Source organism: Candoia aspera, chromosome 4 (genome assembly GCF_035149785.1).
Source record: "Candoia aspera isolate rCanAsp1 chromosome 4, rCanAsp1.hap2, whole genome shotgun sequence".
NCBI lineage: Eukaryota > Metazoa > Chordata > Lepidosauria > Squamata > Boidae > Candoia > Candoia aspera.
Window position 1 is genome coordinate 28663985 of NC_086156.1, and position 72089 is coordinate 28736073.

At 39.2% G+C, this 72089-nt stretch overlaps 1 protein-coding gene across 1 annotated transcript; it reads left to right on the top strand.

The window, feature by feature from the left end:
- The first annotated feature begins 22615 nt into the window (after positions 1-22615).
- TMEM106B (transmembrane protein 106B) lies at positions 22616-34217 on the top strand. The gene is made up of 8 exons (XM_063303703.1): positions 22616-23735; positions 24164-24376; positions 26915-26978; positions 27681-27840; positions 27956-28096; positions 28594-28643; positions 29634-29687; positions 30874-34217. Exons 1-8 carry the CDS (start codon positions 23534-23536, stop codon positions 31010-31012), a joined length of 1023 nt encoding a protein of 340 aa, XP_063159773.1. The 5' UTR covers positions 22616-23533; the 3' UTR covers positions 31013-34217.
- Positions 34218-72089: the final 37872 nt, after the last annotated feature.

The window sequence follows — 72089 nt, forward strand, 5'->3', positions numbered from 1 at the left end:
ATGATTCTCAACAGCACAGATCATTTCTTCACAACAGAGCTAAGTCAGGAGTCCTGAGACATCACACTAATCTCCACAAACCACTACATTTGGAACAGACTAAAGGCAGGGCAGGTGAAAGAGTTTTGATTTTCTTTGGGGAAGCTTGGTTTCCCTTTCACGTAGATAGTACTTTCCCTTTTGTCCCACTTTCTTTGTGAACTAGATACAATATGCAGAGCATCTTTTACTGACTGTCGTATTCTATTGATTTACTGCTCTCCAGCTATTGTAAAGATGAGAACAGATGGTCATCTTCCTTGCTTATCTGCCTACTTCACCTCAGCTAGTAACATTTATTTCAGCGGAAAAGTAATGTATGTGTTGTGTTTTCCTCAGCTGATGTCATTAATGTGATGTGCAATAAAAGGGGGAAAGTATAATGGCAGCCCTGGCCTTTGATTTATTTCATTTCATTTATTTATTACATTTTTCCCAAATTACTTTAGTTAACATTTTTCAAGGTCCAACTACTGGACTAGCCTTACTGAAAAGTGTAGAGGCTCCCATCTATTGGCTATCCAGCCCTATTGATTCAAATCAAAACTCTAATCTAGCATTTCATAGCATTTCATTTCATTTACTTATTTACTGTATTCATATGTCACCCATTCCCAAAGCCTGTGGCCTGCTAATTATCTCACATTAAAGTAACAATCCCATACACACACACACACACACACACGAGAACATTATATCAGGAAATACAAAAGTCATACACTTTCAACCCCCATCTTCATTCATAACCAAACCCTCCTTCGGTGCAAGACAGAACAGGTAGATCTTCACAGCTTTCCTAAAACTGGGTCCTATAATGGCATAGGCATACTGGTGGTAACCACAGTAATGTCCCATATGTCATGATGTCATCCTATAAATTATGCAAATGACATAATTTGCATTATTTGTGCAATGACTTCATGATGCATGTGATGGCCAGTGATACGACTCTGGAAAATTACAACATGATATTTATGGCAATCATCAATACCTGTTATGCATGCCATTTCTTAAAATATAGCTCTAGATTTTGGAGTCTAGAATACAACACTTATGACAGGTGTGGACAAACCATAGCCTTCAGGCCACATGCAGCCCTTCCAGCACCCATTCACATCCAGTGTTGATGTAGCTGAAAATTTCAGTCTTTATTTTCACAGTTAGGGGATTAGAGAGTTTAAGGGGTAAACTGGGTGCTGATGTATGTATACCGTGTATACCAATGATTATCAGTGATAGTGCGTAGGCAATGGATGAATGAACAAAAACTGTGTCCCAAATTTCTTTGTGACTGTCAAAGAAAAACAATTTCCAATATCTGTAAAATTGTCATGTCATGAGGATATTATCTGGGGGAAAATGCAAGCAGTATTAATGCTTTTTCTGATTGAAGTTTGAAACACCTCAGCTGCATAGACCTTCTCTTGCCCTTTGTGTATGTAGCATGTAGCATTTATTATAGATATAAACTGTGTTTTAAACTATTTCAAATGCCCAACAAGATTGGAGTGTGGTCCCTCATTCTTCCTTGTCCCAGCCTTTCCCAACCTGGTGTCCTCCAATTATGTTCAACTACAAATACCAGTATTTTCAGCCACTCATGTCACTGGCCAAGCTGTCTGGAAGTCCTGGAAGATCTAGTTCAACATCTCTGGAAGGCACCTGGTTGGGAATGGCTCCCTTGCCCTCTCCACCCTAGGCCCTTTTAAGAATGCAGTGTCACATTTCAACTGAAGAGGCAGAATGTACAGAATGTGAGCAGAAATTGTTGCCTTGGCTTGAGATGAAAGAAATATAGCCAACCAGTTTGTGCAGAAGTCATTGATTGGATTTATATAATGTACTAAAGTGAGCAGAGCACAAAGTGGGAATGCTTTAAATGTCATCATTGTAAGCCATTTAGAATCACTCAAGTCTGTGGCATACAAATAACAATCCTACCTCGAGACTCACTACCCTTGATTAAAACACTGGGTTGTGTTTGTGTGTGCATGTGTGTGTGTGTTTTACTTCCTAGTCTAGCCTACAGACCTGGATTTGAAGTTCTACTCTTATCATTCCTTCCGTCCTAAATCAGACTACTGAATCTACTGAATTTTAAAAGTGGAGAAAAAGCTGGATTAAATATTTGTGTGAAAGGATACATGGGTCCAATTCTGGTGCAGAAAATGAATGCTTAAAATAAACAGGCGCTTAAAGGCATCTTGTTTCTTAATTCTGTGTCCCCTTCCTAGTCAACAGTTTTTCATCTGGCTCCAGCTGATAGATACCTAAGGGTTCTACCAAAAAACAAAGTCGATTCTGTTGGTTAAATCCTGTCTAACCAAACACTAAATAATCTATATTTTCAACAGCTTCAGCTGTTACATCTTTATACACTAGAAGACATGCAAGAAAATTTTTGTTTTGTTAATTAAGAAGATATATTTCAGCACCATAACCTAAAGCACCACTTTACCATTTAACATTGGTAAAGAAATGAAAAGTTTATTAACTGGAACCATAAGCATTCAGTATTTTTGAATGTTTAATCTTTTATTTGTATTGTTAAACTTTAGCACTATTTCAAAAAGCATAAATTAAATTTGGGCGTACTTTTGTTACATTTTGGTTGGACCTATTACATTTTTAAAAATAATAATAATTAAAAAGATTTACTTGTTAGAGAAATCCCTTTTGCTTAAACACAGAAAAGTTCCTGTCTTTGTATATTTACCTGGGAATACTCACGCTCACCTTTTTATGCTGTGGAGATAATTTCACAATAAATCTTGTTAGGATTTTGCTGCAAATTGTATGGAACAGAGCAGAGGATTCAGACAAAATTATAATGTACTAAAAACATTGGGAAGGAAAAGGCACCAGACCATTTTGCAGTTCCTGGTTTTTATGGCTATTAAAAACAGAGTACCAATGCTTCCCTGGATAGCTGTTTGCCAATTTCCTGTGGTCGTTTCACATACTACACATTCACAACTAAGATTTGTATCTTTGTCAACCTAAAAAACCAATGCTAGTGTGGGGCTTTAAAACATAAGCAAACTCAAATGTTGTTTATGAAATAAATTATCTTTGTGATGACGTGGGTATGGCAATCCAGAAACTAAAAAATCAAAATAACACAATATAAAACAAGGGAATTAGAACTGCAAGCAAACTGTTAATGAGTATGGACACGAAGCAAAGAATATAAAGTGCTGGGCTGTAGAGTAGATAACAACTTATAAGGAGAATATTTTACAAAAAAAAGTTATTTAAGAAAGAGTCATGATCCATTGATTAGACAAAGAAGTCTTGATAGGACTGAATAGTAATACAGTATAGACCACATGTATCTCATTAATTAAAACATGTTGGTGTTTGGAATATTCCATTGTTGCTTTAAGGTCTGGGATATAACCAATTCTTCAAACACTAAACTTTTAAAAATGAACTAAGTCATATTTGCAATATTTTTTTCTCTCTTTAGAAAACTTAAACAATTCGATTAAATATGATCTGTGAATAGGAGCTTTTAACATTAGTAAGAGAGTTGACCCACACAGCTTAATTCAAAGAAATGTGACTTAGATTAGCATTTTACATTATAAAGTTTCTGGTACTGTATTTTTGTAATCTTTTTCTTTTACTGTATTTTACTAAATTCTTTTATAAAAGATTTCTAATTATACTGGAAATACTGAGATAATATTAGGTGCCTTTTCTTTATCTTTAGTTATATAAATTTTATTTTCGTAAAACATGGTTGTGACTTCATTAATAATATATACCTTGTAATTTATATTTGTTCACAAAATTCTCCTTGCTATAAAGGAACCACCCAAAATACAAAGGAGAATACAGACACCCAACACAGCACATATTTTTGATGTGTTTCTCAAAACATTTCAGAACTGTCCACCTCCTCAAAAAGACTAAGTGCCTGGAGTGAATGGATTTGATTTGGGGGAAGGATTCAGAATCGTGGTTAAGAAGATTGTGTATTCTTTGGGTACTGTAATTGTGATGAAAATTGTGGCTCCATGCCTGCTATTGTATGTTTATAACAACTATATATGTATGTTAGTCAAACTAACAAAATATGGTCTGGATGAGCCCTTATTCTGCAACTCATTTTGGGATCAGGCTCCAAACAAATCACCTGTTCTGAAGACATAAAAAAACAAATGCTAAAAGGTCCAGGCTGCAAGGTTCACATGAAAAATGCATTTGCATCCACAAAGCCTGCTGAAGTGAATTCTGGTCTCAAATAAGAACATTTCTCAAAGACACTGGTTGTGGCACAGGATGAGGAAATCCAGCCTACATTAAGCAAGAATAAATATTCTCGCCAGTTTGAGAATAATTCCAAAGCGATGGCCAGGGAGTAGATGTTGCTGTCTCCGGGTGGTAGGACTATCTGAATGCCTAAATTTGCATAAGGAGTCTGCCTGATTTTGATAGCAATACAGTTGTGGATTCTGTCTGGTCCTAGCAAACATAGTTTTCTAGATTTTTTGTGCTTAGCAACTATCTTTTAATGATGCCTTTCATGTTCATAAAGAGCCATGATACTGTTTTGCATGTGATTATTGCACAATTAAATTGTTCAACAGCAGCCCTATACTCCGATATAGTGTCCAGAGCTTTCATGCTTATAAAGCTAAGCTAATGAGATCTCCTGGTTGGGTAAAAGCTTCAGTCTACATTAGTTCATTGTTGGTCAACTATGCCATTGTCTTCTTTTTGCATTCTCTCTGTTTCCCAGAGAAATTCAATTCTGCAAATGAGTCAGTAGGATCATTGCAGTGGCAAAATCCTTCTTTGTTGACTACAAGCTGCCACAGACTGATAAAAAGTGAAAGAAATGCTTGGGGCTGACCTCAGATAAATGAACAAATAAATGTGAAGTACATTTAAGCTGGCAGTCACACAAATGCATAATTGACATGTATTGATTTTTCACTTGTCACTCACCTCCAAAGTTTACAGACACACAGGAAGCCAAGCAACTAGCTCTCTTTAGATTTGTCGTAAGGGGTAGAGTGGTGACCAGAGCTTTTAAGACGAAATAACAAAGTTTGCAGAAATCAATTCTTTGAAGCCTACCAGCTTTACAGACACAGCCAAGTAAAATGCAGAAGATCCCAAAATTTAAAATAGATGTATAGTGTGGTGCCCAATAGGTGGCAGCACATAGCCAAACCAGGCTGATCTACAAAAGCTAAACAGGATAAAGCTTGGCTAGCACCTGGCAATGGAGGCCCACCAGGAAATACCAGAGCCATAGGCTAGACTGGTAAGTTGAAAAAACATCCCAGAAGGTAATGACACACTTCTGCACTGTTGCCAAGAAAACTACCTGTCATGTCCATGAAATCACCTGGTGTTGAGCACAACTCAAAAGAGACTTCATTTAGACTATACATCTATTTTATCCGTGCATATTGGTATCCTTAGTGTAGGGAATTGCCTGGAAGACATTGTCATGGGAAAATTAGCTACTGATTATATATATATGTCATTTAAGATTAAAGTTCACCTAAAAATCAACCTAAATCTCATCATCATGAGGGGAAAATGCCTGATTCTAGGATGATTGGGAGCAAACTGTTTATAGCTCTAACTCAAGTCATGCCATCACAGAATCTGCATGAGTTAGAAGGTAGTTATGTATTATAAATAGTTACTGTAAGCAATAAGCATGTATGGGAAGTAGGATTCATCCAAGGGCTCCATGGTGGATGTGCGTTGCCCAGGAGTAGCCCCCATTGCAGGTTAATGTGGGTCCTCCCTTGCTGATCAGTGGGTAAAATAACATCCAATAAAACTTTTTTTTTCTTCTAAAAGTGACTTCAATTTTGGAATCTCTCAAACTAGAGAGATCTTGTGTAACACAAAACATTCAAATATCTCCTGTTCATTAAGTCTGCAGTAGAGAGAGAGGGATTCAGGGCATATTGTATACAATTGACATCTTTTGGCCATGGAGTGCTACACTGTCAAGAGTGCATATTTTCCCAAGTTCAAGCATGATGCGTGTCTGTAGCATAGGACTAAGGGCTAATCATGAGGTGTCCATCCCAGGTTTCTTATTGGTGCATTTTTACCTCCAAGTAGAAAGAAGGATGATGGTTGTATTCTGTTTCAAAAGCCAACTCTTTGGCCAGACTTGGTATCATGTACAATGCCTTTTGGCTGAGGCAGAAAAGATCTAGGCCTATCTTCGTGCCACAGCAGTTGTGCTGACTGTTCTACCTTCCCCTTTTGCAAAATGAAACATCTTGCCAGAGATAGAAGGATGTTGTTGTGGGCCCAGAAGGAGCAGTTCAACAGAAATCGTAGGTTCTCTGTATGGGAAAGGTAGACAGGACATAGAACAGTTTGGCCTACTCATCTACTCATTTTACTTCCTGGAAAATAAATGGTTGCATAGCTACTTTCTCTCCTACCTCTAGCAAAGGTCTTTACTCTGCAAGAGGTAACAACAATGGAGTGTGCTTTCAATGAGCTGCTGTGCTGCAAATATATGTGTATTCAGCGAGCTCATCATGCATTTACAAACACTTGTATATCATCAAATGCTCACTGAATACACATATTCATCTACCTTTGCTATAAGGACAACCAGAACTGGAATTACGGTACAGCAGGGTTTCTCAACCAGGGTTCCGTGGAACCCTAGGGTTCTGCGAGAGGTCACTAGGGGTTCCCTGGGAGATCATGGTTTATTTTAAAAATTATTTCAAATTCGGGTAACTTCACATTAAAGAGGTAATTTATTTTTAATCTAAACACACTGTTGATGCATATATACAGGCCTACACATGAAAATTTCTGGCCTATATTTGAGCCTGAGTGTGCAGCGATTCCTCGAGGCCTGAAAAATATTTCAAGGGTTCCTCCAGGGTCAAAAGATTGAGAAGGGCTGCTGTACAGGCTAACATGAGGAAAGATTGTAGATATTATATAAGCTGTCCCCTTCTAATATATATAGAACCCAAGTGTCCTAACAGTCAGGAATCACGCTGAGATGAGGAGTAGGTCTCTAGTGTTTATTACTGCTACATAAGACAGAAAATCCTAACAAACTGAAGAAGCGTGGGAAAAACCCAGACAGATAAACCCCAAAAGTTAAGGCGGGGTCTGATCTGTGTCTCTTTGAATGGCTGCTTAATTCCTCAGTATTACGCATGCGTTTTCCCCCTGGATAGAGGCCCCCTCCTGCTCGCCATCAGTACTCATGACACCAAGTCTATTTTTATTTATTTATAAAATTTATATCCTTTTTATCTGTGAAGAGAATCCCCTTGAATCGCTGCCACTACTAATAAAGTTCTCAGGCTTTTTGCAATCCAGAGCAGACTAACAAATGTTCTTCTCCAGTCAAGCTAAATAATTTCAGTACATTATGTTGGCCCTTGGGACACATCTTCCCCAAATACAACAATGACAAATTAATAGCAATTTGCTGCCCTTTCCTGACACAAAAACGCCTCCCTTTGGTAATAGTTTTGCTGTGTCTTTCTAGTAGAGCTGGTTTTGTACCCATGTACATCAGCCTGAAAGGGAAATTTGTACCTAAAGCAGCCAGAAACGTGACACAAGTTGTTTGTCAGAGTTCTGTTAAAAGGCTTTAAAGAAGTAACCATTAGGATGACTTACATTATGTTTCCGTGATTGCTAATAATTTATCATGAAGACAGTAATTTCTAACAAAATTGTACTTGAAATGCTGTCAACTTCCCTGGATACCATTTTTCTTCAAATTGTTACTGATGCTAACTCAATGAAATTAATGCTTTCTTATGTCAAGTAGCATATAAATTTTTAAATAAAATTAGCAGATATGTCTTTGATTAATGATGCTCATACCATGTCATTGCCCATAAAATTTGCATGATATAATTGTGACTTGAAGCTCAAAGTAAATAAAAGAGATCAGTTATTCTTGAGATGTACAAACGCTCCTGCAAATTTCTCTGGATTAAAGACCAGAGACCTTCAGGGCTAGAAAATGAGAATAGAGCTGGATTCATATATTGTCTACACCACTGAACAAAGCACAATTAGTTCAATTTATATGCTGAACCCAAACAAATCCCATTGCATTTAGTGTAATGAGTGAAATGTGTGTTTATCTTTGTTAGCAGCAATACATGATTTGATGTATTTATGGGAAAGTGCACAACATCACAACATGTAGTACAAGTTACCTGAGATTATAGAAGGAGGGAGACAAAGTCACACTGGACTGTCTCTTACTGTTAATGGGTAGTTTTGCCATGATCTTCTATATCACTGAAATATCTTTAGCAAAAGAATATTAAGAGTTTTCACTTACGTTTTTTTTTCCTAACATATAATAATTATTTGCAAAATCATTAATAACAGTGAATATATAATTAATAATATGCCACTTATTGCTAATTATCAATAAAGTTAAACCACTTTTAAGTTGGATGAGTAATTTACCTGCAGCAGAAAATATATACCATTTAGAGCTAAACCGACCACACTGGAAAAACTATGGAGAAAATAAAGGGTGGGGGGAAGAGATTTGAAAAAGGGGGAAGTTGCTGTTATTAAGAAATAATAAAGTATAGCAAATAAATGTCTCAGCAGCACCCCATCCATAGTAAGCTAGTGGTGCTTTGGTGCCTGGGAAATACTGCAGTCAGTCACCAATATTCTTCTAATATGTTGGGATTAGAGGTTCCCACAAGAACAAAATGGACAGCTTTCTGCCAATAGCAGATGAATACCTGATGAATCATGGTGACTGGTTCATATAGCATGGTAACAAAACTTGTGGTTGGGTTTATCAGGTCATCTGAATTTGGACCATGGGTTAAATTGTAATGTTCTAAATACATTAATAGTAAAAATGTATTCACATATGGTCTTCGAACCTGGACTGAGAAAGGGGTTTGATCTTTGGTTAATTCAGCCTTCCAGCCACATAATGTACTGTTTTAGAAGTAGCTCTTTGCCTATCCTCTTCTTCTACCGAACACCTATCTCAAGATCTAGGCTGCAAAAATCCAGCAAATTGTTGGGTTTCTTTCCATTATTATCCAACAACCCTCTCATTAATACTAAAATGTTCAGTATATATAATATAAACTCTCTTCCTGGATTACATCAAAATACAAGGCATTAATCTGCATTGGTTTTAACACTTTGTTTTGCCTGATAGTTCTCACATTTGTATGTATCATTTGCATTTCATAGATTGTACTGTAGCTAATCCTTTGTGTTTAGCCCTGTGCTTCTTCACAATGTGGTTCCAATTTAGTATATCTGCTGGTATCATTCGACAGATTTCAGTGTCAATTCTTAACAAATCAAATTCCAGGTGCACTTTAAGAATGAAAATAAAGATGAAGTCAGCAGCACCTGAGCGTATGTGAAATTGATGACAGATGAATATCTCTTCTTGAACAGAGTGGCTTCCAGCATCTTTGGAAAATTAAATAGTTCTGCATTTGCTTCACTGCTGCTTTCTATGTAAATTGTTCATTCTAAAAGATGTAAAAAGAAAGTTTACAAACATTTTCATTAAATTTTGAAGCAAGCAGAATTAACAGAGAAGAGCCAAATAAAGATACTTGTTTCTGACATTAATTCTACAATATGTTGTTAGTTGATAAAAAGTTTCACAGATGATCACATTTACACTATACTGGAGAGCATTCAGAGAGCTCCGCAGGATTGGAGGCTTTGCTCAAAATGATGAAAGTGCGGTTCAGACATTGCAAGGCAAGTTCTGCCCCTTTTGTATATGAATGTAACATCAGAACACATGTACAAAAAGGGCGGAGCTTTGCCCTTTACCTTCCAGTGGCAGCCTCTGACAGCATTTGTGCTCTATTGTTTCTTAATATCCCAAACTCAGTTTTATATTCCAAACAGCTTGCCATTCAAGATAAATTCCAGAACAAAAAGGAAATTCTACACACAAATGCACTGTAGCAGGAGGTAAAAACAAGAACTGACAGATAATCAGGAACAGAAATTTAAAAGCCAGTAAGAAGTCTGCAGATAAATAAAAAGTAATCAGCCAGCAATTTGGCTTTGGTCAAATTGTCTTGCAGAGGCTGCTTTATCAACTGAGTGCCACCTCAGGTGGTCACCTGGAGTGCTACATAGAGAAGGGACCCAGCAGGTAAACTTTGGAGCTGTTTTTGGCCTTTTTCATTACAAAAACATGAATACTCTGCCTTAAAACCAGATTTTATTTAGTTATTCTGCTTTAAAACCAGATTTTATTTATTTAATTTGTACACCACCCAACTCCCAAAGGCTCTGATGTTTCAAGGTAAACACCGAAAAAAATACAATAGGAAAAACAAGGAACAAAATATGCCCCCCACCCAAAAAAGGGCATCAAAATGCAACCTCTACTTGAAAGGGGCTGCACCCATTCTAGCTACAGATCCAGGCAAAGAGCCAGGTCTTCAAGGCCTTCCAAAACACCAGTGGGGAGAAGACCACCTGGGTCTCGGAGGAACCTCATTCAGGCGGCAGGCACTGCCACAGAGAAGGCACACTTCTGGGGTCCCAATAGATAGCATTGTTTAATCAAAGGAACCCAAAGCACACCAACCCTGCCAAATCAAATCAGATGGACAGATACTATGGGAGACAGGCAGACCTTCAAGTAACCAGGCCCTATACCATGTAGAGCTTTATAGGCAATGACCAGCACCTTGAACCACACTCAGAAGCAAACTGGCAACCAGCACTGCTTGCAAAGAAGAGGTGTTACATGGGTATACTGAGGCATGCCAGTCACTGCCTGCACTGCTGCATTCTGGACCAGTTTAAACTTCTGGGTGGTCTTCAAGGGCAGCCCCACGTAGAACACGTTGCAGTAGTCAAGCCGTGAGGTGACCAGGGCATGAGTACTGTGATTATGGGTGAATGCAAGATGTAAGGGTTTGACTCTGAACAAGGGGAACTTCTGTGCTGAGCCAGAAGTGGAAAACAAAACCTATCTGGAAGGAATTGGGGAAATCGAAACCCAGAGTGACTCAGTAGAGCAGGAAAATCCTGACCAGCCGATTGGGCAGAAACTGGAGGTAGGTTTGAATCCTCCAATCAGCACTTGTGAAAGGAGAGCTGAGAAGTGAGCCAAGCAAAAGGCAGCCAGATTGGTTCCAGAGGAGAAATGGCACGGAAAGAATTGGTTTTCTTTTCCAGTACAAGGAGCAAGCTGCTGGAGACAACCAATCCATTGAGCTAATCGCTTCTTCAGGAGAGTCCTTTCTGGAACCCGGAGCCTTGCCTGTAGCCGACATGGAACCAGTGCCAGCTCCTTCCACCACCACGGACTTACCTCCTTTGCTTTCTGCTCCAGCTGAGTCCAACCTTGCCTCCAGACCCAAGCCTTGTCTTGCCACTCCAGCCAAGTCCTGCCTTGCCTCCTTGCCACGTCCTTCAGTTGAACCTCATGCTTCATTCTTGCCATGTGCTCTAGCCACACCCAGTCTTGCTGCTTCGTTGCAAGGATTAGCCGAGTTCTGCCTTGCTGTGTTGCCACGAACTTCCTCTACTCCTGCTTGCAGCCTTGCCTAGTTTCCTTCCACTGCCTGGGTGGACTTGATTCAACTGTATTGCCTAATTAGTAGACTCTTATCTGTTGTAAATAATTAGTTGTAAATAAAGAATTCCTTTTACAATCTGCCTGGCTGTCTCATAGTCCGAACAGGACACTAGAACTAGTTGTTTACTCACATATATTTGGGGCCTGCAAATCATACCAGTAGCATGAGCTGAGGTTCTCAATGGGATGACGGGATCAGTGTTCCTGATCATGGCTGCTTTATCCCTCCCATCCCTTGTTTCTCTTTCTTGTCTGTAAGGAATTCTGAGCCTGGGCCTTTCTGAAAGAGCATCATGTTTCCCAACTAAGATGAGATGAGAACCCAAGAGTGAGATCATCAGTATCTTGGGAAATTTAATGGTCTTATAAAATTTGGGGCATTTAAAAAAAAAAAGTTACTTTTTTTCCTACCATCTTAAAAGGTTGTTGACTCTGTACTATGCTGTTAGTCAGGGATTCTTTCCTACCATCTGAAATTAGGAAGAAACAATTTATAGACAGCACTTCTGGAATGTGGTACCCAACTCTGGAATATTCTTCCTGAGCACATGTCATCTGGCATCTCCTCTTAACTTGCTTTGCTAGCAGATAAAGATGTTTTTATCTACCAAGACCTTATCTTCTAAAACATTATTTTATTTATTTGAGTGAGTTGCTTTAACCTTTCTTCTGATTCTGTTGCTCCCATTTCTGATTCTGTTTTGACTATCATGTTGCTTTTTACTGGATTGTTTGATTTTGTTATGGCAATATTTCTAATACAGTTGCCTTTTAAAAAGGAGCAAAATACAAATGAAATAAATACACCCTCTTTGGCTTTGCTAAAGAGGCAGTATTCCCACAATAGTATGAAGAACTATCAGTTTCCTTTCATTGATCAAAGCAAATGTGGCATATTGTAAATGTTTCAGCTTAACACACTCTTCATTTAAACAGCAATTGGGATCAATCATTTTCTTCCTTTTCCTCACATTCTTCTCTCCTTTAATAACCTCTTTAATTGTGAACAATCTGTTTCTGTAAAAGAGAAAGGGAGAACAAAAAGAAGTTATGTTAAAGCTACCAGATTTGTGCTGCCAAAATCAGAATGACCTCTAGATGGTGGGAAAGAGTTAGAGTCGGGATCTTTTTGCTGCTGGATGGTCATCCAGATTTTTGTAGCACAGATCCAGTAGTCCTAAGATACACACTTTTCAGAATACAGATACCACCAAGGATCAGCACCCCATATCAAATTTGCATTGGATGCAAAAGCAGGCAGAATAATGCAAAGGAAAACTATCACTATCCCAGAACACAGAGGCCACTTAGCTAAAATATCTCTGTATTAGAGTCCTTCATTCATCACAGGCTGTAAAAAGTCCCCTTGGTTCAAGCTTTTTAGATGTTTGAACTCTTAACTTCCATTATTTGTTATTACTACCCATGCTGGTCAGGGCAGATAACGGTTATAGTTCAAGGTATCTGGAAGACGCCAGGGAGGTAATACTCCAGTATCCTTTTTCTATAGTGGATAACCAGATTGTTCTAGTTTGGAGGCATCTGCTTACCACAGCTTTGCACCTCAGCAGCTGCCTCTGAATCTAGAAGGCCCATTTACTCTCCTTGTTAATAACTAATGATATTGTTCAGTCTCCTTTTTTACAACTCCCTGACAGTAGTGAGAGATGTTGGGATATCTAATCACGCATCAGGAGAGTTACAGACTCCTATCTCTCAAGGACAGCAACCATCATCATCAGAGTTCATGGCAGTAACTTCCATATGTAATTATTCATTCTGCAAATGCTTTATCTGAGCAATAGTTGGCAACATTAAGGAAAAAAAGTGACTCACAAGCTAAACAGATCATAAAGAAGTTGGCTTCCCTTAAAAAAAAAAAGAACCCACAAAACCAAACCAAGATTCAAAGGGAAAAAAAACTCTTTCGTCCCTTGTTTTTCAGCTTAAAAATTTTCCTTCTCCTCATATGGAAAAGTTGTACATGAATTTAATTCATACGCAGATAGGTGAGCCAGTCAGAGTTAATACAACAACTGTTTATGTTAAAATTTTCTAAAAGAAATTCCTTTTGGAAATACACACGGCTCCTTTCTTTTAGTCTGGTTGGAGCACCACATCTGAAATCAGTACATTTTAGAATTAATAATCTGGACTTTCCTTTCTGTGCCAGGCATAGGACCCTTTGACATATTTGTCGTCCTCTGCTCTTTGGACCAAAAAGCTCTCTTTTCCTAAAAGAACATTAGTAAAAAAGGTGAGAAAACATTGCTAGTTTTTACATGGCATTTTAAAAATATCAGTCAAGTTCCCTTGCATTCCCATTACATTTTGCAATGCTATTTTTCTCTGTTTTCTTGCACAATTTATCTCACAATATTTGGAGTTGTATATACCCTCACCCAACAGCCACTGCTACTTACCATGATTTTCTGAGCAGCTGCAATTTTCTTTGCCATAGGGCCTAGCAAATTGTGAATTGGTGCAGTGGGTGACAAACTCGTGCATAGTTCTGGAGGGTGAGTGGTTGGGGTTGCATGGAGGAGAAGCAGCAGCAAGACACAGACACGTCCAATGATCACTGCTATTCAAGCTGATCTGAATATTCTATATATCTGTTCAGGCTGACCACTTTCAAACCAGGCCTCAAAGTAGCTACAGAGAAGCGCTAGTTTAAAAGAGCTGGACCATTCTCCTGCGCAAAGCAAGAAGGCCTTGGAGTCATGCCTGCACCAGCCTAAAGTGTCCTCAAGTGGTAAATACAGTAGGTGCCAGACTTAGGAGGTCTTCAGACTGTACCATCAACAGTATGGTTTATCAGGATAATCAGATTTTATCTGCAGCAAAGTTGTGACATGGAATAAAGGACTACTTTAATACCAGTACCATTCAAGATAACTTAAAGCTGCCTTGGGCATGGGCTGAGGGGCAGATGAAGGCAACATCATGAGAACATGGTAAAGAAAAGAGATAGTCACATAATGGTAGCTAGTGAAGTTTTACATGGGTGGGCCATTTTGTTTTTGGTTTTTTTCACAGCAGTGCAACACACATTTTTGGGGGGGAGGGGGGAACTACATACTGTTGGATAGCCACTCTGTACTGAGGAGAAGCCCTTTTAAGATTCAAAAGGTAGTAGTCTGGTATCTACATGAATATGGTAACCAGCTGCTATCACTTAAACTCACTGCCCAACTGACCTAACGTACAGTACTTTTACCATGATTCATGAAATGTTAAAATACTTTTAACATTCAGAAATGTATATAAATGCTACTTTTTATAATACCGAGTACCAAGACAATGAGCTTCTGGAGCCAGACGTTTTTGCAGAAAACCAAAAGGGGGAGGAAAATAATTTAATCTTTAAAACAATGCCTCTTCTCCCCAGAATTTCAGCTAATCTCTGTGTGCATAGTTCATTCAGGACATCTGCAGGAAGGGTCAACATGGCAGTCCCTTTTTTACGTGTGTTGATGCATATAAAAGGGGGCTTTGGTTACACAGTTGTGACTGTAATCTTGACTTTTTTTATCATTCCTGCAGACACACCTGGCCTCAGTCCTCATAGTGGACAGTTGACCAGACAGAGAGAAGTAGCATGAGAAACTACTCCAAATGACTTTGGAGAAGGCATCCAGAAGCTGTTAAGACATCAGGCACAGAAGAAGCAGGCATTATGTCCAAAGGGGCAGGCAAGTATTAGAAAGAGACTGAGTCTGGCTCCCCCTGACTCCATGGGGTATAAGAGGGGGGGGAAGGGAAAATATGGCAGACTTGCAATATTCTGTTACTATAGCTTACTTCAAAACAATATATTTGTCCTGGCTTAAGCAAAGACCACGCTGAGACGAGGAGAATGTCTCTGGTGTTTATTTAACTGCTATAGTAGACAGAAAATCCTACCAAACTGAACGAGCGTGGGAAAACCCAGACAGATAAACCCCCAAACTCAAGGCGGGTCTGTTCTGGGTTTCTTTGAATGACAGTTCAAAGCCTCTAAACTATGCATGCGTTTTCCCCCCTGCTCACCATCCGTACTCATAACAATATTTCTAGTCATCCTGTGGAGTCAGTTTCCTAGTCTCTTCTACCTTGCAGGTCCGACAAGTAGTAACTAAGAAGCCAAAAGGTTAGTCCTGCCCTACATTATTATCTGTCATTGCCTGCTATGTGATAGCTGAACATTTCTGTTGGTGACCATATACCAACTCCATAGTTTCCATGAGTCTTTTCTGGCTAACGGGGATCAAGGCAGTAGGGTAGATATGTTCATCTCACTTTCTCTGTACTGTACTGAGAATATGGGAAGCCCCTTCTGCCAACCGTTAGGTGGACATGAGGAAAGATCCTAAAAGATGTTGTTTTGACCAGATGTTGAGAAGCTAGAATTAGCTTGAATTGTATGGAAAGTTAGTAAAAGTTGCATAGAACTGGAAATGATGAAAAGAATGTTGGCCGCAAAAAAACTGGGTTTCCAGCAAAAAGTAACTGAAATCAGAATGTTCAGGTTTGTCTCACACGGTAGTGTACGACGATCCCTGTATTTCACACCCTTGCTGACGCTTGGCATAGACGTGAATAAGTAACGTTTTGTTCAAGAGCAAGAAATCGGATGTGCTTGACAGCGCTGTTAGAAACGTGCGTAAAAATAGAATGGTGGCGACCGAGCGTCCTTATCCTTTTTTGCGGTCTTGTATTTTATAGCAATTGTTTGTCACCACCGGCGAAGCAACAGCCTACTTCAAAGGGAGAATCTGAGCATGCTCCCTGTTATCCATCGCTGAACGTCATTCTCAACACCGCAGTTTTGTCGCCCACGCTTCACAATATCTTGCAACTTTTCTCTCCCCAAGCGTTAATGGTGTCTTGATGTAAAATAGCAAATGGCGCAACCCAGGACCATTCCACCCCTTCTCTTTTTATTTACATCTGTTTCACGTCCGTCTGCAAGAAGAAAGGACCCCAAGTAAGGGCAAAAAGGTGCAGGGCTTCACAATCTACCACGGCGCATGCTCGATCCTATCTGGCCGTGAAACTTGATGAGGAGGTGTTTGTGAGCCCAGCCAGGGAGAGGTGCGGAGGAAAAACAACCTTGGACGCTTGGAAATACATTGGAAGCGTGTTGCTTTGTCACGCTGCTGGTAAGGTCTTGGTTTGCTGCGGCGACGTGGGGCTCAAGCCGGTATCACGAGCTGGATTGAGGCTCTGGTGGGGGAGGGAATTGGGTGCCCAACGCACAGGCGCGCGCGCCATGGTAGCGATTGGCAAAAGAGCTGTGCGACATCGGGCGGAATCCCCGTTTGGGTACATGGGGCGGGGGGGGGGTGGAATTGCGGCCCGGGTGAATACGGTTTGTCGGGCAATTGTGAAGCCAGTCGGTGTGGCATTTAATAGAAATAAAATGGCTGTGTGCTGCGGTGGAAAGTCTAAAACATCCCGGCGCTTTGGGTTTCTGTGCCAAAGCACCCTTAGGATAATCCCCGGCGAATGCAAGAAGAGTGACTTCTGACTCATCGAAACGATCGCTCTGTTGGCTGACGAGAAAGACGCGTAGAAGGCGACATCAACTGCCATTTTCCTCCTAAGATGATTTAATTCTTCAGGCCCTGGTTTGGTTTTGGAAATGGCCTCTTGTGTTTGATTCCCAGACTCCCGTTCCTTGAGTTGCTTCTCCCAGTAGTCCATCTTGTATTGTTTACTTGCAGCGCAAGTTACTTACTCGGCTTTAGGCGTGAAAGAAGCTTTATCATCTGAAGAGGACTTTTGTACTGAAGAAACGTCTTAATTCATTTTTTTGGGTGGGGGGGTGTTTAAGACTAAGGATTATACAGATCTAATTTTAGTTACATTTTTATTTAGATACCTGCTGGCCTCCAGTAGACTATGGGATAGGAAAATATAATTCATGTAGTCTTCCTTCCTTCTCTCTTTTCTACTGGGGATGATTCCCTAAACCCAAAATTATTCCATAATTATTACAGACCACAGGGGAAGACTGGGTTTGCAGTTTGGATGGATGGAAGTATAGTGGAGTCATAGTGATTATGGCATTATTGCCTTCCACTACTTAAAATATGTATTTGGAAAGATAATTCTTTCAGGATTCACCTACTTAAATAGAGCTGGGGGGGGGCTCTCATTTTTAAGCTTCCTCAGTTTCTCTGAGGCTTTTGTGTCCCCTTGTTTGCTCCAGATATGATCTTGATTTTTATTATTTTAAATCCTGTGTTAACTTTTTGTTCTTTTTATAGATAAAGCATGTTTTGAAATGATATTTGATTCAGAGGTGATCACTGCACTGCACTTACCTTGTTTCTGTGAGCCAGAGTTAGCACCTGGGGGGCGGGGTGGAGAACAGAAGAATTGAAAAATTTGCCCCTACCTAGCAAATAATGGTTTCATGCTCGCTTAGTTCTGGACCTCTTTACTTTAGCTGCACGTAGTTACTCCAAACATCAACATGGACAATCATTTTCTCCTGGTAGTTGATGGGTGGAAAGAGAAGAGGGTTCAAGAAGGAGAAAGAGCTCTTCCATTGCCAGAGTTGTCATCCTGCCTCCCCAGTTATAAAGGGAAGATGGGGTATGTGATGAACGGATAATGCATATCACACACCCCCTTTTTAAAAAAAAACAACTATTCCCCAATGCTTAGATAATGTAGGTTGTTTGAATCTTGTAGACTGGCTGAGTATTGGGAATTAGGATCATTCCACAACCTTAATCTTCATTTAAAGTTGATATTATAAGGCTGAGCTTCAGCAGGTGACAGCATGATAACCATTTTATTTTATTTTATTTTATTATCAGTTTGGAGGCCACCCAACTCTGTTGTCTCTGGGCAGCTTACAGTTTAAAAATTGAGAACAATATCAAAAAAGAAAAAAATAATAAGCAGCCTTGAGACAGATATACAAACAAAATTCCATTCAACAGGGGCTCTGTTGTCAACCTGTACCAAGGCCTGGGAGAATAGCTGTCTTCAGTAGCTTCCTCAGTATTGTCAGGATGTGAGCTATTCAGATCTCCAAACCCAAACCTTGCTTCAGTTTTGAAGCAAAGTGGTGTTGAGCACGGTCAGTACTGAGATGAGCCCCTTTAGGAAATATTAAGGCTGTAGACTAGGCTGGAAAGTCAAAAGGTATCTTGGAAGAAGGCAATGGCAAACCACTTCTATATTGTGTGAAGGGCCCCATTTCTTGGTTGTGCTGACACTGATGGATTTTAGTATCTCTTGGCTGCTATTTGTATTTAATTTCTTCTGTACTGTTTTAATTGTTGACTGCTTTATGACTGTTAGCCACCCAGAGTCAGTGGCTTGAAATGGGCAGCTATATAAATTGAATAAATACATATTGTTGAGAACAAAACTGCATGGATGTGTCCATGAAGTTGAGCTCGATTTGAAGTAGACTTTTAGTATAAGGCTAATATCACCCTCTGTCCTTTATTCCTTTTTTTTAATTAGTGTGGAACTGCCCACAATGTTCTGTGACTCCTAGAGCATAGAAAGCTTGTTTGTCAGGCTTCAATGGTTGGGGCTTAGACAACACAGTCAACTGTAATGTGGTTGGTTTGGTTTTGATTAGCATGTTATGCAAATCTAGCAGTTCTCTGGGTTCACACTTTATGTCATGCCATAAAGTGTTTTGTTTGGTTTTTGTGTGAACCCGACTATAGTGGTTTGTTAATCATGGTTTATGGCAAATGGTTAAGTGAACCAAAGGTTGGCACAAAGTGTGAACCAAATGATGACAGTAGTTTATTTAGTAAAACATATTTAAGGAAATTATGTCTTAGCCTGACATAACCCTTCCTTATGTAGTGTCCTTAAAAAAATTAACTTGCCTATAGAACTCCTTGAATGTTTTATTTTATTCTCCTGTGAACAGCCACTAGATAGGCCAATATGCTGTTAAAATAGATCCATAGAAGGTGAAGTACAGCCTAGTTCTTTGCATGTTTACTCAGAAGAAAGTTCCACTATATTTAGTGTGCATGGGATTTTAAACCACTTCTTTTGTAAAATCAAACTGTTGCATAGGTGGTGATTGATTCTCGTATAATTTGAAAGGTGAAAGGTCCCCTGTGCAAGCATCAAGTCACATCTGACCCTTTGGGGGGATGCTGCTTTTGCGACGTTTTCTTGGCAGACTATAGCGGGGTGGTTTGCCTTTGCCTTCCCCAGTCGCCACCCAGCAAGCTGGGTACTCATTTTACCAACCTCGGAAGGATGGAAGGCTGAGTTGACCTGAGCCGGCAGCCCGAGAATCCTGCTTCCGCTGGGATTGAACTCGGGTCGTGGGGAGAGTTTCGGTTGCAGTACTGCCACCTACCACTCTGCACCACACGAGGCTCAACTATTTCAAATAGTTTGAAATAGACCAGGTGAAGATATAGGAGAGTGCCATGGTTCAGGCCACAATAGATATGGATATTAGTTTGCCCTGTAAACACCAACCCTGTATGCACTTAGTTCGGAGGGACATACAGTAGGTTTGAGTAACTATAATGCATTTGATTGTGCTATCTGATCTCACAACATCACTCTATAAAATGGTTATTTTTTGAGATAAGATAAACCAGTATCCTATCGCAGCTGAAGCTGTATGTACACAACCATGCACCAGCATACGACTATCTAGAGTTCTCACTCCTTGACCAAAGGCTTCCATAGCCAGGTCCATGATGCCACTAAAGATCTTTAATATAGTACCTTGGATTCTCCCAAAGGTAGGTCAGGGTAAAATATGTGTGCTAGTAAGGTACACATTCACAACTCAGTCTGCTTTTATTTTACCCCAAATCTTATGGGAAGACTATGCTGACTTGGGAATTTGGGGAGTTACAGTCCCAACGCTTTTGGCCACATCTCATTTTCCATTGTTTTTCTTCTGTTCTCCAAAGCAACTGGTGTGGGTATTAAAAGACAGGTGATGGTCTTCTTCTTCAACAGCACAGCGTATGAACAAGGGGACCCCTCAGCATTCTCCACTACAGTACAACTCCAATGAAGCCATTTCAGCTGTACTCATCGAATATATTTATTTATTTTATTTTTAAATTAGATTTATGCCCCCACCTGTATTTTGTACAACTTAAGGAGACATATATAATGCTCCTGCCTCCTTTTTCCCCACAACAACCCTGTGCAGTGGGTTGGGCTGAGAGAAAGTGACTGGCCCAAAGTCACCTCTCGGACTTCATGCCTAAGGTGGAACTAGAACTCACAGTCTCCTGGCTTCCAGCCTTAACCACTGGACCAAGCTGGCTCTCAAGTATAATTTTGCAAAAGGTGTTTTGTAGCTCTTTTAAAGAAAAAACTCTTTAACATCCCTTCCCCTTCAGGAAACCTGCCTCCCACCTGTTCTAGGTGAGGGTGGACTGGTGCAGTGAGGCTGAGAATACATCCAGGGGAGTCTATGGGGCCTTCTTGCAATGGGGAGCCTGTTTCCATGCCCTCTTCCACACCAGTTCTCCCCCAGTCTTAGCCACCCATTCTTGAGGGAGAAATATTCAGCAGTGAATTGCCTACGTTCAGCCTACTTGGGAAGGAAAGACCAACCACATTTTTTTGTTGCTGTTTAACCCCTTCCAATATAAGGAGATAGATACAGATATAGGTGTAAATGTAGATGTAGTATTCAGGTGATGTATATACTTCATAAGTAAATAAGTAAATATATAAAGCTGCTTCAACCTTGTGCAGAGTCTTTAGTAATTTTTTTTTTCCCTTCTCCCTTTGTCTTAGGTGAACTCCCCAGATCTATAGGAGACAGCAGCCGCTTGCAGGATCTTGAGGCCACTAGATATAGGTGAGAAATTCTGGGTTAAAGAGGACCTGAGCAGAGGAGGAAAGGCAGGATGTAAATAATGTAGCATATGATTTTGTGGGCCAACATCCATCTTATGCCATAAATGTATTACTTGCTTCTGAGATGCCACTAGACTGTCTTATACGAAAAAACTCACTGAAAAAAGGACAAAACTTCAGGTTGTTATAAGTAATAAATGCTAGGTTTGCCATGTCATAATTCTTTCCTCCCTTCTCAGTTCTTTCTGGAGTGCGGTTTCAGAGCAGACTGGCACTTATTTCTATGGTACTTTGAGGGAGCTTTCCCAGCTGAAGATATGCTTGTATTTAGGGTCTGTATGAAGTCTCTTTATGCTGATACTTGTATTTCAGAGTACTGAACGTGTCTGTCTGCATCTGTAGAGGACTTGGGAATTGTGTAGTGATTTTTTTCTTGCAACCTTGATATTTACTACATTATTGTTGGAGAATGCAGGGAAGTGTACCAATTATCGATGTTGTTTTTGTTTCTGGGAAGAAGATGGCCAAATACTGATAATCACTTTTTAGTTTAGTGAAGTATTTTCCAAGCATAAACTATTTTTTCTTAGTAGAGCTAGGGGAAAAAGTCTCAGTTGCCTAAAAATGGAGTGCTTGATACTTTCTAGTCAGGGCTGATTCAGAATATTTTTCTGGAACCTGAGAATGGGGAATTCATTGTGGGAAGAACTGTGACTAATTAGTTTGAGACACCATTAACTCTAAAACATAGTTATGCCCTACTACAGAGTTATATTCTGTGTCACCGTTGTGGTGGCATCTATACAGGTAGTCCTTGCTTAACAACCATTCATTTAATGACAGTTCAGAGATACGATGGGGTTCAAAAAAGTTACTTATGACCTGTCCTTGAAGTTATGACCATTGCGCCACCCCCACTAGTCACATGATTGCAATTTGGGTGCTTGGCAACTGACTCACATTTACAACTGTTTGCAGTGTCCTGCAATCACGTGATTGCAACTTGCGATCTTCCCAGCCAGCTTCCGACCCAAAAAATCAATTGGAAACAATCGATTTGCTTTACAACCACGTGACTCACTTTATGACCACTGCAAAAATGGTTGTAAAATTGGGGCTGGTCACGTGGTGCCTCACTTAATGACTGCATCACTTAGTGGCCAAAATTCCGGTCCCTATTTTGGTCATTAAGGAAAGACTACCTGTATTCTGTTATGCTCTCTTACTAATACTAATGAGAGATACCTGAAGAGGTGCAGTTGAAACTTAAGTGTTCTTATTTGGAGATCCATTGTAAATTAATATTCTTTTTTCAAGTGTGTACCTAGGACTTCGACCTCTGTTGTACTTTGAAGTCATATAAGTAGTTACTGTTTTTGTTGTAGCCATTTAATGTACTTAAAACACACGTAGTTTGAAAATATAGAAATAAATATAGCCCAAGCCATGCAAACTATTTTTGATACTGGTGTGCTCTTTACCATGGCATGGTTTTACAATTTGAACATCCCAGGAATATTTGAATAAATGTTTATTTAAAATGTTTGTTTTTTACATATACATTCTCTGTCTAAATGTTTATCTGTATGATAAAGCTGACTGCTACCTCTGAATAAGTCACCTTCAAACATGACCTCCAAGATATTTAATCAATGACCTGAAAGTAAATTGCCAACAAAATAGAAATAGCCCATTTAGCTCAGAAAAGCAGTATGCTTTCACCTCAATCTTTTCATTGGCATATTGATAACATCACTCTTGTTGTTGTGTAGCATCTGAGTCTTGATGTGTGAAAGTTTGTGCTAGCATCAGTATGTAAGAAAGGTTTCATCTGAAGATTTCTGCCCATCCACTTCCTGTTAAAGGCACAGGAGCCCCATCATAAAAATATTGGCAACCTGTGTACTAAAGTAGTTAAAGATAATTTATTCTGTGGGCATTGCTACTGAAGTATTTACAACTCAGAATCCACATAGGTGTATTGCATTTTATCCCTGATTGCCTAGATGATTTATGGGGGAACAGATATTTGACTAAAATCACTATGGTCGAATTCGTACAACACGTTACAGTCGTACTGATTTTGGCTTGATGTGTTGTGTGAACGCAGTCACTGTCCTATACCTAACCCAACCAAAACCACATTGTACTTTAGTATGTTATGTGAACCAGGCTACTGTGGTCTATGCAAGTATATTTGCAGCAGTGAAAATATGGTACTTTTCCCTCACGAATTTAATTGAAACAATAGGCTCACTCAGTGTAACAACTTCAATGCAAAAGGAAAACAAAGGTATCTACACTATTTCCATTACTAAAATTCTGCATGTCATTAAAATTGTACACAATTCCTATTTAATGAATCAATGAGAAGAATTATTGATATGATACAGCTTTTTTGCCCATGTAAATAGGCCAGGGCCTTACAGAAAACGTTTTTTCCATTAAGAACGATACTCATTATTACAATGACGTTCCTGTAATAGTTGAAGAATAATTGTACTTCACAGAAAATGGTCTTATTTATAAATTGGCTTGATTAGGTTCCCAGGTCACAACCTGTTGCCATTTCACAAACAAGAGTCTGAACTTCTTAACTCAGTGGAAGTTCTCTTTCTGCAAGAATTGTCAAAATGTTCTATTAATAGCTCTCAAAATAAATCCTGCTGCAATAAATGGATTTAGAGTCTAAGGCTTGCTTTCTTAACTTTTTTCTGTCAGCAGTCATGGGGAAATCTCTTTCCATGCCTTTACCTGCTTCGAAAGAAGATGGGATTTCATCCTCTGATAACATGAAAAATGGATTAATCCACTCAGAAGCTCATAATGAAGATGGAAAAAATGGAGATGTGTCACAGTTTCCATATGTTGAATTTACAGGAAGAGATAGTGTCACATGTCCCACTTGTCAGGGCACTGGGAGAATCCCACGTGGTATGTGTAAACCCAGAAGCAGCATCCATGATAGCTGCAGCTATAAATGCTTTTATTTATTTGTTTGTTTGTTTGTTTGTTTTGCCATATTTTTCTCACTGCTCATCTCCCCCACACAGGGGACTCTGAGCGGTTCACAACAAAATATATTTTGCTTTCATCTGCACGTCTTAGCCATTGGACTTACACTCTTAGAGAATGTTTGTTTATATTGTTTTCTTTAAGCTGACCTGTCTTATGAGAATATTGGTGTAAAATTTACAGTTTCTTTTCCTTAGATTTGCTTTCTCCTTTTTTATTTTATATTCTATGCTACAAACAATATAAAATCACAAGTTATGCAGTTATATTAATTATAAAAACTCCAGATAATATCACTATTTTAGAAAATTAAAATATTCCAGAAAATTCAATTTCAGTATTACTTTTAACTGAGCACAACTTGATTGACTTCAGAACCTGAATTTGGCTTATTTCTATATACAAAATGTTCTTAGCCAGCTACAGGTAATCCTTGAGTTATGACCATTTGTTTGGTGACAGTTTGGATTTATGACATCGCTGACTTACGACCAGTCCTCACATTTATGACCGTTGCAGCGTCCCCACAGTAACATGATTGCGATTTGGGCATTTGGCAACTGGTTTGCATTTACGGTTGTTGCAATGTCCAGCAGTCACATGACCACCATTTTGGACCTTCCCAGCCAGCTTCTGGCAAGCAAACTCAATGGGGAACTGCGTGATTCGCTTAACAACCATGTGGTTCACTTAATGGCCACCACAAAAAGGTTGTAAAATCGGGTCAGATTCGCTTAACAACCACATTGCTTAGCAACTGAAATTCCGGTCCCAATTGTCATTAAGTGAGGACTACCTGTAATTATACTAAGATTAGCAAACAGAACAAATTTAGAAATTATCATGTACAATCAGGGTTGCATTCAACATATATTTTGCTTACTCTGAACTCAGTATTGTTTTGTGCCAGTTATGAGACCATTTAGGTATACAGGTTAGAAGACAGAAGCAGCTAAAATTTGTTTTATGTTTTCATAGGCTGGGTTTACTCAACAGACACCCAAAAGCAAACAACTGTAGTATGCTCTGTGAATGCAGCCATTTCAAACCATGATATGTTTTTGTTTTATAAACTATGGTATATGGCTTAGTGTATTGTGTGAATCAAACCAATTATAGTTCATTTAGTTAACTATATAGTTCATTTAGTTAACCTTACCCACAGTACAGTTTTATAACTAGGCCCATGTATATGTATGTGTGTGAATGGGTAGATGAGATCCCTTAGTCACTGCAAGAATGACTATATCAGGAAGGTCATAGGAAGAAAATATTAACTATGTATTGCTTGTGGACTTGGGGTAAATAGCATAGAATCTCTAAGAAAAAGAGCATTTCTGTTTTGCACTCTGTTTTAGCAGCTGGCCAATGGCAGGATAAGATCATATGGTGTTTGAACAGTCTTAGTTGCTACGAAGTGTTTTGTAGCACTTTAGTAGTCACAGAGGAGATGAAGGAATGAACAAAGCACATTAAGCACAGTTTTTCTGTCATTGAGATTCTGGCTTCCTCAACACATAGAATCATAGAATCGGACCCTTGGAGGTCATCTAATCCAACTTTGTGCTTAGTGCAGTATCCTCTAGTGCAGATGGCTACCCAACTTTTGTTTGAAGACATGGTTTAATAGTGCATCAAAACACAACTAATATGCCTCTATCATTTTAAAGTATTGTTAACTCTTTAAAAAGTACACTCCTTTATCTGAGTCTGCTGAAGTGGATTTTATTTCATTTATTAATGAAATAAATAAATACTGGTAGTCCTTGTTTAATGACCACGATTAGGACCGGCAACTCAGGTGCCAAGGGCCGCAGTAGTTAAGTGAGATGTGATTGTGACTTACAGTTTATTGCTGGCTTCTCCATTGACTCTGCTTGTCGGAAGCCGGCTTTGAAGTGCACAAATGGCAATCTCATGACTCTGGGACACTGCAGCAGTCATAAGCGTGAGAACTGGTTGCAAAGTTACTTTTTCAGTGCTGTCGTAACTTTGAATGGTCACTAAACAGGGCAGTCGTTAAGCAAGGTCTACCTGTACTGAGGTGTGCTAACCTCAGTATAACAACACTTCAATTTCAGTTATCATAAAACTATTTTGCTTGGTGCTGAAAAGAGCGTGGAGCTATTTAGCAAAACTTTGCAAGGGATTGATTTCGGAAGTGTTGTGTCATAGCTGAAAAGACAGCACAAACTTACAAAAAGTTTGTTTCCCCTGTTTTCCCTGAAAGAATATTTTATGTGTTACTTTTAAGAAAATGCCTCTTGATAATTTTATTGTACCTGAACAATATGGTTCTTGAATTTAGCCTGTGGTAGATGTGTATGTTATGCAGAGCATTAATGCTACAGAAATTTCAGCTTCATCAGCAAAGCATGTGGCATATTTTACTGGCTTTATAGCAGCATCAACTGGTGTAGAAATGACAGGATGCTGAAGAATTACCTTCTATTCCAGGACAGGAAAATCAGCTTGTTGCCCTGATTCCATACAGTGATCAGAGACTGAGGCCAAGAAGAACGTAAGTTACAATAGCAATGACTATGTGTGGTATTGGCGAATTCCTTTAAAGTTAGGTTTTGACTAAACAAATCTACTATCAAAAGCTTTAATTAAATACTTTTATGCTTGTTGTTTAGCCTTGGAAATTATTCTTCTGTACTAATAATTAGAATGCCTGGTGTTAACATAGCCTCCTACAAAACAGGTTGGGCTGCATTGCGAGAGTCGTTGCTTATTATGAGCAGAAAGTCCTATTAGGTTTGAAGCTTTGCCACGTTTCATTGAGTAGGTTTGAGGTGGGAGGGTTACCATGGGTGACAATATCATGGAAATGTTTCCACCTTTTCTGTCTTTGTTAATTCATATCCAACTATTAAAAGCCAGGAGACTGCTGGGAGGACCCTAGGTGCTCTGGGGAAAAGATGCAGTATGTTAATATTAGTTGCGCCCTCTTATTGCTTCAGACCTTGGCAACTTTGCGTTGTTGTTAGCAGTCCTAATTCCCCAGAGGTTAGGCAGAATGATGAATGCATGCATGCACACGTACATATGTCTGCAGGCAGATTTCAAAATGGTGATTAGCCTTAGAATGGGCATTGGAAATAGCTAGTGGTTGGAAAATGTCCAAGAAGTTGTCAGATAAAGTAAAAATCCATAAAGTGAAAAGAAAATACACAAAGATAGCACAGAAACTTTAAAGGAGTGTCTCTTCTCTCTGCAGAAAACTTTACGTGACTGCTTCGGTAATCGTATGCTTACTGCTTTCTGGGCTGGCAGTATTTTTCTTATTTCCTCGATCTATTGATGTGCAGTACATTGGAGTCAAATCGGTATATGTCAGTTATGAAGCACAGAGGCGCATAATATATTTAAATATTACGGTAAGATCTTTGCTGAAAACCTTTTCACTTCCTTTAGTGGTTGACAATTTATAGGGATATTTAAGATTGTGTTAATCATCATTTAATCTAGAATCCTGAATTATCTTTTCTGCAGAATACATTGAACATAACAAATAACAATTATTATTCTGTTGAAGTTGAAAACATTACAGCCCAGGTACAGTTTGCCAAGACAGTGACTGGAAAGGCACGTCTGAACAATAATACCCACATTGGACCGTTGGATATGAAACAGGTAAGCATTACTGGGGGTCACGTAGCGTATCACTATTACAGGTAGTCCTCAGTTAACAATAGTAGTGAGACTGGAATTTCCATCACTAAGCGATATGGTCGTAAACCACGTTACTTAGTGACAGCAGTTCCAGCACTTCCCATTGCCACTGATAAGTGAAACACTGCAAGTTGTTAAGCAACGACACCACCATTTGCAGCCTCCTGCCGGCTGTAGGAAGCCAGCAAAGGTGGCGGCAAATGGTGACCATGTGACTGTGGGATGCTAAAATGTCATAATCGTGATCTGAGTGCCCAGATCACGATCACATGAGTGTGGGGATACTGTGAAGGCCAGAACTTTGAAGACTGGTCGTAAGTCTCACTCATTCAGTGCTGTCGCAAGTTCAAGCAGTCACTGAACAAATGGTTGTTAAGCAAGGAGCACCTGTATTTGATAGCAGTTTTCTAGACATTTATCCTGATTATTGCTGTTCTTGTTCTCTTTTTCTTTTTCAGATTGATTATATGGTACCTACAGTAATACAAGATGAAATGAGTTACATATAGTGAGTATTCTGTGCTTTAAATTTCAATGTATAGGGATACAAGATGAGAATTTCACAGCCAAATACCTCCTTTTTGAACAAGAAAATTCCAGTAGCCTGGAACACAGGCTTTGCAGCAATTATTTCGGTTTCCCCTAAATGCTTTCTTATCCTCCTTGGTGCTATAGAGTCCTAAAGGATTCCAGATCTTGCTGCTAGCACTGCATTGAAGTGCTTTACTGATGTTTGAAAGATTGGGATTGACATAGCACAGACAGGAAGTTCTCACTTTTTCTTTTTGGGGGGCGACGTTTGGGGGGCACCACTTAGATAGAACCCCAAACATTGGTTAATGAATAGATCTGCTTTCCCTCTCCAATGCATCGGCAAGGAACAGCTTCTGTGTTTTGTTCTGTAATACTCCATGCAGGTTAGGATTATGTCTTAATCTAGACAACAGTATTAGATGTGGATTATTAAAACAGGTCAACTTCAATCTGCTGCAGTTGGCTTGTTTCAGCAAACAGTAGTTAACACCACAGTCTAGGGTTTGAATGTAATGTTTATCTGTAGCCGAGTGGCAAGGGCATGAAAGCTTCAGGTTTCCTCATCACCCAAAGCAAGAGAATGAAATGCTTGAGCCAGAGAATTTCAAGGCTAGTTCAAGTAAATGCAACCCAGCTGCAGCCTTAATTTCTTTGGGACACTGTTTTTAAACTTTTGTCTTCTGTGACACAGATGATGTCTGTCCAAAGAAAAAATGGGGTGTTCTAGCATTTTAGCACAGCTGTAATTGTGACCTTATTGTTGCGTCATCATCATTATCATTGATGTTATTTGATAGAAGGGATGAAGAGGAAGGGTTTGGGGACAATATCCCATCCCAATTGTTGCCTGGTTTCTTTTTAATATTTCATTTTAAGAAAGTTAATATGAAATTGGGTTAGGGAAAACTTAGTTTCTGACATGTAATTTATATAGTGTGCACTAACACCAGTGTCTTTCTTACAGTGATTTCTGTACTTTAATTTCTATCAAAGTGCATAACATAGTAGTCATGATGCAGTAAGTATGTATAATATTTTCATTTATGGGGAAAATTAACTTCCAAAACAATTGCTTTATATAGAGTATTTTTTTCAGAGTCTTAACCCATCAGATAATATCAAATGTGCTGAATGCAGTTGAGGACTAGCCAAAGATACCTACATAAAACTGAAGAAATGGTTTTTCTACCTTGATGAATTCTTTCAATTTTTTTTATCCCTTTATTATTTTTCTAAATAACTCAAGGCAGGGAACATACCTAAGACTCCTTCCTCCTCCTATTTTCCCCACAACAACCACCCTGTGAGGTGAGTTGGGCTGAGAGAGAGTGACTGGCCCAAGGCCACCCAGCCAGCTTCCATGCCTAAGTCAGGACTAGAACTCTCAGGCTCCTGGTTTCTAGCCTGGTGCCTTAACCACTAGACCAAACTGGCTCTTAGTGACAACTCAGTGCTAGGAAAATACCCATGCACTATACATGTGTTTTTTGGATTTAGGGCTTATAAAATAGTCAAACACGATGCTTCACAATATCTAGGAATGTGAACAAAGCAGCTCTCTCTGAATCATTAAAGCAGCCACATGTATTAAAGGTTCATGCAGCTGCTGAACTGTTCCTGTTGTCTCGGCACACTTCTGTCGCATTATACATGAAATAACGGTGAGGTAGGTTAGGCTGAAGGATTAATGACAGCCTGAATGTAACCCGGTGAAGTTTATAGAAGCTCTGAATTGGCCACTAACACTGCAATCCCCCTCTGAATTAACTGTTACTCCCAAGCTGTTTCATCTATTTGTCTAATAGTTTTTTCCTTCCTCTTCTGGATGCCAAATCTCAGAGATTAGGCAAATAGGCTGCATTTTGGAGCTCCAGAAAAGAAGAAATAGAAGTGCTTGTCTAGTCTTTCTTATCTGCTAACATTCCTAAACTGCTGTTACATATAATTCAATTTCTCCCGAGATCATTAAGCAAACTAATTTAATCAGTCTTTATCAAAAATAGTTCACAATACTGAAGTTGTAGAATATAGTTGATGTCAGCTTGTGTATGTATATGGTATTAGCTATTCTTTTAATTTTTTGTGAGTGAAATGTTTAAAGTTAGCATACTGTGGACTCTTACCTTTAAAAGTATAGGGAGTTTACAATCTTTGCTTATACATAATATATGTATACATCTCTCCCTCCTTGTTTTGTTTTAAAGAGTGACTGTAACCACTTCCTACTTTGGCCACTCAGAACAAATATCTCAGGAACGATACCAGTATGTAGACTGTGGTGGAAACACAACTTACCAGCTGGGTCAGACTGAATATCTAAATGTGCTTCAGCCTCTTCAATAAAAGAAGAAGAAATTGAATCTGTAGAAGGAAAAAAACATGACTGTTGGTTTTTCACTGCTCATCCAAGTTGAACTTTTGATTATATATGGTACTGCTTAGTGGTGGATGTACATAAAGTAGCGGGTCTGAAGGTTTCCTTATTTTGTGGCATAAACAAAGGACAAACTGCATATATCCACACTTAATAACTTCTACCTTTCCACTCTAAATGTGTAAGTATTGTGTCAATCAGTTAAATTGGGGGTGTCAGAAAAAGAGATAAACTTCTTAAATCTATGAACTTTGTATTTGCCTATATGAAAACATGGATATGTTACTCTCCCAACATGTGTTTTTTGTTCTAAGTAGGCTAATGATATAATAATTTCAGAACTTGATTGTTTTAGTTGAAGTCTAGATATTTGTTGTACAGAAATAATTTGGGCCCCACTGTATCATTAGATGACACAAGCTTGTTTTAATAACCTTAGGACAGATCAGTGTTTACTGTGTTGGGATTTTGTTTGTTGAAAATTCTTTTACGGGTGGAGTGCTTATTACAGCAGCTTTTCACAAGGTCCAACAATTTGCTTGAAAACTTGGAAGAGATTGAAGATGAATAGCACTTAATTTAGACACATTTGATGTGTGTTGCTGAGTTGAAGAGAAGAAAAAAATGTAATGCATTAAAAAAATCTCCAGTTATTAAAAATAACTGAATCAGTGCATATGCTTCAAAGGCTGACTCTATGAAAAGCACTTTAATGCATTTTGTTACCTTTCGTGTTAATATAAATGCTTATCATAGACTGGATGGTCACTTTCTTGGTTTCATGTGTGCTTCTCATTTAAACATATAAATAGTCCTTGAAAATACAAAGTTAAAGTAGCTAAGTTTCTAACCCTGTTGATAAGTTTTGTGTGAGAATAATAATTGATAAGAGCTATGGTGCTGAAAAGAATCTTGTATGGATTTAAATCTGATTGATAAGATTTTTCTATTATGTATTTTTGCTAACTGGCAGAATAGTTTCGAAGCCTATTTAGCAAATGTTGATGGGGAATGTCGCATTATAATCATTTTTAATATTTTTGCTTCTTGCAACAACTCATCCATGAATAGATTTACTGAAATCAAAAGACTAGCTTTGCACTAGTGTGAGATAAATATAAACTAATGGTTTGAATTTTAAAATCTAAAAAATGACCTCACTAATCAGTGCTCTTATGGTAATGGATTATTGACTCCTCTTTTGTAATGGAATACAGCAAAAATTTTTAAACATACCAACAATGAACAGGTATTTTTCCACTTGTTGGATTCCTGAATTCTCACCCACCATCGCTACCATTTTGAGACTAACACAGAAAGCAGAATTGGTAAATTACACGAATCAGTACAAAATGTAGTCAGAAGTTGATAACGTGTAACTTCAAGATCATCTACGCATCACTAGGTTAACTAAAGGTTTCATTGGACTTTCTATTGTATTCTGAAAGCTGCAACAGTTAGAAACGTTTAGGAAGGAAGATGAGGGTGGACAGATAGCAGCAAGTGATTTTTTTTAACAAATCCTTCATATCATTTTAATGGACTACAGTCATTCCAAAAAACACAAGATTTGTCTAATTAAAAATGATTGGTGTGGAAACTATGTTGCAAATATGTTTTTACAAATCTGCAACTCAGTCAGGATTTTTGATGGCATTGCCTGGAAATAGTCTCACAGTTTAACACATCATAATTTTGGTGGAATGGAAAATGAACTAAAACCAAGATACCCACTTGTTTCCTGACAATGACTGGGTAAATACAGTATATCCAAATCCAGTTCAAACAAACTTCTGTTATAACTGTTACTTGAAATATTCTGGTGCACATTCTGTAAGAGAGAGACAGCACTTTAAATAAAATCTGGTTCTGCAAAATAGCAGTCCAAGAACTGCCTTGTAGTGACATTTAAATGTGTGCTGGGAATACAAACCTCATGCTATTGATATCAAATTGGGTGTCAAATTAATACCTTACTGCCAGCAAATATAACTGTGGAGTGATCGAAATACAGTAATGTTTGCACCCATTAATGATACATACTAGCTACATGCTTATTTCATAAAATGAAATTTTCAGAGCAGCTCTTGGATTTCATGTTACTTATAAAATGCCATTCTATATTTTGAATTATATGTGTATGGTATACACATTGCTGTACTATTCTGTAATTGTATTGTGGTAAATTATTCAAGCATATATGCTTTGATTAAATTCGTATGAATTGCCAATTAAATAAAATTATAAAGACAGCAATTTGGAATGATCTGGTTCGGTGTACAACACAGTACAATGGTTCAGGAGAAGAAAATATGATGAGATCCTATTTATTTAAAAATATCACTGTTAAGAATAAAACTCAGTTTCCTAAGTTGGGGTGTTTTGGATAACTTCACATCACTCAAAATCAAGAAGAACAGCTTTAGCTGTTTACATACAAGGATGTGGCAAAGCTGAGGCTTTGTATAGCTCCTTCCCACAACAACAAACCAGGCTTTCCCAACCCAGATGCTCTAGAGATCTGTAGACTTCAACTCCCAGAATTCTCAGCAATGGCCATGCTGTTGAGAAACCCTAGGAAATAAAGTTCATGCAACTGGAGGCACCTAGGTTGAATGAGGTTGTACTGAGCCATGATTTATCTTCATAACTGAGCTAGAAATTTGTCAGACCCTATTGCCTTTTCCTTGATGGAAGTGCAATTGGTGTGTCAAAATAATGTACCTGGAGAAAACAGAAGTAGTTATAAAGATGATTATATAATTAGCATATTAAAAATCCCTTTCTGAAGAAAATAGCACTATTGTCATCTTATGTGTATCTTGAATGCCTTGGTTATAAAGTTGTTACCTTAGATATAAATGTTACCATAATCCTCCCTACATCCTATGGAGTAGAAATGAATTTACAAAGTTAGAATTCTAGATATGCATTACAATTTGTTTTGGAGTAAGAACAATTGTAATTATTCTATCATCTGCTTAGTTCAATGTTTCTCAACCTTAGCAACTTTAAGACGTGGACTTCAATTCCCAGAATTCCCCAGCCAGCTAGTCCACACATCTTAAAGTTGCCAAGGTTGAGAAACACTGGCTTAGTTGATAAGGATTGGGACAGCCCTACAATTTTTATTAGAACATAAAGAATTTGACATAACAAATTAACTTCATTTTTTTTTAAAGAATCCACTAATTAACCACTAGTGCTCACTGAATAAAATGTATATAATTCATGTATGGAAATGCTAAAAGGTGGTAACTATTTTTGTAATATGAGAATTGTATTTGTTTCTGTAACTCTCTGTGGCAGACTGTGTGCAGTGTTTGGAAGCATGAAAAATAAAATGTCTTTATGCTGTTGTCAGTTTTGGATGTGACTTGAGAGATTCCAGAATAGCTAAAATGGTATCACTGAAACTCATTAATAATTTGTACCTTTTCTCTAGCAAACTTTTCCAGAATGAAATTAATGTTGAACGTTAGTTTGTACTTTTAAAGGATTGTTGATGCATCTTTCCCTACTTGCTTGTGTTTGAAATATGGGCAGTGTAGTTCACTTGGGTTTTAATGTTGTAAGGTTAATAAGCCACAGGCTTTTAAAAAAATTGAGCTGAACATTAAAAGCAAATCTCTCTTTCCTCTCTTTTCCTCACACTGCCTGCAGTGTTGCAAATCTGAGCTCTTTAAACCTTCATTCCCTGTAATACCAAATAGCAAGTCATGGATTAAGATCCTATTTAGTAAATCGAATCAAACTTTGCTTTGTAAATAACAGAAAATAAAGTTTAGAGAAAAACACTGCCTCATTAATGGAGGAGGGCTCAGATCATGGATAAGGAACTTGATACCTGAAAAGGCTTTTGATTTACTTTTGAGTTTTATTCTTCTTTTAAAAGCTCTTTTATACAAGGGCTTTAGGACTGGAATCAAGTTCATCAGAAATAAACATTTGTTTCTTTGGAAGATGTACAAGCACACTGTTGCGGAGTGCAACACAGTTATACATATAGTTCTATAAGAAATGTTCCTATTCAGAGCATAAATGCTCTGTGCATTTATATATATTTTATGCACTCATGAATTGTATAGGAATATACATTATCCTACATTCTGCTGGCCGTTTTAGAACCCCTCTAAAAACCTCCCACCAGATGGATTGATTAGACTAGTAAAACATCAGAGGTGACTTGTTTTTGTTCATTGTATCACATGTTTTTACATCACAGCTACCACCACATTCTCACAGGGGTTGGAAGTTGATATGACTGAATCTGAATTCTGAGATACCTGTGTTCAAATGGGACAGAGCATAGTGTTTCAATGTACATCTTTCCAACTAGCCCTTTTAAAAAATGATGATGTGTGGGAAAAACATCCCCACGAAATACAAGTTTCTTTGCTCTTATCTGTTGAAACCCACGTTAGGAGTCTTCCCCAAATGATGGAACACAGCATTTCCCTTATTAGATACCACTGGCAAATCTTGGGAGGCTGCGCAGAGGTATAAATTGTATAGACAGTGCAGAGACAAGAGGATGGCTTTAATTTGAGAAGGCAAGTTTTATTGTTGGAAATTGCATGATGTAGTTTGAGTTTTAAGTTCCTTTTTCAGCAGAGCCATCTACATTAGAATTCATGTATTTCTAAGATTTATGTTCTGCCTTTCTTCCAGGAGCATAAGGGAATGCACTTGGGATTCCCTCCAGCTTTTCCTTGCAAACCACCATCTTATAAAATAGGTTGGGCTGAAAGACTAACTGACCCAAAGTCACCCAGTGATCTTCCATATCTGAAGGTGGCTTTAGTCCAGCAGTGATACCACAGTTGGTTCTTTAGAAATTGTTCTATATATGTGTGTGTGTGTCTGTCTATCATCTATCTATCTATCCATCCAGGACAGGCAAATTGGAATCCTCTGGATGTATGGTCTAGTGTCTCATCAGATTCTTCACTATAGGCCAGGGATGGGCAATTGTTTGGTGGACAGCGATCACATTTAACATTATGGGGGAGAGAAAGAGATGTGATACAAAGTGGACGGGTTGGAAAGGAAGCCACAAGCAGTTTCATTTGTTGAATTGTATTATGCCCATTTAGGGGCTTATTCTAATTTTTAGTTCTCAGCACCAATTTTCAGACTGTGTTCAGAGAGGACTTGGGTTGCAAAAACAAAGACAAGGCCCCCCATGCAGCTCTGTGGCTTCAGACTCCATCCTGCTATTGCCCTGCTCTCTGGAGCTTATGGGAGTTACAGTCCAAAACATCTAAAGAACTTCAATTTGCTTACCCCACTGCATAGCACCACTACCACATCTCGATGTGTATATTTATGTATTGCAAAATGCATATCTCAAAAGCTGATTTTTACAGTACCTGCCTGGATATGCTGTTTGTGTTTGCAGGAATATGTTTACCTTGGGAAACGCTATCACATTTTGGCAAAGATTCTTTCAATATTTTAATAAAAGTTTTATATCCTTCAGTAGTGGCATTAATTGAGGCTAGGCTTCATTATTAAGTATTAATATTTAACCTTTATGAAAACATTGCACTACTCTCAAATATGTTTAAAAGGAATTAGTTTTAATGGTTTTGTTTAAATCACATAGCCTAAACTATATTAAAAAAAATCTTTAAAATGGGCCCTCAAAAGGTGGTGCCATGTGATTTACATATATATCAGCGATGTGTACTTTACTAGAAGCTTGCAAGGACAATATTTGGGAGTTCTATTTTTTGTTCAGTGCTACAAAAATAAATGTATTCTTTTCTGAAACCATAAGGACAAATGAAGGAGTATAATATGAAAAAAGTGAAAAATTTTCTAGCACGTGACAACTCTGGTTTGGCTTTTAAAACTGACTGAACTAAGGCATAATATACAGTGTGTAATAATGTATTCTGAATTGTGTATGTGCACAATTTTATACAATCATTCCTTGCCAAATCCCAGTTACAACAGGTGGTGGCATCTAGCTGACCTTTGCAGATCTTAAAAAACTAAGCTGAGTTTGACCTGGTTAGTACTTGGATGGGAGATCACAAGGAAATCCGGAGGCTGTAGACTAAACTTGGAAGTAAAAAAAAACACCCCCAAACAAAACAAAATCCCAAATCATCCCTGAAGAAGGAAATGGCAAAGCACCTTTGTAAAAATGTTGAGAAAATTGCATGAATGTCTCTCAGTAGTCACTGGGAACTAAGCCCACTCAAGGAAGACTTTAACCTTATTTTATATTGGAATTGATTGTGGTATGTTATTATTTTATTCTACGTCTGCCATGTTTGGGTATAAGCACTTGATACATTACTCCTCCTCCTCTTTTTAACTGACAGATTATGTGCCATCAAGTTGTTGTCAACTCTTAGCAAACACATAGAGAGATTTTCTCCCTGACGATCTGTCCCTAACCTGGTCCTTCAGCTCTTCCAATGGCTTACTCATTGCTAGTGCAGCTGAGTCCATCCACCTTGCTGCTGGTCATCCTCTTCTATTCCCTTCCATCTTTCCCAGCATTAGAGCCTTCTCCAGAAACTCCTTTCTTCAAAATAGAGTCTTATCTGCTGGTGTGGAACAAATTGTATATTAAGTCTGCTAGAAAAATTGGCCAGTACAAAAGAGTCTGAGAGATACACATTTATGGAGCTACCCTAGTTAGACAACAACCTGTCCAAACATGCTCATGTGGACCTCCCTATCTCATCTCCAATAGGGCTGTTACTACCAACTGCCCTGTGGGAAGGGTCCCTAAGGAAAGCAAAGGAGGAGGTAACAACCATCCCAGAAACCTACTCATGTTGCTTCAACCTCACAACTGAATCCCTTTAGTCTCCTTTCTTTGCTATGAAACCAGATTCCTGAAACCAGACTCAGACTTGGACTGTTCTGGACAACTGCTTGTGTACTCTGGAATTTGGCAGCCCATTCTATCCCATGACTCGATGCGTATTGTACTGGCTAATTGAAAATACTGAAGGCTATTTTTATATGTGACTAATGTAGCGAAACTAACACTGCTCAAGAAATGAAACTTGCAGTGTGGTAAATAGGATCCAGGCTAAATTAGTTAAACTTTACTCCCATTAAAAATGAAAAATCCTTGCTAGAATAGTTCATTAAAAACAGGTAGAGCTTCCATTGCACTGTCATGGCCATCTTGACTTTCTTTTACCACAACCCGCAGGCACCCCTGAATCTACTCCAGTATCTTGTTCCCAAGTCAAGTGGATCTCTGTGGGAAGGGACAAATGGACAGCTGCAGCTTTCTGTGTCCCCTAGTGCTAACTTAAGTCCCCCCTTACTATGTGATTAAACCATTTCTGGGTGCAGTTCAAGGTGCTGGTTATTACCTTTAAAGCACTACATGTGTCCTAACAGCCAGGAACCACGCTGAGACAAGGAACTGGTCTCTAATGTTTTATTGCTTGTACATAACAGGAATCCTAACAAACTGAAGAAGCGTGGGAAAAACCCAGACATATAACCCGCAAGGGTTAAGGCGGTCCCGATCTGTGTCTCTTTGAATGGCTGCCCAATTCCTCAGTGCTACGCATGCGCTTAACAGTCTGGATGGGAGCCCCCTGCTCGCCATCCTTACTCATGACAACATGGCACGGGGGCAGAATATTTGAGGGAACCACCTATGGAGGTTATAGGGAATTACCTTGAAGGACAGAAGGAAGAGAACCACTATCAAGGCAACGGTCAGGTAAGTGGGACTTGAGCCTGGGCCAAGAAAGTAATTTAAGAAAACATCTCAGACAAGCCTCTCCCTAGTTCACACAAAGGTAAAGTTAGGGAGGGGGAAGCACATTCAGAGTTGCAAGATTCTATTATAGCTGTTACAATAAAATACTCCTAATCTATATGGTCTTGGTTGTTATTCTACCTTATAGGGCTGACATTGCCTTATTTCCATTGTCTCTACCCATTCCATTAGATCATGCAGAAGGGGTATGCTCTGGGTCCCAACTATTAGGGATTGTCATCTAGCAGGACCCACAAAACTTGTCCATAGTGGTACCTGCCCTCTGGATCACCATACTGCCCAGAGTTTAGCTGGCCCTGATTCTGCTCACCTTTCAGAAAGCCTTGAAGACCTGGCAGTTTTCACAGGCATGGGGGCCAGGGGAATAATCAACCCCACACCATTGGTGAATGGTGTTTTGGGGAGCCACTTTCTATTGGTTGGTTGGATATGGTATATTTATATGTATTTAAACACACACACACAGAGTATTTATATTTTATTTTAATTCTTGTTAGCCACCCAGAGTTGCATTGGTGAGATGGCTGGCCATATACTGTAAATCAGTCCAACTACATAATATGCACCAGGTTTTAAGGATATGCTGCATTCCATTTTCAATTAATTAGTCATGCACTAGAGCCAGACCTATTTTTAGAACAGACCCTTTGGATCAACCCATAAATATGATTAAGCCTGGATTCAGCCTTGGGACACTTGCAAAGACAAGGATGTTCTGTTCTGTTCTGTATGCATTTTTAATACCTAGGTTGCAATAACCACTTTCCTATTAAAGAGCTGTTATTTTACAGTTATGAATTCTTCCTTTTTCTCTCCTACCCCCAAATATGGAAAAAGTGCTCTGCTTTAAGTTTTTTTTCTTGCTTATGAAATCTTTGATCTTTCTTTGCCAATTTAATAATTTATTAGAATTATGGAATCAATCAAGTCATTTTGCAAAAGTGAAGGCCTTCATATTGAAATCTAATGTGTGTTCTGAATAAGATATATAGTCACTAAAATATAAGAAGGAAGATAAAATTAAGATAATTTTAATAGAATTTTGAATAATTGAACATAAACACATTCTTATGAAAAGAATGATTTATACTGGTGATAGTTGATAACTTTATTCCCCTTGGAAAGTAGAGGAAATTAGTTTTCTGAAGTGCATATTAGAAGGGCCATCTGCTCTCCCTCATTTCAGTGAAAATAAATTATCAGTTTTTAGACAAGCAAAAATGAATACAAAATATTTACATTTGCTTTAAATCTTACAGATTATATCAATATTGCATATAAATTATGCTAGGGAAGATAGAAGTTATTGAGAGAGTAACAGAAGCAGTAGAAGAAAGGTTTTGCAAATCAAATCAAGATTGTTCTAAAAAGCTGTCCCTTATTCTAGAACAAGTCTCCAACTTTTGAGAATGGTGGTGGAAAAGAAAGTAATGAATCACTAAGTACATTAATTTATTCTATAAATCAAAGCATATGTGTGAAGAGATAATAATATTTTTTAAGATAGTGGGTGTGCCTTTGGATTAAACACGAATAAAAATATTTTTTCAGTCTCTGTACTGAGAAAATAATAAATCATGTACCATCAGTACAAAAACTCAGTAATCTAAATCAAAAACAAAAATATTCGCTAAAAGCAAACAAGCAAACAAAACTTTGATATTCATTTGGATCCCAAAGCATCATTTACTAAATGACAGCCTATTCCAGCCATGGAAGTTCTGCATCTGATCTATCCCTACTTGTCCTTTGGCAGAGAGGTGATTCTGAATCCAGAGACAGCATCCATCTATGCAAGCTTATGAACACGATTTTGCACATGCATTTGCTTTTGTTTCCATCTGCAGGCAGAAAATAAAACAAAAATTATTCCCACCTGTTAATCAGTATTTCACAGACAATATTTTCATTCTTGTCTCTCTTTCTCCCTGTCAATCTGGTTATGATGGCTGGTTTTGAAGACGCAAAATTCATCAAACCTCCCTATGATTTCTGGCACTCAAATGTCTTGCTTAGGCTCAATGGTGTTTTCTTTATGGAATCCTGAAGTTCAAGTAAATGCAATCAGGTCATATCTCTGTATTTTATGTATTCTGGCAGAAACACATATGTAACACTGCTTCCCCCCACCTCCCAAAGGGAAGTAGTTTAAACTTGCAGACCTTTCTCCAGAGATGAGAGAGAATTTTCAGTGTCTTGGGAAAAGAGATGGTGCTAATAGCTGGTTGTGATGCATAACTGATATCTTCAATCCTATGCAGTGGAGCTGTTTGGGAGGAGTAAGCCCTATTGAGTAAACACACAGCTATATCATCACTTTCCTGATCATATAGTGTAAAGCAGTGTTTCTTAACCTTGGCCACTTTAAGCTGTGTGGACTTCAACTCCCAGGATTCCCCAGCCAGCATGGGAGTTGAAGTTCACACAGCTTAAAGTGGCCAAGGTTGAGAAACACTAGTATAAAGGATCTAGGATGTAGCAAACAGTACCAAATTAGGCTGCTCTTTATTTTATTTTCCCGTTGCTTCTCTATGGAGGAAGTTAATTATTAATCCCCAAATTTCTATAGCACCTGGTTTAACGTGTACCTAAAACATGTTACAACTGTACTTTTGCAAATCAGGCTTTTTGTCACCTTAAGTGAAATACACAGGTCCGATTGCTAAGATCTATGATATCACTAAACCAGTGCCAGACAGAGGATACTAAAATTAATCCTTAAAGAGTAAGCCATAAGCCTCTATGGACTGCATCCAGCTTCACCTTCCCCCTGCCAGTTCAATTTCTACAGAACATATGGTACCCGTTTGCTTAATTTAGGCTCAGTTGCTCCTGGCACTTTGCATTAACCGATTCCCTCAGTGGTAAGGGATTGCAGCAACAAGATAATCTGAGTTGTCTTCCTCTGAAAATGTTCTTGCAAAAATAGCTTCATACATCCACATCCACATCCTTCGCTTTAATTTTGTTATGTGTGTGTACAGACACACAGACATAGAGTAAGGAAAGTGATTGCCTACTGCTTTCCTGGGACGGAAAATTGGGAGGACAGAGCAGCAGCAGAATTGTCCAATGGGAGGATGTTGAACCCTACAATCCAGACAGAATCCTTTTCAAGATGTCGCTAAACCATTTCAACCCAGACAGATTTATCTTAAGACTTGCATGAGCACAAGACATATGAAGCTTACAAGTGCAGTGCGGATAAGCTCAGGGTTTGGGAACAGGAGGGTTAACTTTTCTTTCTCTAGTTACTGTCTTGAAATTTCCAGCACATAACTGTCAGAATGTCTCCTCTGCCCAACTGGGACCATTTATTCAGAGCCTAAGTGCTGCGTGGGAGGTGGGACTGAAGACCGGATGCCATAGAACTTTCATCTTCCAGGTTGGAAGAGATAAATGTCTGTCCCAGTTCCGTTCTCAGCAGAAATTAATTCTCTAATCTTCCCAGCGTCATATCCCATTAGATTGCCATCAAGCTTCTTATTTTGTCATGAAATTCAAGCTGAGATGTTGCCTGGTTCTCTTGACACGGCTGCCAAGTCACTGTGCAACTGTTTGTGGTAAAACAGCACCTGGGTAAGCACATTTAGGCTCATTTCTCCACCAATTTGTGGGGGTCTCTTGGAGAGAAAAGGCACTGTGATGTTGCAACAATGACAGAGTGAATTGTCCTGCTAACTTTCCACTCTAATGCACTTTAGTGTCTCTTAGTGCTCCATGTTGATCTATTGCGTAATGGCGGCAGGGGAGCTCTATGGAAGAAACAGCACACTGCTGTAGCTTTCTTTATTCCCTTCTGTAAGTTAAAAGACTTTTCTTGCCCTCTGCTATCCTTCTTCCTTTTATAAAGTCAAAAACATACTCTAGAGCAGTGTGTTTCTCAACCTTGGCCACTTGAAGATGTGTGGACTTCAACTCCCAGAATTCTCCAGCCAGGATTGCTGGCTGGGAAATTCTGGGAGTTGAAGTCCACCCATCTTCAAGTGGCCAAGGTTGAGAAACACACTGCTCTAGGACTTTATTGCCCAAGATAGCAACTTGCACTGACACTTTGGATCAGGATTAGAGAAGCACCTGCAAGGTGGGGGTGGGGTGGGGTGGGGTGGGAGAGTCAATAGCAATGTGCATAAAATAAAGGTATGGCTTCAGTCATGCAGTCACAGTTACCATCTTCACTTTTTTGACCACCCTCCCCCCATGAATGCCTCTTGGGCCTGGAATATTTTTTTCTGTCAAGGGCTGTATTCCTGGAGGTAAACGATAAAAGGCTGCCTGCTGATTATGAATAAGCCAGCAGTAGCCCTGACCCAGAGCCAGGAGATAAGAACTAGCCTTTTTCTCCTTCTGCTACTTCCATTTTTGGCTCTTGTTTTATTTCCTCCAATAGAAGTAAACTGGTTTCTGGCAGAAGGCTTGGGAATTAAGCTGAGACTTGCCTGGTTTGCAGCTCTAACACTGCTAGTTGCTCTATCAAATAGAATGAGATTTTTTAAAAAAACGAACGCATAGGAACTTTTTTGGGCACACCAATATGAAAGAGCGTATTCCCCTACCATAATGTGATAAATTCAGCATTCTAGTCCTTGTTGTTTGACTGTGTCCCTGAATAAATAACAGACCTAAACAGAGCAAGGTAAAATCTACAATACATGCACATATCGGAGTCCAGCTTTCGCTAAATCTCTCAATCTTATCTTAACGTACTTGGAAGAAACTTAAGGAGGTCCAGCTGCCTCAGGTATGGATTGGCTAATTTTGATTTCCCTTCATGGAAATTAATCCAAACTGTTAAATATCATCAGAGAATCAGATTCCCATTTAGCCTTGTTAGCTAAATCTGTATTCCTGACTAGTCTCTGCTGTAAGTTTAAAAATAAAATATAAAGTAAGTGTGTATACCCTGGGAGTTACAGCAGATGGCAGCTCTGGGAAAGCCCAGGGTTGTAGGATAGTCTGAAAAGTCAAACACAGATTCCAGAGGAAGGCCCTGGCAAGTCACTTCTGTACTGCTGCTAAGCAAACTACAGATTCATGCCCATATAGTCACCAGGAATGAAGGGAATCAATTCAAGACAATTAGTCACCTACAGTATTTACCTGAATGTGGATTCTTTGTATTTACCACATATGTATTTTATTATTGTATTTTCTTTTATCTATTTTACCCTGGAATTAGATCCTGATTTTACCTTTATTTTCTTTTCTTTGATAATGGTTGTAAGACTGATCAATTAATAAGCTACTAGTCAGCCTCATGTGGCACAGAGTGGTAGGCGGCAGTATGGCAACTGAAACTCTCCCCACAACCAGAGTTCGATCCCAGCAGAAGCTGGATTCTCAGGTAGCCGGCTCAGGTCCACTCAGCCTTCCATCCTTCCAAGGTCAGTAAAATGAGTACCCAGCTTGCTGGGGAAGGTGACGACCGTGGAAGGCAAAGACAAACCACCCTGCTATAGTCTGCCAAGAAAACGACGCGAAAGCGGCATCCCCCAAAAGGGTCAGACTTGACTCAGTGCTGGCACAGGGGACCTTTCACACAGTCACCTAAGGTGAGCTACCTTAGTGACTGCTTAATTGCTATGGAATATATCCATTTCTCTTCAATGTATTCTAAAGTTATTCCAGCGTTAGAGCTGTCATCTTAAAAGGTAAGTGAAACAATTTCTACCTGTTGTCAGAATGAACTAGAGTAATACTGTAGACAGATTCTTCATGGTGGCCTCCATGGGATCTTGCTGCTTTTGCCCATGTGTAGATGTTGTGGCATGCACAGAAAAGCGACAGAGCTTGCATTGCAACATCACAATACTGCTTTCATCAGCCTGATTCCCTTATGCGTGCACACACACACACACACACACACACACACACGCCATTCATTCCCCATTTTCACTGAGAGAAGAAAATGTGCACAGTGCTGAATTTAGTCAAAGGTTCCTTAGAAATGTGGTGCCCATTTAATTAATACCCAGAATCAGCAAGAATGATTTGCATGATTGATTAGTTTCCAAAACAAGAATTAAATATTCATCTTTTCTTTCAGGATGGCTCAGTCCCTTGGCTGAAATTTAATTAGGAATTCATTCCAAGTAGCTTTCTAATTTATCATAAGTTCAAAAGTCTCTTGTCTACATCACTTCTCCATTGGTTTTCTATAAAGCCCTGTAAGTAATTACTAGTCTTAATGGACAGTCACTTTATGCTGAGGGAGAGGAGATTAAGAATTATTTATAAAGTTCAGAGATACTGTGGTTGACAAAAAGACTAACTGGCTTCTAGCCTTGACTACTCCATGCCATCATTAAAGAAATCAGGAAAGTTTCTGAAAAGTGGCTACAGAAAGTATGAATCCAGGTCTGTGGGTTGTAATACTCTGCTATCTAATTTTATCTACCAAGTTTTTCTATAAATCTGCTTATGACTTCTCTGCTTCACCTGTCAATTTATTGCATGTCTACAAGTCTTCATCTTCCAGAATTTTGGCATTTGGTCCATGTGTTTCTTTATGTTGGGCATTTTCCATGTATAAAGAATTCAGTGGAGGAATGGGAGACTGTCAGAAGCATTCTATGTGTAAATTGGTGGGAGGTGACATTTTCAGAAAACCCTATGAACTGCCTGAGTAACTGCTACCATCATGTGGTTGTATGGGAAGACAGACTGAAAGCACAGACTATGTTTATTCTGTGTACTCATGCAAATACTGTTCACATGCAGGTTACATCCAGAATTTAGCTTGGATTCCTATCAGCACTGCCTCAGCGGGGGGCAGTTGGGAGGGAGCAGGCTGACAAAAGCATCACAGGATCAAGATTCAGGCCCTCCCCATTTCTACATGCACTGTGATGTCATATGCATGCCCAAAAGAAGTGAAGCTCACAGCATGCCGCTGGGACACGGCTTTTTTTTTAAATTTTATATGAATCTTTATTAATTTATTTAAATAAACATAAAATTACATACAAACAATAATACCTTACAATACAAAAAAGAGAAGAGAGAAGAAAAAGAAAAAAAAGGGAGGAGAAAAAGAAAAGAAAAAAATGAGAGAGAGAGAGAGAGAGAGATATATAAATAAAAAAATCAAAAAAGAATAAAATGAAAAATAAATCAATAAATAGAAAGATTGGGGTTTCCAACTTTCTAGATGATACAGCTTAATATCCTAGCGTATTATTTTTTTCCCCTTAATTCTCTAAATTGCCTTCATTAATTCTAATAAGAGATTATATAATTAAAATAATGTGCTATTTACATACTTTATGTTCATATTACCTTTTTGAGTCCATTCCACATATTTAAAAAAGGGTGTCCAGCCTTTTTGAAAGTCTTCCATATTTTTATCGTTTAGTTGGTCCGTTAGTTTTGCCGTTTGTGCCAAGTTTAGGGATTTAAGTATCCATTCTTCCACAGATGGGATGAATTCTTCTTTCCACTTTGCAGCATAAATAATTTGGGCCGAAGTAATCAAATACAGTAGAAGTTTTCCATAGTTTTTTTTTTCCAAATCTTTGTTCATAAAGCCCAATAAGTAGAATTCCGGCGATTTATCAATATTTACTGCCAACATTTCACAAATCATATTATGTATAGATGACCAAATTTTTTTCGCTTTTTTACAGGCCCACCACATACGGTACCGCTGGGACACCACTTTTGTCGATATAATGACATCAGCGAGATCCTGTGGACACCACTGGTATCTACGGATATTTGCTCCTGCCTGCTTTTGTACCAGCTGTAACCTGAATTGATTGTATGTAACCTGAATTGATTGTATGATAAATATATATACTGGAGGATAAAGGAAACTTGGAGATCTTGGGGAAGGCAAGAGAAATCTGTTTTTCTGGCCACCTCCCCACCACTGGACTTGTAGGTTGTTCTTCTTCTTCTTAGCATTTGTCTGATAAAACTGCATGGTCAGCTTGCTGATGGTGATGCCAACAATGTGCCCAACGAGATGAGAGATTTTGTTTATCAGCCAGGTTATCCTACAGCCTGATGCTGATTAGGGCTAAGTGGGAATGACTGGCCCAAGGTCATCCAGATGGCATCTGTGCCTAAAGGAGGACCAGAATCTGGATCTAGCATCTCAACCACTACACCATGCTGGTTTTCCCAGCACTATACTTACAAATACAGATGTGAAATTGCCTAGACTAGATTGCAAGCAATTTATGATCTAATTGGTTTTTTCAAAATTGTATTGAACTACAAGGCACTGTGAGACCTTTCTTCTGAAAGAATCTTGTACAGCACTGCTTTTCTCTTCCATTCCTCTGCTGTCTCTCTCACCTGCGGTCAGAGGCATCCTTTTCCAATCCTGCACCATCCCGCAGTATATTAACTATACTGGCTAAGAATTTTGGGCATTATACTATGTCAGAGGGCGGGAAAAGAGACAGGAACTTTCTGGACACACATACACTGTCTTCTCTAAATTAGACTGATGTTTATTGTTACAGTGTTTTCAGGTTCTAATTTGTTCTATTTCTAGTATGTCGAGTGGCCTTAGCATAACAAACTCTACATACACGTCTATACTGAGCTTTTGACAGTTTCTTAACTGTCTTGCTTCACTTCCTCCTTGAGTCGAACAGGTTTTCCTTATTCCCAACTCTGATGCGCTCACTTCCTCAGAGAGTTTCTGTACTTCTACTTCTTGGCCTTGATTTTAGCCTAGAGAGGAAAAGAAAAAGAAGGAAAAGTAACTCTTTTCTGAGCTCCTTGGAATTCCAGCATCAGAGGTGTCCACAGGGTGTAGTCAAAAAAGTCAAGATGGTGACCATGATCCACAACACACACAAAAAATAGGTGTGGATTCAGTTGGACCATTGTAGCTACCATTCTGACTTTTCTTTTACTATACTCTGTGGACACCCCTGTCAGCCCTGTGTCAGGCTGTTCTGGCTGACATCTGGTTCCCCTTTTCTAATGCAGCCATCTTTTCCAGCCAGCAGTTTGCTCTGCAGTTCTCTCCCTCTGATTTTGCTGGGTCGTCAGCTGAAGATTCCTCCTCTACCGCCAGTGCCCGCCTTCACACAACATATCCGGTCCACAAAGCACAGGTACTACGCTAGCATTGTCTAACAACCTCCTCTGTTGCCTAAGAGATCTGCCCTGTATATATTTTCACCAAAAGGCAGACATACCTCCTGCCAGGGATCTTAATTAGGTAAGAAGCTTTTCAGTGCCTAAATGACACTGTGCATGGTTTTGGCAAGTAGGAAAAAAAATAAACTTTAATTTTGAGACCATATTGCAGGTGTGTCCCAATCAAGGGATGTCATCCTGCCTTAAAGTCCAACCCATCTGGAAGGCACCAAGTTGGAGAACTTTGGCCTAATCTTTTCTAATTAGAAAACACTTTGTTTTTCTTTCATATTTTCATTGGCTTGCAGCAGCAACAACAACAAAAAACAAGTTGCTTTAATTATCGTTTCTTACTGACTCTAAATGCGAAAGAGTTGATTAAGACATTGCCCGCTAAACATATATTTGCAGCTCTTCTGTAGGACATGCATTTACTTTTAGATATTCTCCCTGGATGCTGTTCTGTACGTGTGCAGACATATGTATTCAGAGAATGGAAGAGAATGATATGCATAATTCAACAAGGCTGTTATACTGGGTTTTATGATTCCATTCATTGCTCTCCCATAGCATGGGAGACATTGCTAAGATCTTGTGGTCAGTAAAAGCATTTTCTCCCCATCCCAAATGATGTCACAGGGTGCTTTTCAAACATGCCATGGTAATAAAAAAAAATGTTTTGAACATGCTTTATTGTAACCTTTTCCTTGTATATTATCTTGAAATGGAATATTTCAAGATTAGTAATGAAGAGAAAATATAACCAGCTTCCACATTTTTAAAGTAAAATGTGTGTATATCTATAAAACTACTGGGAATTAATTGAGAAAAAGTGGTAATAAACTATCTTATCTATACCACCTCAGCAATATACCTTTGGATTACAATTCTATACCCAACCTATTTATTACTGATACTAATTTGCTAAACAAAAAAATTGCACTCATCACAGTGAAGTGAGTGTCAGAACCCACTGACTCCTATATCAGTAAACACAGGCATTTTTGCAGTTTAACACCTTCTATACTGTAATGTACAGCCTATCATACCGATCAACTCTAAAATTCTATTTGAGGTTTGTGGGATAGAAACCTGAAGTTCATGAAATTTCATTTTCTCTAAGATGCCCAGAGTTATTAAATATATATTTTCTTTTGACATGTGCTAACTAATTTCTGACCTTGATGCTGCCAATATTAGAGAAGCCCGTGTGCATATGGGAATCCCACATAATATCAAAGTATTTGCTATAGATGGGCCCAGGAAACTACTTATGGGTCTGAGAATGGACTATACCATATAAAATGTTTTGATAAGATATGCCATCCCAATCCATATCAACATTCCCTGATACTCAGATACAAGATTAAATACTCCACCAGTAATTGCAACCAATTGGGCTTTGCGAGCAAGTAATGGAAATTAGACCTTCGGATACCATATATAAGCAGCTCTGATTTCTTTGGAAGATGAGCCAAGTATGAATATTACATAGTGCTGTGCAAAATCTATTGAATATCCAGCTATGCCGCTTTCTATGCCTATCTGTCATTCTAAGCTCAACCTAATGTGAAGGAAATCAAGTTTAATTAAGCAGTAAAATTAATGCTAGAAATACAGGAAATCACAACTAACAGGTAAAAGACATGAAAGCATAATGTATCTGACATCAGAATAAATGTAATATATACAATCAAAACAGACCTGCAGACACGGGGGAGGGGGGCATTTGAGAAACAAGAAATGGGTGCCTGCATTAGCACCCTTTGCTTTATGGATTCTTGCATTGAGCAAAGACAGTAATGAGAGCACAGCTGTAAATCAAGCAATATTAACTGTGTCAATGGATAAGTATTGCAGAACTCAGTGGTTTTCAAATCAAGTATAATAGTTACTTCCATATATTGAGAGTATAGTAGATATTTTCACATATGGAAAATGTGAATTACAGTGCTCATACTGTATAGAATGTTTTTTTAAAGAAAACAGTTCATGTATAACCTACTGCCTCACCCCCGCTACATTGACCTGTCCCACCCAGTCAGGCATGTTACGGACCCTGTCCATGAGGGATTGCCGACTGCCAGGGTTCAGGAAGAGGGCCTTCTCTGCCATGGCACCTGCCCTGTGGAACAAGCTACCCCCGGGGGTAAGACAGGCCCCCACTCTCCAGGCCTTTCGGAAGGGAGTAAAAACATGGTTATGCCACCTGGCCTGGGATGGGAGGGGGGACAGCTATTCATGGGGGTGGTTGGCCCCGTGAGGGTGTCAAGGTTAAGATCTTCCCATCTTGAACTTTATATTTTATATTCTATATTTTATATCTTGTATTTGTATATATTTATACTGAATTGTTTTAGCGATTTGCCATTTTTATTATCTGTAAGCCGCCCAGAGTTGTCATACGCCAGATGGGTGGCAGAGAAATTTCATAATTAAAGTAAATAAATAAACAAATAACACAGAAACTTGAGCTTGTTATTCCTAGAAATATTTGAAGAAGCATACCAAACGTAACAGAGATTCTGGATAATCTCTGTTATGGAATGACGGGTGGGGGAAGAGAATGCAAGGATGATTATTATTGCAGGACAACAAACCAGGACTTCAAAATGTGACAATACGGGAACAATGAAAGATTACATTGGGAAGCATGAAAGGTCCAGGCCATTCAAGACTGAAAATGTCAAAAGAAAGAAAATTTTGAAATTGTATTCTAGCAGTGAATACTAAAAGACTAGATCCATAAATGAATAATTAAGAGGGTTTCAGCACTGTGTTCTTGTTTGAATTCTAGCAATACTACATACAGTATTTCATGCCTTTTAAGAGCATACAATTCTCTCTCTCCTGCCCTAAACTGATCCAAACTGCTGAACAGTATTTACAGCCCTTCCCAAGAAAGGGCAACATTATGCTGAGTACAGCTATTCTTCTGTGCTTTATACACTGAACATAATTACCTGTTTTGGGAGTTGCTAAATCATCCTCCGTCCCCCACATAGTCCCTTTAGTGCAAATCCCATTTATTTATTTAACCAATTTCTCTGCACCTTACCATAACTAGAAAAATACATATGCACAGAATATTCTGTAAATATATATATGCTAGCCACACTCACGTTTTCACCTCATAATGCAGAAGATGCCAGGGGCAATTGTCATTAAGGGCTATTGGATCTGGGCTGCAAAAATTGGGAAGTCTTCAACGTGGAAGACTAGCTCTTTGCCGATGACTAGTGCTCATCTGGATTTACAGCTCAGATCTGGTGGTGCTACTGTTCCACTCACAAAGATACTATTTTATAATCTTATTTTGTGAGCAATCCTGTTGGCCATTTGGCCTTTCGAAATCCTTATTTCCCTTCTACCTGTCAGGAGAAAATAGGCAGGTTAAAAAGGTAGAGACACCCTTGAGTTGAGCCTGGTAATAAGATAGGCATAACCATACAGGAGTCAGTTGCTTTCTTTCAGGACATTTTTTTCCGCTTCCCATTTTAACCTACAGGCCTGAGCTTCTCTGGCAGTTTCCCATCCAAGTACGAACCATGTTGGAACCTCTTTAGCATTTCTTCTTTAATTAATCAAAGTCACCTGCTGTGACAAACAAATACTTCACTGTCTTCTGAGAACAGTACAGAAGTTCTCTTCCTATCTGATTGCACATAACCAATGCATAAAGAGCAGCAATTAGTTTATGTACACAACACACACTTATTATTATTACAAAAATGTTGACTATTACTATCATTCCAAATCCATCCACTACAGGATGAAGTCCCCTTCATTGAAAGTTATGAACCATAATCTATCATTGCACTGATGATCCAGTGCAAATTAGATCTTTTTCTACTTCTAGGGTTGGAAGTGAGTGACTGGCCCAAAGTCACCCAACCAACTTCTGTGCCTAAAGGACATGGACCTATATACCATTCTCTCTCCCTCCCTCCCTCTCTCTCTCTCACACACAGACACACAAACTCAGTGACACTTTGATTTTCTCTTCTTTTATGAGAATGAACAAACAGCTCTGAGTGGGAAAGTCCTCCTCTTCTCCAACAGAGGGTTAACAGGGACAAAGAGCTTACCACTCAGCACATCCAAGTTTACTGTCACCCTCTCAGGGCCAAAGGGAAAAGTTTCCAAAGCAGTGTAAGATTAAACATTTTCAGGGGTGTCCACAGGGAATGGTCAAGGCAGTCAAGATGGCGGCCACCACAGTGCCACTGAAGCTCCACCCCCAACACACATAAAAAAACAGGCACAGCTTCATTGGCAGTATGGTGGCTGCCATGTTGACTTTTTAACCATATTCTGCAGACACCCCTGAATATTTAACTGCGAGTGTTAAACATAAAAGCTTCCCTTTTACGCATGGCTAGAATTGCTTCTGTAGAAGAAATTTTTGCAAGGACTCCTCACTAGGAATTAGCAGAATTCTTCAGAAGATGTGCTACGGTATTTAAATGTTTTTATCTTGCATTTCAAATTGTTACTTGTCCTTAGCCCCTACTATTTTAAAAATCCTTATCAAAGGCCCTACTCCAGGGAACTTTATTTCTAGTGCTTAGTCAAGCAGTATTTAAAAGAAGAATTTCTGTATGGTGGCTTGAAACCCAAATCTGAACTGTTTCCACTTCCAGCTTGTTAAGTATCAGATACAGCTGTAAACAAATTAAGCATTTTTAATTTTATTATTTTGCAGTCATAGTATAACTGATCCATTGAATTATTAGGGACTTTGTTAGAAATGTATTTTTAAAATAATTATTCTATTGCTTGGTGGTGGTTGTTATCTGGCTTGGAACCAACACTGAAAGGTAGGGTATCTGTGCTTCAAACCAGAGAAATAAACAGAGATGCTATCCTATTGAACCTGATGGAGCTTACTTGTCAGGAGACACACATGTGAATGCTCTGAGTATATTTAGAGCTAGCCTAACTGTTCACTGTGACAGAATTAGAGAGGACTCAGAATTACGCTGCTTGTAAACATAAAGCTTCCTCTGGAAAAACTGACAGCCCTTCAAGATAGGCCAGGTCAAGAAACTGATACTGCTGGGATTCCAGGAATATTACTTTACTGCTGTAGTGTATATTAACAGAATCTAGGTTTCTCTTTTTTTTCCATGTTATATTAAACAAGCTCAAATTGAGTTTCTTCCTCATATTTCCTTCTCTGCCCTGTGTAATATCTTCTCTAAGCCCCTCCTCAATGGCTTGTTCATACCTTGCCCAAGGTCAGTTCTAAATTCCTTTATAAAAATGTTGGAAATTATATCTAATTGATTTTATTAATTTTCCAAAGGCCACATTTTCACCTGATATATTTAGAAAGAATACAACTAGAAGGTCTTATGAGACTAAATTCTTTGATGTTTTGCTTGGTCATTAAAAAAAAAAACATTTAATAATTTAATTTAATTTAATAATGTTAAAAAAATCATTTGCATTCTTGATTGATTATGTGCCATCAAGTCATTTTTGACTCCTAGTGACCACATAGATAGATTTTCTCCATGACAATCCAACCCTAACCTGTTCTTTCAAGTCTCCCAAAGGTGCACTCATTACCACTTTAACTGAGTCCATCCATCTTGCTGCTGGTTGTTCTCTCCTTTTCTTTCTTTCTACCTTTCCCAGCATTAGAGCCTTTTCCAGAGAGCTGGGCCTTCACATGTGTCTGAAGTAGGATAATTTGAGTCTGGTCATTTGTGCCTTGAGTGAGAACTCTAGGTGGATTTGTTCGATGATCCACCAGTTTGTCCATGGTATTCTCAGGAGTCTTCTCCAACACCAAAGTTCAAAGGCGTCAATACTCTTCCTATCCTGCTTCTTTAAAGTCCAACTTTAACTCCATAGAGAGTCACAGGGGATACCATGGCTTGCACAATCCTGATCTTTGTAGGTATAGACACATCACAGCATTTGAATATCTTTTCCAAGACTTCATGGTTGCTCTGCCAAGCGCTTAGTCTGTGGTGTATTTCTTGACTGCTTGTTCCTGTCCTGTTGATCATGTACATTCTTTTTACAAAATGATGAAATTTCTAGGAATGTGCTGGAATACAAACACTCATTCTACATATCACTGATTAGATTAATTGGATCACTTTTTTGGATTCTATTGGCTGCTTGTTAATTTCTTTTAGTTTCATACAGATTCACAACTACATTTCCAATGCTTTCATATTTTTCAAAACTTATTTCTTTTATTTTTTTTCTGCCACAAAATTATTTCAATGATGGAAATTACTGTAGCAGAAATGCATCTTAGTAGATCACCAATGTTACCAGCTCCCTTTCTTACGATTTTTTGCTTTTTATATTTTTTCTGCTTGTGTTGCTTGAAATAAATTACTCTATAAAATGTAATCCAAAATATTTAGAGGGCATCACCCTTGACTTTAAAAAAAAAGGCAGTGCAGATTCCTTCATATGTTTGTAGTCTATTCTGTCCTACAAGTCCTGCCAAGATACATATTTTAGAAATGCACCAAAACTCCAGTTACTGTTTAGACTAACTTATGGTTAAAAATATTCACCTCAGTGGCTTTCATGTGATGCTGCTGCTTATGTGTCTGTTTTAGCAACCAATGTCTAGTTTTGCATCCAGTAATGAATTTATATCAGCTTCTCTTTTGTGAACAAAGAGCTCTTTTTTTTTTCAAAGGTAAAACCAGATGAACAGCTTTTGGTTTAGGCTGCAAGGATCATAGTTTGATGTTACCAAATGTTTCTGAAAGATAAGAACCAAATAAAAGGTTGAATGCCTTATTGTCTTCGATTTACTACAGTTAATGTCTGCACTGATCTTTTTACAACCAAAGTGAATCAATAGGTCAATGTAGCTGCAATCTTTTTTGCATTTGCAAAAAATGCTCCAGCAGTCATCATAGTTTTTTCCTTAAAAGGCGAAACAGTATGATAGGCCACCAAATTGTTCCCTACTTCCATCATTCATAACTTATTGAAAAAATTTAATTATGAATATGAATACAGCTAATGTTGGATTTCTTGTCCTGAGTAACAACAAAAATGTATTCCACCATGTGCTACGAGACCCACCTGGACATCCTTACATTCTTTGTCCTGTATAAAAGAATAATGATGGCACTGTGCTTTTCCATTTCTTCTGCCTGATATTTAGGATGGTAAATTATGTTAAATTATGGAACCATGACAGTATTTAATGTATTAGCTCCTTAAATTAAGCTAATTTTGCTTTGTCTTTATAATATTTCTTAGGTTTTATCAATGTTTTTGTTTTGTATTTAACCTACAGTCTTATTGCTATAGATGCATTGTAGGATATCAGCAATTTTAGTTCTTTCAGTAGATTTTTAAAAAGGCTAACTTAGATCTCCATCTGTTTAGGCAATGTTTTTATTTAGCCAATATAAATGGACATGCTTGTACACACATACACACACAGAATATGTATGTATCTTTGTCATATGGTTTTACAAACATGACAGAGTTCTACTTCTGAAGCTAAACATGAGAATGAGAAACCAGCTGGAAAGGGTAGTACATAAATAACTGAAGTAAGTAGCAGGAATGTTAAGTAGCAGGTGGTAGTAGATGTAGAAATTTACTACCTACAGAAGGGCTCACTCAAAGTAAATTCTTCCCTCATTGCAATATAATTACTTCTTTTTGTTCTGCTTCACTGAGCACCTGTTTTCTTTCTCCTCTGTAACAAAAATCCTTTTTTCCCCCTAGAATAAGCATACTTTTCTTCAGCTTTTCTTCAAAAGCTTGATCTTGTAGACTGCTCTCATCTGTGACTCTCTACTGTGGTACCCAAACACAAACACAGTATTACAAAGAGATTTAGCTAGACTTGGGTATATAACAGTAATAAAACGTTTGAGCCAAATCAAAGCATTAAAATGTACTTTAATGTTTACTTTTTTCATATTCATATTTGGTGAATTTTTTGGTCCATAAAAAAGATTCTTTTACTGAAGAATCAGTATACAATGAATTGTTTCCAGGTGCCTGTCAAGGTCTAGTTATCACCTGTAAAGCCCTTCATGGCATAAGGCCTGGTTATCTGAGGGACCAACTGTCTTATTTTCCACAATGCCTACTCACTCTATACAGAGTCAGCATGACTTGAAATATGCTGGGTCCCATCAAGAGCCTATAGTGGATCCCAAACCCTTTGTGAGATGATTGGGCTATTACTGTAGATGTTGGCAGGTTTTTTTCCCCCCCCCAGACCTTTTTCTTTTTTAGCTATGTATGCTAGTGTTTTCTTCAGCAAAGGATCGTTACCTTGTCGTGGTGCTGGAGCTTGAGCACCTCAATGATGCCATGAGCTAAACCGTGAAGGGCCACCCAAGACGGGAAGGTCATGACAGAGAGGTCAGACTAAATGCGATCCCTGGGGAAGGTAATGGCAACCCACCTCAGTATTCTTGCCGTGAAAACTAAATGGATCAGTACAACCAGAGATATGTCGGTATACCATCGGAAGATGAGACCCCCAGGTCGGAAGATGGTCAAAATGCTACTGGGGAGGAACAGAGGATGAGCTCAACTAGCCCCAGACGTGATGACGCAGCTAGCTCAAAGCCGAAAGGACGGCTAGCGGCCGACGGTGCTGGTGGTGAACGGCGAATCCGATGTTCTAAGGATCAACACACCATCGGAACCTGGAATGTAAGATCTATGAGCCAGGGCAAATTGGATGTGGTTATTGGTGAGATGACAAGATTAAAGATAGACATTCTGGGCGTCAGTGAACTGAAATGGACTGGAATGGGCCACTTCACATCAAATGACCACCAGATCTACTACTGCGGACAAGAGGACCACAGAAGAAATGGAGTAGCCTTCATAATTAATAGTAAAGTGGCTAAAGCAGTGCTTGGATACAACCCAAAAAACGACAGAATGATCTCAATTCGAATTCAGGGCAAGCCATCTAACATCACAGTGATCCAAATATACGCCCCAACCACAAATGCTGAAGAAGCTGAAGTAGAGCAGTTCTATGAGGATCTGCAGCACCTACTGGACAACACGCCTAAAAGAGATGTTATTTTCATCACAGGAGACTGGAATGCTAAGGTGGGCAGTCAAATGACACCTCGAATTACAGGTAAGTATGGCCTGGGAGAACAAAACGAAGCAGGACACAGGCTGATAGAATTTTGCCAAGACAATTCACTCTGCATAACAAACACTCTCTTCCAACAACCTAAGAGACGGCTTTATACATGGACTTCACCAGATGGACAACACCGAAATCAGATTGATTACATCCTTTGCAGCCAAAGGTGGCGGACATCTGTACAGTCAGTAAAAACAAGGCCTGGAGCTGACTGTAGTTCAGATCACGAACTTCTTCTTGCACAATTTAGGATCAGACTAAAGAGATTAGGGAAGACCCACAGATCAGCTAGATATGAGCTCACTAATATTCCTAAGGAATATGCAGTGGAGGTGAAGAATAGATTTAAGGGACTGGACTTAGTAGATAGGGTCCCGGAAGAACTCTGGACAGAAGTTGGCAGCATTGTTCAGGAGGCGGCAACAAAATACATCCCAAAGAAAGAGAAAACCAAGAAGGCAAAATGGCTGTCTGCTGAGACACTAGAAGTAGCCCAAGAAAGAAGGAAAGCAAAAGGCAACAGTGATAGGGGGAGATATGCCCAATTAAATGCAAAATTCCAGAGGTTAGCCAGAAGAGATAAGGAATTATTTTTAAACAAGCAATGTGCGGAAGTGGAAGAAGACAATAGAATAGGAAGGACAAGAGACCTCTTCCAGAAAATTAGAAACATTGGAGGTAAATTCCAGGCAAAAATGGGCATGATCAAAAACAAAGATGGCAAGGACCTAACAGAAGAAGAAGAGATCAAGAAAAGGTGGCAAGAATATACAGAAAACCTGTATAGGAAGGATAACAATATCGGGGATAGCTTTGACAGTGTGGTCGGTGAGCTAGAGCCAGACATCCTGAAGAGTGAGGTTGAGTGGGCCTTAAGAAGCATTGCAAATAACAAGGCAACAGGAGACGACGGCATCCCAGCTGAACTGTTCAAAATCTTGCAAGATGATGCTGTCAAGGTAATGCATGCTATATGCCAGCAAATTTGGAAAACACAAGAATGGCCATCAGACTGGAAAAAATCAACTTATATCCCCATACCAAAAAAGGGAAACACTAAAGAATGTTCAAACTATCGAACAGTGGCACTCATTTCACATGCCAGTAAGGTAATGCTCAAAATCCTGCAAGGTAGAATTCAGCAGTTCATGGAGCGAGAATTGCCAGATGTACAAGCTGGGTTTAGAAAAGGCAGAGGAACTAGAGACCAAATTGCCAATATCCGCTGGATAATGGAAAAAGCCAGGGAGTTTCAGAAAAACATCTATTTCTGTTTTATTGACTATTCTAAAGCCTTTGACTGTGTGGACCATAACAAATTGTGGCAAGTTCTTAGCGGTATGGGGATACCAAGTCATCTTGTATGCCTCCTGAAGAATCTGTATAACGACCAAGTAGCAACAGTAAGAACAGACCACGGAACAACAGACTGGTTTAAGATTGGGAAAGGAGTACGGCAGGGCTGTATACTCTCACCCTACCTATTCAACTTGTATGCAGAACACATCATGCGACAAGCTGGCCTTGAGGAATCCAAGGCTGGAGTTAAAATCTCTGGAAGAAACATTAACAATCTCAGATATGCAGATGATACCACTTTGATGGCTGAAAGTGAAGAGGAACTGAGGAGCCTTATGATGAAGGTGAAAGAAGAAAGTGCAAAAGCTGGTTTGCAGCTAAACCTCAAAAAAACCAAGATTATGGCAACCAGCTTGATTGATAACTGGCAAATAGAGGGAGAAAATGTAGAAGCAGTGAAAGACTTTGTATTCCTAGGTGCAAAGATTACTGCAGATTCTGACTGCAGTCAGGAAATCAAAAGACGCTTAATCCTGGGGAGAAGAGCAATGACAAATCTCGATAAAATAGTTAAGAGCAGAGACATCACACTGACAACAAAGGCCCGCATAGTTAAAGCAATGGTGTTCCCTGTAGTAACATATGGCTGCGAGAGCTGGACCATAAGGAAGGCTGAGCGAAGGAAGATCGATGCTTTTGAACTGTGGTGTTGGAGGAAAATTCTGAGAGTGCCTTGGACTGCAAGAAGATCCAACCAGTCCATCCTCCAGGAAATAAAGCCAGACTGCTCACTTGAGGGAATGATATTAAAGGCAAAACTGAAATACTTTGGCCACATAATGAGAAGACAGGACACCCTGGAGAAGATGCTGATGCTAGGGAGAGTGGAAGGCAAAAGGAAGAGGGGCCGACCAAGGGCAAGATGGATGGATGATATTCTAGAGGTGACGGACTCGTCCCTGGGGGAGCTGGGGGTGTTGACGACCGACAGGAAGCTCTGGCGTGGGCTGGTCCATGAAGTCACGAAGAGTCGGAAGCGACTAAACGAATAAACAACAACAAATGCTAGTGTTTTATATTGTCTTATTCTGGTCACTGTCCAGAGTCGTGATGCAGTAGGATGGCTTATAATTCAAATAAATAAACCAATAATAGCAGCTGAATTTCACTTAAAGCAGGGACAGCTACTTTTGAGGCCTGGGTTATAAATTGGCTGTAGAAAGATACAGCACAGTATATAATACCTTTAAGGTTGTATAAATTTAATTAATTAATTATATATGTATGGTTGCAAGCTTGACATATGACTCTGGGCAGCCCACAGCAAGTTAAAAACAGGAAAACATCAACAAAAACTGAAACACATCACACCTAGGGCAGCACATCTCCACGTTTTTAATGCCTTATGAAAGGCCATCACGATCAGGGCCATCTGAATCTCGGGGGTATGCAGTTCCACATGGCACTTCAGCATGTATATACCAGGGGTGGGCAAGCCTTGGAGAACCTTTGACCCCCCAGATGCTGTTGGATTCCAACACTTATCAGCTGTACCCAGCATGCCCAGAGGTTAGAGATAATTGGGATTGTAGTTCAATAACCTCTGAAGGGCTTAGACCTTTGCACCTCTCTTCTACAACATATGAAGGCATAAAAAGGCACACTTCCTAGGTCCCATCAGATGGCATTATTTAATCAAGCATGCCCATCCTGTTGGACCTCATGGGACAGAAAGAAATAATTGGAGACAGGAGGTCCTGCAAATAACCTAGCCCTGTGCCACAAAGCTATATTGGCATCAAAAAACAGACAAAAACACTTGCCTATATGTTGTAGAAAATGGCCCAGATGTATGTTTAAACAAGCACAGTACAGCATTCACAACATGTTACCCATTTAGCTGCTTTCATAAAAGAAGGACCATGGTCATTGCCCAATGTATTTCAAGCCATATTGTGCAAATGGATTACAAGATAGATCAGTTGTCCTGCCTGAACTGAAGACAGCTCCTGCCCTAAACTGTCATTATCTCCAAGCTATGATATATACCTAGGCTGAGGAAAAAATGGCTTAATCAATGCTGGTAATCTATGATGCCATTTTTCATAGACTAATGTAATAAGTCCTAAACAAGATGATGATCAAGTGGTATACTGCTAGCCATTCAAACAGACCTTGCACGGTAAAGAGAGTCTCAGTGCCTCAAGTGCTGCAGATTATAATGCTTTTGTATGAAATTTGGCCAGAATTGTATGAAATTATGTTGTGGCATCTTGGTATAGTCCAATCTTCAGTTTGCTGACATGGACGCAGCACATCTTTGAAAGAAGATATGCCTTTGTGTGTTGTAGAAGAGAGCTGAAAAGCTCCAAGCCCTTCAGATGTTATTGAACTACAGTTCCTATTATCTCTAACCTCTGGGCATGCTGGCCAGAGCTGATAAGAGCACCCGGGGGGCGGGGGTCAGAGAGTCTCCATCCCTCTTTAGTAGATATATGCTGAAATGGGGTGAAAATGAATGAAAATCACCTTCAACCCTTATTACAGGAGAACAATGAACTACTGTATGGCTTTGTGCTTTTCTTTAGAGAGAGCCAATAGTTTGCCCTATTTGCTACTCCTATCACCTTTCCATCCTTGAGCGATACCACCAGGTTCCCCAGAGATAGACTGACATCTTTTGGTCTGGCATTAATCCATTTCCCCATGCAAGGGAACACCTTGTGGCCTAGTGCTTGTGTGACGTTTATTTTTTGTTGTGAGGATGCCCTCAAGTCAAGCTTGGCTCCCAGTGACGGCTTCCAACGCATTTTTCTTAGCAGTATTACATAAATGGCGCCTATTGCCTGCTCCTGGGATTATTCTTTTTAACTTCCCAATAGTAAACCATGTCATGTATGTTGTCAGGGGTGAATAAAGTCAAGCTGGTGGCCACAATTGTGCAATTGAAGCTCTGCCCCTTTTTTACAAGTGTTGTGGCTCACGTAAAAAAGGGGTGGGGGCTCAGTCACAGGCTTGTGGCTGCCATCTTGACGTTTTGCCTCCCTGCAGACACCCTTGCATGTCGCTGTTTTTGAGGGGTTATTTAGCAACCAGCAAATTTAATTTGAATGTTTGTAAATACAGCAAGTAATCCCTATTTTCTTTTGCTGTTTAGTTGCACAGCTAAATATCTCCACTTTCTGCCCTTTTATTATCTTTCTAATAATATTGCTAAAGGACAAACCACCTATCTGAAGCTGCAAACATTTCTGTTGTAAATGAAGCACAAATGGCTTGACATGTTCATTAAAGGTGCAGATTACCAGACTATTAAACCCTAAAATGAATTTAGGCACACAAAAAGGGTGACTAAACCTAATCCCTAATATTGGAAATAATGTTTAAACAAATGTAATTTGATGAGACAGCTGGACAAGCTAATTTAATTGGCCCCTGCATCAAATTAGCTCTGTTGAAGGGGCAATTACTATATACTATATACTAGTTCTTTTTTCTCTTCATATTAATCCTTTCTAGAGCCTCAAACAAAGTATAAGTGAAAATAGATGGAAAAAGCTCATTAATTAACTTCTGGATATCCACTTCTGGGTAATATGAAGTAGATCCCAACTCAGTAAAGTCTGGGCATTAGGCGTACAGTATAAATACACTATATTCCAAGAAAGAATACCATGTTATTATTCAGTTGTTCAATCATTTTATTTGATCATATAGTATAGAAACATGGTCTGGTGACTTCCCTGTCTATTGGAACAATGATTCTACAAGCGGTGAAACAAATAACTCAATCCAAGATTTTTAGATATGGTAGATATCAGGATCATGGAGCAGAAGAACAGCCTCTTTTAGTTTGCATCAGTTTTCTCTACTTGGCCATTTGCCACATCAGTTTTTTTCTTTTTCTGAAGAATATTCTTTTTCCAGGATGCAAAGAGCATTTGGAGAGGGATGTTCACTGTTATACCTGTTGGCTTGCTACTTGCTTCGATAACATTTAGCCTTGGCTAGAATACATTCCTTATGAAAACAAGGCTTGGAAAAACGAAGCAAGTCTCTCACCAGCAGCAGTATGGTACTGTATTGTATAATGTGGGATACTATGGATGTATTAAAGATCGATGAGTGCTAGGGAGCTGCAAGATGAAGCAGAAGAGAGAGGGCTTCAAAGAAGACTGTGAGCTGGGATGCTATAGGCAGCACAATAAAATCATACCAATTAATCAAGCATGATCAAATCCAGGATTAAAAAAAAAACTTCTAAGGATTATCACTGGGATGGGGTGGGGTGGGTGCAGGGTAGCAGATATGAGAAACCAGTATTAACTCTAATCTTTTGGAGAAATGTATTTCTATCACTTCCACTGTATTAGCAATATACCTACCTAACTGGTGGGGAGTGCCAAAATAAGTAGAAAATAAGGAAGGAGTGGTGGAGATGGGAAACAATGTTCATATTAGGCAGGGGGGGGATTGAGTTTTTTTTTTAAATTATTATTAGAGCTTTTCACTCAAGAAGCCTCCAGACCAGGGTTAGCTTAAGACATTTTTTTAAACGCCTGAAATGAAAATGATAGCCATTTTTCAGAGGATGAGTAAGTTCTGGTCCTCACCGTCCATATTGCTGAGTGTTAAGCTCCATCTGTTCACTTCGATCATGATCCCGACAGCTATTTATGCCAGCGAGACTTGGAAGGCATCAGCAAGTATTAACAAAAGGCCTCTGCCGAATTCTAAAGATCCGATATTTTGATCACATCACTAACGAGGAGGTGCTCCGAAGGAGTAGCTTGTGTAACTTCATAACATTGTTGCACGTAGAAGACTTCAACTGGATGGTCACATCTTCCACATGGAGAACAACCGGATCCCTAAAGTGAAAATGAGTTGGACTCTTCCTGACGGTAAATGACAACAAGGACGCCCTCAAATAACATGGTGAAGAACACTGACACAAGACCTGAAGGCGTTGCATATCACATGGAAGGACGCCGAAATATGCGCCCAAGACCAAAAGAGCTGGAGAACCCTTCCTGCCCAATATGCCACCACGTAGCATGGACCCGGGGAAAGAGAGAGAGAGAGAAATGAAAACAGGATTATATTGCTTTCCTATTTTCATGTACTGTATAGAACCAAATTGGATTGATGCTTGAATCTACTTTAATGCTAGTGATGGAACAACAGATAGACCTGAACTGTATTCTCTGTCATTCTCCTTCAGCGTCTGCTTCTTGAGGCAGTCACTTCTTTCTGCCTAATTGTGAGGCCCAGCCAAGATATTGGCTAAGATTGCGATATTATACTCAAATAGGAGTGAGTGTGTTTGTTTATTCATTTATAAATGCATTTCTATCCTGCTGCAAATGGACAAACAAACTCTCAGCAGTATATGCTCTCAGTGAGCTTTTGGAATAGAACTGCATTATAAATATTTTAAAGAATCTAGTTTTGTTGCAGATTTGAGCACAGCTTTTAAAAATGTTAATATTCACATGGCACTGTTTTAAAAACATTTAATAATCAAGACACCACAAAAAGTGGCAGCATCACACACACACACATATATGGTAGAACTGGGCCACATACTCCGCCAATATTTATAAGTAACATTCATTATAGTCAATTAAATTGTCCATGAGATCTTTTTTAAAAAAAAAAAAAAATCATGATCCTTGATTCAAATGAATCTTGTCCACATATGAGTTTTTGAAGAATGATTGTTCTTCATGTAATAAGAGACTAGTGTTTGATGTTTGCTACTTTTGTGCAGCACTCATCCTTTTATCTTAAAATATTTCATTTGTGAATTCAGGGAGCAGAATTATCACTGTGCACTGGAGAGTGCAGCCAGTAAAATTGTGATCACCTGCACCTCAGGGTAATCCATAACAATGTTGGATAATAAATCCAACGATCCTACTGAAAATTGTCTGAAGATAGCAAAAACATGGAAATTAGGATTGGCTAATGAAATATTTATGAACAAACAACCGTCTAAACTTGACAGATAATTTGAGCAAAATCATCTTAGCAACTGTACTCCAAAATGGGCAGTTTTTAAGCTATTTCTCAAAGGATCCTTCAGAATCCGTAAGGAATACAGTGTTCTCAGCATGTTTTCACTCATGTTTAGCATGTGTGAAAACTGTTTGTTCAAGTAAAAGCTGAAGACCGAATGTGACCTGCCCCTAGATGGTTCTAACGAAAGAATAATGATAGAAAAGTGTTATTTGAACATATAATTTGGTTTCAGTTGCAGTTGTGTGGTTTCCAACATATATTTGAAAAATCCTAAAATCTCAGACTACAATTTATATGTAAACTATAGCAGTTGCCAAAATTATTCTTTATAAACAAGCTATCTGGAAAAAATATGGATACTACCAATGGTTACAAAGCATCACGAACATTTTTGGCATCCTTTCCCATCCTAGATGCTATCCAGAAGTGTGAACTACCAGAATTCTCACTAATGGCCAAATTGGCTAAAGAATTCTGGGAATTAAAGACCATAAACCTGGAGATCATCGAAGACTTTTAGGTTTACCTTATCTCTTTCAAATTCTTTTTTGGCCTGCAACTAAAAATATTAAAGCATATTTTTTTTTTGCAAGGCAGTTTTGCATTTTAAATGAGAAGATATTTATAAATGGAAATGTGCCACCACCAGCAGCTTTCAGAAACTAAATTATTAATGACCACCAAATGATAAATTGCCAATTCAGGCAGGGAAAAAAATGGCTTTCAAGCAAAAGGGGGAAAATGGGGGTGAGGAAGGGAAAAAAAGAAGAAGAAAAGTTAACTTTCGTTGGGCAGGGTGCTTTCTTCTATCACATCTATTCCGTATCAAGCGCGAGTTCAAATTGCCTGTTCACAATTTGCCTCCTATCTGTATTCTCTGAACAAGTGAGATAGAAATAATGTATTAAAATGTTTCAAGGTCCATATTATTTGCTGTAATGTTGCATTTGCTCCAGTGCCTGTGAGGGGCCAGCTCTTCATCAAGAGTGAAATGAGACAGCCTGAATGTAATGGTTGCCTAATCCCACATACTCAGTCTCACAAGCTCGGGCTTAAAGATAACTGATTTATTAAAGGAATAGTATGCAAAGTACGAAGAAAGCTGAGAATGAGCAAAAGCGCGCCAAATACAAACTAAATACCCTCGCTTCAAACCCAATCCCGCCCCTCGCCCCACCATAGCAACCACCCCCTCCCAGGTGTTGGCAACCGTCACACATCGGCCTGGGAAAGTAACCTTGAATACATGTCATAACCCAAACAGACATTCCTGCAGAACAGCAAGGAGATTACAGCCCGGCACGGCTGAAATTCCCCTCCCCGCAAATGACAGACACGGAACAGGAGAGTGACATGTGAAACGTTACGATGTATTCAAACCATTGGAACGATGAACATGACACTGAAGCTGCTACGTCTTCCACATCTCTCCTTTGCTCTTGGATTCACATTTGAGGAACCACAAATTATACTCATTTTTTTAGTTCTGGCTTAGCGGCTCCCTGTTGTCAGTACCTTCCCAGAGTCTTTGAGAACTTATTTCGCTGTTTAATTCCAAAGTCCTAGATAGTTAAAACCATTATTGTGGTAGTTTATCTACTGCAGATAAGCTTTGCTGCTAACACTTGATGGCCCTGCGTTTGACGATAATCTTCACTATCACCACTTCCAAAAGCAAATTAGCAGACACTGTTTGCCATTACTGAACGTACGTCGTGAATCATGTAACGGCAACTCAGTTCAGGGTGAAAGGGCAAATGTATGAATTCACTGGTAGGCTATTCAAAGAGCACAGCCTTTTCAAATATATTCATCCTATACATTCTTTGCCTCTTTTTTGCTATATACAAAGTATATAAAAAATAGGAAGTGTCTTGGAAACTGGAAAATGCAGGTGTCAGTCTACATAAGGAGGAAGACATTGTCATCATGATTCGTTAATTTCACATAATTTACAAATTGGTGAGGAAATAATGTAAGATCAAGATTGAAGCATAATAGAAAAAATAAGTTACTCTTTATGGACCATGGCTCACATATTCAAATCACTCACTACCTGAACTCTAAGTGCATCTTCTGTTTGGGCCACACTGTGATTTGCTTACGTTTCAAGGCATTTGCACCCTTCTTTTCAGTTGGAAAGACACACGGAGTAGCTTTCGTACAATAATAAAAGAAGGGCCCTTTGCGGATTGCAAGATTGGTTTTCCCAACCCAGTGCCTTTTACAGCTCCCTTTTCCCAGTTAGGGGGAAAATCTGGAGTAGACGATAGTGAACTAGATGGACAAAGAGTCTGACCTGGCTACAGGATTTTCTGTGTTTGGTAATATTACTTGGCTTAAAAAAGGAATAATGACGATAGGTTCTTTCCAGTGTCCTAGTGAACTTCTTAATTCTGTGTTTGTAGGCATTTTCCTGGCCTATATCTTTGTTCATAAAATTTTCTTTTCTCACATTTGCAGCTTACACTCAAACAGCTCTATAAAGCTATTGAATGTGAACTCCTAGATGGGCACCATTTGGGAAGTGTGATTTCAATGTTAAGATTTAGGGATGAAAACTGTAAAATGTTGCAAACTCAGTGTAGGTAAAGGTAAAGGTTTCCCTTGACATTAAGTCCAGTCGTGTCTGACTCTAGGGGGCGGTGCTCATCTCCATTTCAAAGCCGAAGAGCTGGCGTTTGTCCGTAGACACTTCCATGGTCATGTGGCCAGCATGACGACACGGAACACCATTACCTGCCCGCCAAAGCGGTACCTACTAATCTACTCACATTTGCATGTTTTCGAACTGCTAGGTTGGCAGGAGCTGGGACTAGCAACGGGAGCTCACCCCGTCACACGGATTCGAACCACCGATGTCATGAGTAAGGATGGCGAGCAGGGGGCTCCCACCCAGACTGTCAAGCGCATGCGTAGCACTGAGGAACTGTTCAGCCATTCAAAGAGACACAGATCGGGACCGCCTTAACCTTTGGGGTTTATATGGCTGGGTTTTTCCCACGCTTCCTCAGTTTGTTAGGATTCTTGTTAAGTACTACTAATAAATATTAGAGACCAAGTCATTGTCTCAGTGTGTTTCCTGGTAATCAGGACAACCGACCTTCCGATTGGCAAGCTCAGCAGCTCAGCAGTTTAACCTGCAGAAGAACCTTATTTAATAATTTGTTCCTGAAATGTAATAGACATCCAATAGCAAAAAACTCTTAGGTGACATACATAAAAAAAAAAAAAAAATATCACTCAAATAAAGTAAAAATAATAAATTAAAGAGGCAATTAAAGGGCATAGCTTGTGGTCACAAGCAACAGGAGTCATAGAGTATATTAGTTCCTGCTTCTGAGGTCAAAGAAAGCTAATCCCCAAAAGGAGACTCTAACTTTGAATTCTACCTCTTACTGTCCTCAGAATCGCTCTCTTTCTGACACAGGAGCAACACAAATGCAGGTGCTTGAACTGGCTGAATCCCAAGCCACCAACCTTTTGTCATGCCCATAACACAAGTCTTGGTACATAGGTTTGCTGATCTAAAGCATTTTTGGTTTCTTGCTTGCCATTTTGGGTATTGGAATGTAGCTTGACCTCTTCCAATTTGTTGGCCATTGTATTATTTTCCAGATTTGTTGGCATAGCTTGGTTAGAACCTTTGCTGATTCTTCTTCTGTTGCTTATCATATTTCTGGGGATATTCCATCAGTTTCTCCATCAGTTCCTGTAGCCTTCCAGTTTGAGTACAAGAGGGTTCTAGTATATCTTCTAAGAGTATCTTCTAAGGTATCTTGGATGTTGGCATCTCTACGGTACAAATTTCAGTATACTCCTTCCATCTTTGCTTGATGTCCTTTGAATCAGTTACTATCTGTCCGCTGGCATCCTTTAGTATACCAGTTTGAGATTGGAGCCTCCTTCTGAATTCAGAGATTTTTTGAAATATTTTCCTTGTTTTTCCTTGTCTGTTTCCATCTTTGTTGTCTAAAGATGCCATTATAATACTGCTTCTTGTCTCTTCTTACAGCTTTCTGAAGCTCTTTGTTAAGTTTCTTCCTGAGATTTCTGTCTTTCTTAGCTTTGGCTTCTCTTCTTGGCAATCCCCACAGTTTGTTCTGACACCTGGGTTGCTTTCTTCTGCCTCTTTATCTTTGGCAGTCTCTTTTCACATTAATCTTCAATGGCTTTTTAAAACTCATTCCACAGGACCTCTGGTTCCTTACCAGTGAGGTTCAGAATGTTAAAGTGATTCCTAACGTTCTCCTTGAAAATGGTGGGTATATGCTCAATATCACATTGTGGAAACTGGTTGGTTTTCTTCTTCTTTAACTTAACATGGAACTTGCACATGAGAACTCATGATCTATTCTACAGTCAGCACCTGGCCATGTCTTTGATGTTATAATTCAGCTAAACCTCCTTTAAGGAATAATGTAGCCATTTTGATTTCTATACACTCCATCTAGTGATGGAGCACAGTTGGTGCACAAGATGAACTGCTAGCATAGGACCTCTAGCCATGGCTACTACCTGCTCCTTGAGCAGAAACTGAGTCCAGGAGGACTTCCAAATTGCCCATCAACTCTGATTGGGGAAGGGGACTCCCATACAGAGTTAAAGATAGACAATGAATGAATCCAGGGAGCCTTAAAACCCACAGCCACTCAGTCTTCGCAGGATTGAGCCAAAACCTGTTCTCCCCCATTCAAACCTCCACAGCCTCTAGACATTGGGCAAGAACCTCAGTAGCATCATCTGGTCAGCCCAGGTCTCTCTTATAACTGAAAAAAAGGAGGAAGTCTCCCTTGGTGTTAGGAAATTGCATCCATTATTTATCAGGTCTAAAGCCTTTTTGAGGTGCTACTTGATCTCTCTTTGTATGATTCACTCTTTAGAAACATAGGGTTGAAAGGGACCTTCACAGTGTTCTAGTCCACCCTGCTGCTCAGAGCAGAAATCCTCATACCATTCCAGTCAAATGGCTATCCAACTTTGATTTAAAAACCTCCAATGAAGGTGCCTCCATAATTCCAGAAGACAGGCTGTTCCACTGTTTAATAGCTTTCAGAGTTAGGAAATTCCTCCATATTTTGTTATTATCTCCTTCTGCAAAGCTTCCACCCATTAGTTCTTGTCATACTGTTGGGAGCTATGGAGGATAAATCCATACTCTCTTCCCTGTGATAGCCCTTCAAGTATTGGAAGACTGCAGTCATGTCTCCCCTTGCTCTTCTCCTCTTGAGGCTAAACATGCCTAGTGTTTGCAACTGTTCTTCGTAGAATTTAGCTTCCAAGCCCCTCATCATCTTCATCACTGTTCTCTGCACAGAGTACATTTTCATTTCTTGTTCCCGAGAGATCGTTGAAATCATGTAGCTGTATCCTTTATCTGAGAAAGGGTTCCTCAAACAATGTTGTGTTGGCCACAGCATTCAGCTGCAGCATTGGACATTACAGTTCCATCTTAGACAGAAAAGAATCTCTTGGATATGCTGTGGCTGTGCTTATTTTATTTAATCTTTAAAAAATTGTCCACTACTCTGAAAAGTCAAGTTTTCCTAAGGTGACTCACACATTAACAATATACAGCTGATTGCTTACTAGAATACTAAACTCTGGAGTTTTTATGTTCTGTTCTTTAATAAAATTCTGATTTACAATATACAAAGTCTGAAAGTGGAGTTCTTTTTGCTTTCCCTCAATGTGGCTGTCATAAATTTTGTTGGTGAATCTTATATTCAATATGTTTGCTATAATACAAGGGCCAGACACCTATAATTTTGGAACTACAAAGCCTAAACCTCTATCAGCAATACTTAGAATTAGCTGCACTTGAGCCTCACAGATAAAGCTGCAACTGCTAATCTGTCCATTTTATATAAGGCACTTTTAATAATCCACTGTTTTATAGTGTTCATTTGGGAAAAGCTATCTTTCTTCATTTCAATCTTCTTTCTTTAAAAAGGCACTTTATAGAATCACGATAATATATAGAGAACCAGGCAGTTTACTTGTTTTATTGTCCTTCTGCTGCAGTGGTATGTCCTCAGGGATACCAGAATGTAGCAGCTTCAGTGGGTCCTGGAATCTGCAGCTCTGCAATGGATGGGTTGGTGGGCCTTGTCATTTCAGTGAATTACTTTTTTGTATGCATGTAGGGGACGCGGTGGCGCTGCGGGTTAAACCGCTGAGCTGTCGATCGGAAGGTCGGCGGTTCGAAACCGCGCGGCGGGGTGAGCTCCCGTTGCTCGTCCCAGCTCCTGCACACCAAGCAGTTCGAAAACATGCAAATGTGAGTAGATTAATTGGTACCGCTTCGGCGGGAAGGTAACGGCGATCCGTGAGTCATGCTGGCCACATGACCCGGAAGTGTCCTATGGACAACGCCGGCTCCAAGGCTTTGGAACGGAGATGAGCACTGCCCCCTAGAGTCGGACACGACTGGACTTTACGTCAAGGGAAACCTTTACCTTTACTATAGACATATAGATACACAGACAGATAGCCACGATGGTCCATTAAAGAAAAAGAAATCCAGCTATGAATCTTACATTTTTAAAAAATATGAACTTCTTGCATATCTGGCATGGTGTGGGTCCACACATCACCAAGCCATGGTTTATTTAAGAATCATTTACTGAAGGGCTGGATTTCACCAACACATAAAACCAAACATTATCATTATAGGGTACTTGAGCTATTGGGTACTTTCAGATAAAGCATACAAGTGCTCTGCCTTGTGGCATTTTGCAGTAGTATGAGTTACCATCCAATGTTTTTGCATTGCCTCTACTGCTTTTTTACGACTTCCAACCCAATGGAATGTTGCAATTAATGATGTAAAGGATCTCAGTATTCTGTCGGTCCATCTGAAAGATAGCTGTGGGAAAACAGAACAGAATTGGACCAAAACTGGTGTGTCAGGAGAAGCCAACAATGACAAAAAAATGAGTTTGAAAACGGGCCAGATCTAGTTGGGGGTTACAAAACAACATCCCTCAAATTTTCCCCAGCATATCCCTAAGGGAGAGACAGTTGGGCAATAACTTGAATGTTGGTGACTGTTCCTTTCTAAGCCTCTTCCCTCCCAGCTACTTCAACCAGAGCAGAGTGTATGTAGCCTGTTTCACGCTTCTCAGTGTGTACATACATGCAGGCACCACATGAGAAGACAGCAGAATCACACACACACAGAGGTATTATACATGTACAAAGCCTAATTAGTTCCTGGGGAGAAAGGGCATACATCTTCCCTCATTACCCAGAAGATAATCTAGACACCTTCAATGGCAACTGCTGGTAAAGGGGTTGGAAAGAATTCCAGCAGCCCTGTTCTGCAGGCTTTCCCTATCTTGTTTCTTGTCCCCAAAGCATCACTATGGAAGAATTTTACAGTGTCGTTGTCCTAGGCACCATGCAGCCAAAGGAATCATGATTTTCAATGTCCTCCCAGAGTAACGAAGAAAGGTATTTCAAAGCGAAATAACTACAGCAACTGGCTGTTCTCATAATTAACTGGCATGTTTGTTATACATACTGGTCACAGTAACTCTGACTAGTTAAGATTATGTAGTTGGCAGTTTATTAATTGTACTTACTGTTAAAGTGGCTCCTACAAGATCTACTGAAATTAATAACAATAGTGGGGTAGCAGCATGCAGCTGACTTGCCTCTTTGTACCTTGAACAAGCCCTAATTAAATGAATGAGGCTGTTGTAAAGGAATTTGGAGGTGACCTTGGGGA

Coding starts and splice junctions, on each gene's coding strand:
- TMEM106B (XM_063303703.1), top strand. CDS start 23,534: ATGTGTTGTGTGAACGCAGTCACTGTCCTATACCTAACCCAACCAAAA. Junction 28,097..28,593: donor GACCGTTGGATATGAAACAG/GTAAGCATTACT, acceptor TTTCTTTTTCAG/ATTGATTATATGGTACCTAC. Junction 29,688..30,873: donor AACATAGTAGTCATGATGCA/GTAAGTATGTAT, acceptor TTTGTTTTAAAG/AGTGACTGTAACCACTTCCT.